Source organism: Anolis sagrei, chromosome 2 (assembly GCF_037176765.1).
Source record: "Anolis sagrei isolate rAnoSag1 chromosome 2, rAnoSag1.mat, whole genome shotgun sequence".
NCBI lineage: Eukaryota > Metazoa > Chordata > Lepidosauria > Squamata > Dactyloidae > Anolis > Anolis sagrei.
Genome location: NC_090022.1, coordinates 170,157,404 through 170,218,351, shown reverse-complemented (window position 1 = coordinate 170,218,351; position 60,948 = coordinate 170,157,404). Strand labels below are relative to the sequence as shown.

General features: G+C 48.4%; 4 protein-coding genes across 6 annotated transcripts in view; all 4 read right to left on the bottom strand.

The window, feature by feature from the left end:
- Positions 1 to 5,022: 5,022 nt before the first annotated feature.
- LOC132767995 (maestro heat-like repeat-containing protein family member 1) lies at positions 5,023 to 6,997 on the bottom strand. The gene is made up of 8 exons (XM_067465561.1): positions 6,910 to 6,997; positions 6,645 to 6,782; positions 6,289 to 6,465; positions 6,003 to 6,149; positions 5,766 to 5,885; positions 5,582 to 5,690; positions 5,313 to 5,375; positions 5,023 to 5,210 (listed from the first exon to the last, which is right to left on the bottom strand). The coding sequence occupies exons 3-8, from the start codon at positions 6,460 to 6,462 to the stop codon at positions 5,023 to 5,025; spliced, it is 801 nt and encodes a 266-aa protein (XP_067321662.1). The 5' UTR covers positions 6,463 to 6,465; positions 6,645 to 6,782; positions 6,910 to 6,997.
- A 661-nt stretch (positions 6,998 to 7,658) lies between these two features.
- LOC137096101 (uncharacterized) lies at positions 7,659 to 23,176 on the bottom strand. Of its 3 annotated transcripts, XR_010909268.1 has the most exons (9): positions 22,629 to 23,174; positions 9,610 to 9,695; positions 9,362 to 9,419; positions 9,019 to 9,092; positions 8,812 to 8,836; positions 8,541 to 8,617; positions 8,167 to 8,440; positions 7,888 to 8,021; positions 7,659 to 7,764 (listed from the first exon to the last, which is right to left on the bottom strand). XR_010909268.1 is itself a non-coding variant. In XM_067464100.1 (7 exons), the coding sequence occupies exons 1-7, from the start codon at positions 22,995 to 22,997 to the stop codon at positions 8,257 to 8,259; spliced, it is 870 nt and encodes a 289-aa protein (XP_067320201.1). In that variant the 5' UTR covers positions 22,998 to 23,176; the 3' UTR covers positions 8,028 to 8,256. The 3 variants fall into 3 exon arrangements, 2 of the variants coding, with proteins under 2 accessions (XP_067320201.1, XP_067320200.1); XM_067464100.1 differs by lacking the exons at positions 7,659 to 7,764; positions 7,888 to 8,021 and having other exon boundaries at positions 8,028 to 8,440; positions 9,362 to 9,416; positions 22,629 to 23,176; XM_067464099.1 differs by lacking the exons at positions 7,659 to 7,764; positions 7,888 to 8,021 and having other exon boundaries at positions 8,028 to 8,440.
- Positions 23,177 to 46,803: 23,627 nt separating this feature from the next.
- On the bottom strand, positions 46,804 to 52,186 carry LOC137096200 (uncharacterized). Its single transcript, XM_067464835.1, has 13 exons — positions 52,113 to 52,186; positions 51,839 to 51,989; positions 51,573 to 51,745; positions 51,332 to 51,454; positions 51,135 to 51,240; positions 50,875 to 51,012; positions 50,519 to 50,695; positions 50,233 to 50,379; positions 49,996 to 50,115; positions 49,812 to 49,920; positions 49,546 to 49,608; positions 49,245 to 49,439; positions 46,804 to 47,420 (listed from the first exon to the last, which is right to left on the bottom strand). Exons 1-12 carry the CDS (start codon positions 52,184 to 52,186, stop codon positions 49,252 to 49,254), a joined length of 1,569 nt encoding a protein of 522 aa, XP_067320936.1. The 3' UTR covers positions 46,804 to 47,420; positions 49,245 to 49,251.
- LOC132765492 (proteoglycan 4-like) overlaps positions 52,118 to 60,948 on the bottom strand; it is a 26,093-nt gene continuing 17,262 nt past the window's right edge. Inside the window, exons 4-9 of the mRNA XM_067464098.1 lie at positions 53,845 to 53,930; positions 53,597 to 53,654; positions 53,234 to 53,307; positions 53,027 to 53,051; positions 52,766 to 52,842; positions 52,118 to 52,665 (exon numbers count right to left, since the gene is read on the bottom strand). Of these exons, the coding sequence (XP_067320199.1) occupies positions 52,482 to 52,665; positions 52,766 to 52,842; positions 53,027 to 53,051; positions 53,234 to 53,307; positions 53,597 to 53,654; positions 53,845 to 53,930 (504 nt within the window). The 3' untranslated portion in view covers positions 52,118 to 52,481. The remainder of the gene's footprint in view (positions 52,666 to 52,765; positions 52,843 to 53,026; positions 53,052 to 53,233; positions 53,308 to 53,596; positions 53,655 to 53,844; positions 53,931 to 60,948) is intronic.

Here is a 60,948-nt window from a genome sequence, read left to right as displayed (position 1 = left end):
GGCCTGCGCTGAAGGAGACCCCAAGGCGGACCCTCCTCGGCTGACGTGGACCCCTCGCTTGTCTCCTCGTCTGCTCTTTCTGCCCTGCGACTCCAACCGCCTGGGTCTCTCTGTGTGCTTGGAGGGAGTCTCTACACTCTGGAACTGATAAGGCTAACCACTGTTGTTTTGTTTTCCTTCCATCCCAAAGCTCTTTACAAACCTCCCTCCCTCCTTCCCTTTCTCCCTCCCTCCTTCTTGCCTTCTCTCTCTTTTCCACCCCTTCTTCCCTCCCTCTCTCCCTCACATCTTCCTTCCTTCCACCTCCCTCGCTTCCTCTCTCAGCCCTCCCTGCCCTCCCTCCCCTCCCTCCTTTCTTCCTTTCGCTCCTTCCCTCCCCTCCTTCTCCCCCTCTATTCTCCCCCTCTATTCCTCTTTCAACCCTTCTTGCCTACTCCCTCCCTCTGAGTAGTTCGGCAGCTGTATCCACGACTGAGCAGCCCTATTGAGGACCCACTCTGCTCACCCCACACGGGGAGGGGGCTAGAAAAGGTGCCCTAAACATAGTCTGCCTCACCTATCCCTGACTGGACTGCCGCGTCCAGTGGGGTCACCATCCTGCGGCCAAAAAAGGAAAATGAACTTCGGTACGTGGAACGTACGGACACTGATGGACAACAGTGACAGTGAACGCCCCGAACGCAGAACTGCCATCATCGCAAGGGAGCTGGGACGCTTCAACATCGACATAGCAGCCCTTCAGGAGACCCGGAGAGCAGGAGAGGGACAGCTGAAGGAAGAAAAAGGAGGCTACACCTTCTTCTGGAAGGGACTGCCCGAAGAAGACCAAAGAATGCACGGAGTTGGCTTCGCTATAAGAAATGATCTGATGAAACATCTGTCCGAAGCACCCACTGGCATCAACGAACGACTCTCCACCCTCCGAATTGATCTTGCCAAAAACCAACGGGCAACCATCATAAGTGCCTATGCACCAACACTAGACGCTGATGAAGACATCAAGGAGAAATTCTACTATCAGCTGGACACTGTCCTATCGGGGATACCTAAGGAGGACAAAATCATTCTCCTGGGGGACTTCAATGCAAGAGTCGGGCGAGACTTCGACCTGTGGCCAGGCACCATAGGAAAAGATGGGGTTGGAAACAGCAACTCGAATGGCATCCTGCTTCTCACCAAATGTGCGGAGCACAACCTTGTCATCACCAACACGCTCTTCCGCCAGAAAAACAAGTTCAAGACATCATGGAAGCACCCCCGGTCAAAGCATTGGCACCTCTTAGACTATGCAATCACACGTGCCAGAGACCGCCGTGACGTACTCCTCACAAGAGCCATGACAGGTGCTGACGACTGCTGGACCGACCACAGGCTAATCCGATCCACGATGGCTATCAAGATCGCCCCCAAGCGCAGACTCCAAGGAAGAAAGACAAGGCGCAAAATGAACACCCAAGCCCTTCAGGAGCCCTCCAGACGAGCCCATCTCCAAACAGCACTCAAGGACCATCTACCCACAGTACACCCCGAAAATGTTGAGGAACATTGGAACAAACTGAAGACCTCCATCATCCAAGCCTGCGAAGAAACTATTGGATACCAAGCCAAGAAACATCAAGACTGGTTTGACGAAAATGACATCGAGATCCAACAGCTAATCGACAAGAAAAGGAAAGCCTTCCAAACATGGCAGAGAGACATCAACTGTGCTGCTAAGAAAAAGATCTACGCCAGTGCAAAAGCTGAGGCCCAAAGAAGGACAAGAGAACTCAAGAACATCTGGTGGACAAAGAAGGCTGAAGAAATCCAACACCTAGCAGATACCCATAATGCTCAAGGATTTTTCAAAGCCACAAAGGTCATCTATGGGCCAAGAAACCATGGCATACAGCCTCTACGCTCATCAGACGGAACCAAACTCCTGAAGGACCAAAAGTCAATTGCACTACGTTGGAAAGAACACTACCAAAGCCTCCTAAACCGCAGCTCCAGTGTGGCCGAAGAGGTCCTCTCACAAATCCCGCAACAACAAACCAGGGATGAGCTTGCAGCACTGCCTAGTTTGGAAGAAGTCAGCAATGCCATCAGCCAACAAAAGAACAACAAAGCCAGCGGACCGGATGGGATCCCTGCTGAAATCTTTAAAGAGGGAGGACCTGCGCTGACACACCAACTCCACCAGCTCATAGAAAAAGTGTGGGTGACCGAGAAAATCCCAGCAGACTTCAAGGATGCCACCATCATCACCCTCTTCAAAAAAGGGGAAAGAACAGACTGCGGAAACTATCGAGGTATCTCCCTTCTAACCTCTGCTGGAAAAATCCTCGCAAGAATCCTTGCAAACCGCCTTCTGCCCCTCTCAGAAGACATCCTCCCAGAATCCCAGAACGGCTTCCGCCCCTCCAGAGGAACTGTGGACATGATCTTCACTGCACGACAACTCCAAGAAAAATGCAGGGAACAAAACCAACCTCTGTACATGGCATTCATCGACCTTGCAAAGGCATTCGACACAGTGAATCGCAGCGCTCTCTGGACCATCCTCCAAAAAATCGGGTGCCCAAGCAAATTTGTGAACATCCTGCGGCTCCTCCACGATGACATGATGGCAACAGTCTTGGACAGCAATGGCTCCCAAAGTGACCCATTTAAGGTGGAATCAGGTGTCAAACAGGGATGTGTTATTGCCCCAACTTTATTCTCCATCTTCATCGCCATGATACTACACCTTGTTGATGGGAAGCTTCCCACCGGAGTGGAAATCATCTATCGGACAGACGGCAAGCTATTTAACCTCAGCAGACTGAAAGCCAAAACCAAGGTCACAACAACATCTGTTATAGAACTCCAGTATGCTGATGACAATGTCGTCTGTGCGCATACAGAAGAAGATCTACAAGCCACTCTCAACACCTTTGCAGAAGCATACACAAAGCTTGGCCTGTCACTGAACATCGAGAAAACCAAAGTGCTGTTCCAGCAGTCACCAGCCGCCCCCTCTCCAATGCCAGAGATACAGCTTAATGGTGTAACATTAGAAAATGTCGACCATTTCCGCTACCTTGGCAGCCACCTCTCCACCAAAGTCAACATCGACGCCGAAATACAACACCGCCTGAGCTCTGCAAGTGCAGCATTTTCCCGAATGAAGCAGAGAGTGTTTGAGGACCGGGACATCCGTAGGGATACTAAGGTGCTTGTCTATAAAGCTATTGTCCTCCCAACCCTGCTATATGCCTGTGAGACGTGGACTGTCTACAGACGTCACATGCAGCTCCTGGAACGATTCCATCAGCGCTGCCTCCGGAAAATCCTGCAAATCTCCTGGGAAGACAAGCGGACAAACGTCAGCGTGCTGGAGGAAGCAAAGACCACCAGCATTGAAGCAATGGTCCTCCAACATCAACTCCGCTGGACAGGCCACGTTGTCCGGATGCCTGACCACCGTCTCCCAAAGCAGTTGCTCTACTCCGAACTCAAGAATGGAAAACGGAATGTTGGTGGACAGGAAAAGAGATTTAAAGATGGGCTCAAAGCCAACCTTAAAAACTCTGGCATAGACACTGAGAACTGGGAGGCCCTGGCCCTTGAGCGCTCCAGCTGGAGGTCAGCTGTGACCAGCAGTGCTGCAGAATTCGAGGAGGCACGAGTGGAGGGTGAAAGAGAGAAACGTGCCAGGAGGAAGGCGCGTCAAGCCAACCCTGACCGGGACCGCCTTCCACCTGGAAACCAATGCCCTCACTGCGGAAGAAGATGCAGAGCAAGAATAGGGCTCCACAGCCACATGCGGACCCACAAGGAAACCCATGATGGAAGACCATCTTACTCGTCCAACGAGGGATCGCCTAAGTAAGTAGAAGTAAGCCTACTCCCTCCCTCTGATATCGAGCTCACCTCCTATCTTCCATCCCTTCCTCCTTCCATCCTCTCTCTATCCTTCCTTGCTTTGTCTTTTCCCTCTCTCCCTCCATTTCCTCCCTCCTTTCTCCTGCCTCTCATCTTCCTCCCTCCCACCTTCCTAGCTTCCTCCTTTCCATTTCTCTTTTCAGTCCTCCTTCCCCCTCCCATCTTCCATCCCTCCCTCCTTCCCTCCCTCTCTCACTTCTTCCTTTCCCTTCCTCCCTTCCTCTCTCAGTTCTCCCATCTTCCACCCCTTCCTTCTTCCCTCCTCCCTTCCTCCCTCTATCCTCCCTTGCTTTCTCTTTTCCCTTCCTCCATTTCCTCCCTTCCTCCCTCTCATCTTCCTCCCTCCCACCTCCCTCACTTCCTGCTTTCCCTTTCTACATTCCTCTCTCAGTCCTCCTTCCCCCTCCCTCCTTCCCTCCCTCCCTTTGTCCCTCCCTCCCTCCCTCGCTTCCTCCTTTCCATTTCTCCTTTCAGTCCTCCTTCCCCCTCCCATCTTCCATCCCTCCCTCCTTCCCTCCCTCCCTCACTTCTTCCTTTCCCTTCCTCCCTTCCTCTCTCAGTTCTCCCTTCCTTCCCATCTTCCATCCCTTCCTCCTTTCCTCCCTTGGTCCCTCCCTCGCTCTCTCTTCACTTCCTTTCTCTTTTCCTTCCCTCTTCCCTTTCCTCCTCTCTCCCTCCATTTCTTCCTCTTTACTTTCCTCCCTCTATCCTTTCTTTCTTCCTCCTTCTTTTCCTCCCTCTTTTCTCCCTCCCTCCCTCTCATCTTCCTCCCTCCCACCTCCCACACTTCCTCCTTTCCCTTTCTCCCTTCCTTTCTCAGTCCTCCTTCCCCCCTCCCATCTTCCTCTCAGTTCTCCCTTCCCTCCCATCTTCCATCCCTTCCTCCTTTCCCTCCTTCGTCCCTCCTTCGCTCTCTCTTCACTTCCTTTCTCTTTTCCATCCCTCTTCCCTTTCTTCCTCTCTCCCCCCATTTCTTCCTCCCTCCTTTCCTCCCTCTATCCTTTCTTCCTCCTCCCTCTTTTTCTCCTTCCCTTCCCCCTCCCTCTTTCTTTCCTCCTCCCTCCCTCCCTTCCTCCCTCCCTCCCTTCCTCCCTCCCTCCCTTCCTTACCTGTCCATCAGGTGGGTGGGTCCTTGGCGTATTCTGGGGGGTACCTCTGTCGCCTGCTGGCCGCCACCAAGCGCCGAAGTGCAGCTTGCAGTCCGTGCCGGGAGTGGAGGGCGGAGGTCCTGGCGAGGATGGCCTTGGTCTCCCAGCCAACTCGCCTGACTTCAGGGTCATGGTCGGCAAGGAGGAAGATCAGCCCTGGAAGGGAGAGAGGGAAGGAGGAGAAAAGGTGAGGGAGGGCACACCGACTCCCCAGGGAGCCTCTCCCCCCAGGCCCAGGCCCTCGCAGGCCCCACTTACAGGCCTCGAAGGTGCAGACGTTACTCTGGGTCGCGATGCTGCCGATCTTGTGAAGCAGGTGACCTGGAGGGAAGGCAGGCAGCAAAGAAGAGAGGGATGACCTCCATGAGCAAAGAGTGCCCTAGAGTTCCCCAGGAGGGGCTCCAAGGACTGTTCTGCAATGGGGGTGGGGGGTTCCTGTGGGGAAAAGGCCCCTCCTGCTGCCCCAACGGCTGACCTGGAAGCCAGGGGTGGGCACGAAGGGGGCCAAGACCCTCCCGGTCCCTTACCCAGCAACATGGCTGCCGCCTTCTTTGCTGATGGATGTTGGCTCTTAAAGAAAAGCAGGAAGCCATACACCTTCTCCTCCAACTCCCACCTGGAGCTGCAGTGCTGGATCTGGAGGAGAGAGCGGGGTCAAAAGAGGCCAGGCAGAAGGGCCCTTGACTGCCAGGCCTTAGGGCGACCACTGACCAGGCGCTTGCAGATCTTGTGCAGCAGCTCCTGCAGGCTGAAGGTGTCCCGCGCCAGAACGCTCTCCTCCAGGTGCCATCCGAGGACCTGCGCCGCCTCCCGGAGGGTCTCCCTCGCAGCCTTCCAAGAGGAGAAGGAAGAGGGAAGCTGAGCCAGGCTCCCTTGGAGGGCAAGGGCCCCCTCCCTCCTCCCTGAGCCCCAAGGCCTTGTGGGGCCAGAGCTGGGCTTCCCTCCTACCTTGGCAACCTCCTCATCCTCATCTTCGACGTGCACCAGCACCGCCAGGAGGCCATGGATGGTCTGGCGCTCCTGATTGGGATCTTCTGGGCGCCAGAGAAGATGCTTGAAGCATTCCAGGGCTGCCTTCCGGATCTTGGCCGCCTCCTAAAAGGGGGAGTGAAAAGAAAGCCATCTTTCCCCCGTTTCCTTCCCTGAAGGCCCTTCTCAGGGCATGGGGAGAGGGAAAAGCCAGCTCCCTCCCTCCCTCCCTCCCCAAGGAGGAGGCCCAAGGGCCAAGACTCACATGGTGGAAGAGAAGGCGGTAGACGGCAGCCAGGTGAACCTTCGCGGGGCCCCGGTCTTCTTCCTGAAGCAAGGGCTCCAGCCGGCCAGCCAGGTCCAGGAACTCCAAGGTGATGTTGTTGTGGGGGGATTGCAGCCCCGCAGTGACCCCGACCAGGAGCTCCTTAAGGCCCATGGTCTGCAAAGAGAGAGGAAGGAGGACCAAGTCAAAGCACAGCCCTGCGTAAGATGTACCCTGCAGAGGATGCCGGACCACAGGCCTCCCCCCTTCTTTGAGGAAGGAACCTTCCAGGATCTTCTTGCTACGACCTCAAGAGCAAGGCCTGCTGCGTGGAGCCTGTGCTGTGCTTGACTTACCTCCCTGTAGGTCTTGCAGAGCAGGAGAAGGCCCTGCCTGCTCTGATGTTGGACAGCCAGGCTGCGATGTTGGAGCCAGGCTGTGAGCAGCGTCCAGGTCTTCTCCGGGGAGTGAGGGCGCTGGCCGATGTGCAGTAACTGAAAGAGAAGAGGAGAAGCATGAGGGGCTAGAGCCAGGAAGGGAAGCACTGCCTCTCCTCGCCTCGCCAGCCCTGCCCTAAGGCCCTTTCCAACCCCAAAACCCAGGCCGACCAACCCTCCTCACCTGAATATAGAAGGCCACCACGCCGGCTGAATGCTCCAGCGGCGCTTCTTCCTCCCAGGTGGAACTCAGGTGCCGGAGAAGGGAAGAAGAGGACGTGAGGAGGCTCCTGCAAGACAAAAGAGACCCCCTGAGGAAACCCAGCCAGAGAGAACAAGCCGGGCCTCCTCCCTGAACCTCCTCCAGCCCTTGCTCCTTACTGCAATTGGAGGGCCATCCCCTCGGGGCAGACGCTGGGATCTTCGAACATCTTTTCGGAGGTCTCGTTGTGGGACACCCAGGCCACCCTCTTCACTAGCACGGAGACGATCTTCGCCAATTCTCTGCAGAAGAAAAAGGAAAGAAAAAGGCTTACTTCCCAGTGGAGGGTCTGAGTCCCCCATCAGGCCCCCCAAAAGGGTTGGGAGTCCCGCTGACCCTTCCTCCCCACCCTCTCCTTACCCTGGAGGAACGTAGCCACTGCTCCGGTTCCTGCTGGGTGCCTCCAACCCAGGCCTTGTGACCTCGATGAAGTTGATCACCAAGGCGAGCAGAAGCTCCAGGAACCACCCCTCCAGGCGACAGCTCTCCTTGATGTGCTTCACGATCCCGCCGATGGCCCGCGTCGCTCTTGCCTGCGGAGAGAAAGGAGGAGGTTTGAACCTCAACAGAAGGAGGGCTCCTGGTCAAGGCTGGGAAAGAGGGGGTCCCATTCTCCTTGCCCTTACCGTGGCCGCATCCCAAGCAGGGCCGCCCTGTTCCTCGGCCTCCTGGGCCAGCCAAGGGCCCTCCTTCACCTTGGCCAGGAACAGGTCCAGCGCCGCCTCCAGGCAACAATACTGTGAATTTAGTACGGCGCATACTAATTCACCACAAGGCCTGTGAATGAAGAGAGGGAAGAGGGAGCCATGGTCAGGGCCAGCCTTGTCTCCGACCCCATGGGGAGACCGCTAGGGCCCCATCGGGACAGGGATGGGGCACCCCCAGGCCCAGCTCTCTTACCTCCCATTGGACTCCAGAAAGTGGTCCGTGGCCATCTTGAGGTGTTTGCGGGCCACGTAGTCCACTGCTTGCATGGCCTCTGCAGAGGAGGGACTGCAGACAAGCATGCAAAGACGATGCAGGTGTTCTTTCGCCTGAAAGCAAAGAAAGGAGGGAAGAAACAATGGCACCCGGCAGCCATCGAAAGGCCGCTGGGGCCAAAAGTGGAGGGAGAGAGTTGACAGGTGAAGTGTGTAGAATGCCTGCTGAGGGTAACTGGGCATTGGGCTCCCAACATACCTTTCCAGTGGCCAGAGAGACCACCAGGTGACGAACGGGAGCCGAGAAGAGCAGCCTACCTGAAGGCCGGATTTCTCTGGGACGAACCTGTCATCCGGAAGGTCTCTGCAGGAGGCCCCTCTTCATCTCCTGGAGAAGGCATTGGGCGATGCCTCCTGGGTGGTGGTCCCAGGCCTGGCCGGGAGGAACTCTGGGCCTTACCTGCTCTGGGTCCAGGGAGGACCACCTCCGAGGGTGAAGGGCCATGTCTACGGCTTCCTCTTGGCTCAGGGAACTGGAAGAGAGAGAGGCACAAGGAGGTGAGGCCTGGCAGGGCAGGGACGGAGGACAAGGAGCAGGGCTGTGGTCATCCCTCCCGGGCAATAGCAACGCACCTGCTCGAACTGGGGGGAGGGTCCCACACCTCATCCTCTATGCTGGCGATGTCTGCCAGCGTTGCCTCGTCGGAGTCCTGCAAAAGACAATTGGGCAGAGGAGTAAAAAAGGGGCCAAAAGAGAAGGAATGGGAAGGCAGCCCAGGGGAGGAGGACTAGAGTGGGAGGAAGGAGGTGAAAGGAGGGGCAGGGAGAGGAAAAGAGATGGTGGGGGGGGGGGGTAGAGAGGAAGGAGCCCACCCCTCTTTCACCGTCCCCTTCCCTTCCTTACCATCTTCTGAGTGAGCTCGTTGAGACTGCAAGGAGAGAGAGACAAGTAGGCAAGGTCAGAAGAAGTCCTCCCCTCTCTTCTCTCTGGTGGAGCCCCCCAAGCCCCCATGGAATAAGAGTGCAGGCTGAGGCCCCCTTGGCCTCAATTGGGAGAGGGAGGGAGGAGACCTCTGCCTGCCATGTTCCCCTGAAACTGGGAAGGAGGTACCTCTCTGTATTGAGGTCCAGGGCCACCCACTCCGGCAGGAACAACTCAGAAGGGATCCCAACTTCCTTTGAGCCCTGTTGAGAGGGAAGAAGGGGGAAGAAGAGGGAAGTTCGTGCTGTGCCTTTTGCCACACCCTCCCTCACTCTTTCCCAGGTGAATTCGTACTGCTAATCCTGGAGAGAGTTGGACTGCAACCCCCAGATCTCCTCCCCAATGACCACGCTGCCTGGGGCTGATTCCCACCGTAAGGGAGGCCTCTTCAGCCAAGGGCCACCGTGAACTCAAGGGGCCTTGGGGTGGCCCTGATCCAGCTCCCTCTTTCCAGCCCCCCTCTTTCACTCACCAACTCTTTGGGTAGTTTGTTCTGCGGCGGAGTTGGGCTCTTCTCCGAGAGGAAGCTGCTAGAAGGGCAAGGGACAGAAGAAGAGCTCAGCTTAGGATCCCCTCCATTCTCCCAAGGTCCCCAAGGCCAGCCCCACCCCAAGGACCTTCCAGCCCCTGGGAGGAAGGCAACATTCTGGGAGGCCTCAAACCCCCAGGCCGCAGCCTTCCCTACCCCCCCCCCCAAAAAAAATCATGGGCAGGAGGTACCTCTCTGCTCTCTCGGAGGACGTCAGGCTCCCCCTCTGCACTTCCAGGCTGCTGTCCGCCCAGGGGAGCTCCTCTCTCCCCAGAAACTGTAGGAAAAGGAAGGGAAACTCAAGGCTCCAACAAAGAAGGGCTTCTCCTTCCGCTACAACCTCTCTCCCTCCAGTCATGTTTGGACTGCCACCCCCAGCATTCCTCTCAGTTGACCACACTGTCAGAGGCCGCTGGGATTTGCAGTCCAACGACAAATGAGGGCTGTAGGATCTCCTCCGCTCTTCAGCAAAGGCCCACCTGGGAACCAAAGCGGAATCGCCCTCCGTTCTTGGATGCTGACCGCTGCCTTGGCCCAGCTTCTGTGAGGGACAGGGAATGAACGGGATGGAGGAACCCAAGGGGAAAGGACGGCTATCTTGCTCCAGGGGTCACCAGGGGACACTCAACCCACCACTCATCTCCTGTCCCTAAAGCTCTGTATCCCTCTGAAGGCGGGCATCTCTTCTGCTTTGGTCAGACCCTGCCTGGAAGAGGACTGTGTCCAGTTCTGGGCACCAACGGTCAGAACAGACAGGGACAAACTAGATTGTGTTGAGAGAAGAGTGACCAAAAGGGTGAAAGTTCTGAGAACGATGACTCCCTTTGAGGACTGGTTGAGGGAGCCGGGAATATTTGCATTGGAAAAGAGAAGGCGGAGAGGGGACATGAGGGCCATGTTTTAATATTTGGAAAGGTGTCCCATTGGGGGGGGGGGGGGGGAGCTTGATTCCTGTGTCTGCAGCTGCTGATGGAGAGTATTCACACATTCATAGAAGATATCCCCATAGGCCATCTAGTCCAGCCCAGTTCTGCCATTCAGTAGAAGGAAGCCCTACTGGACTCCCAGGCAGGAAAAACCCTCTATCAAACAGCATTTTCTGTCAGGAATTTCTTCCTCATGTTTGGACAGAATCTCTTTTCCTTCAGTTGGAAACCATTGCTCCTTGAGGCCCTTGTCTCTGGAGCAGCGGAAAACAAGCTTCCCTCTTCTCATTGGGACATCTCTTCTGATATTCACACCTGGCTCTCATGCCCCTCTCGGCCTTCTTTTCTCCAAGCTAAACACACTCTGCTCCCTGAGCGGCTCCTCATAGGAATGCATGCCATTCAGTTCCTTAGCAAGCTTCTTAAGCGACCAATGTCCAATGTGGCAAATTGCAAGACCAGAGTTTTCAGGCCCATGGAAATGACCTGCCAGGAATGGGAAACCTAGAGTTTTTGTTTTATTGCTCTACCCCACCAACTGGCCAGACCACCAAGTTTGGAGGATTGATCCCAACATTCACCTGAGGGTCAATCCAAGCTAATTCTACATGATTTGAGAAGATGATGGATTTCACCCCACAGGGAACACAAGGCGGCTTACAAAATCCGGCAAGACTTTAATGCCGTAACATACACTTTACAATAAAAGAAATACAACCAACATAACCAAGGCTGGAATTAAACATGAACAACCTTAGATATGCAGATGATACCACTTTGAGGGCTGAAAGGGAGGAGGAGCTAAGGAGCCTTCTAACCAAGGTGAAAGAAGAAAGGGCAAAAGTTGGGTTGCAGTTAAGCATAAAAAAACAAGATGATGGCAACCAGACTGATTGATAACTGGCAAATAGAAGGAGAAAACGTGGAGGCCGTGACAGACTTTGTATTTCTAGGTGTGAAGATGACTGCAGACACAGACTGCAGCCAGGAAATCAGAAGACGTTTCCTTCTTGGGAAGAGAGCAACGACCAATCTTGATCAAATAGTGAAGAGTAGAGACATCACACTGGCAATGAATGCTTGCATAGTTAAAGCAATGGTATTCCCCGTGGTAACTTATGGATGCAAGAGCTGGACCATAAGGAAGGCTGAGTGAAGGAAGATAGATGCTTTTGAACTGTGGAGTTGGAGGAAAATTCTGAGAGTGCCTTAAACCGCAAGAAGATCCAACCAGTCCATACTTCAGGTATTAATGCCCAGCTGCTCACTGGAGGGAAAGATATTAGAGGCAAAGATGAAGTCCTTTGGCCACATCATGAGAAGACAGGAAAGCTTGGAGAAGAGAATGCTGCTGGGGAAAATGGAAGGAAAAAGGAAGAGGGGCCGACCAAGGGGAAGGTGGATGGATGGTATCCTTGAAGTGACTGGCTTGACCTTGAAGGAGCTCAGGGTGGCCATGGCCAACAGGGAGCTCTGGCCTGGGCCGGTCCATGAGGGCACCAAGAGTCGGAAGCAACTGAACAAATACACAACAAAAACCATAACACATACCCTATCAACTATAAAACAATGAAAACATATAAGCCACTAAAAACACACAAGACAATGAAACAGATTAAAACATATAACATATTCAAAGCATAAAGTGCTGAGTCGTGAGTTTATACTGAGAAATTAGTCCATAGTCATGGTCAAAACTGTTGAACTCGAATTCCATATTGGCCTATTCTCTGAACGCCTGAGCACAAAGCCAGGTCTTTAGTTTTACCTGAAGACCAGGAGGGATGGGGCCTGCCTGATGTCACTAGGGAGGCAGTTCCACAACCGAGGGGCCATCACTGAGAAGGAAGGCCCTGTCTCATGTCCCCACCAATCATGCTTGCGAAGGGGGTGGGACCGAGAGCAGGACCTCCCCAGCAGATCTCAAAAGTCTAGTTGACTCATAAAGGAAGATAACTTCAAACAGGAAGTTGGACCAGAACCGTTTCTAGTAAATTACTAGAAATCTTGGACATCTGCGCCCAATCCCACAGTTTATCCCTCCAATTTTTGATGCTTAATGTTTTTTCCCCCCTTTCCAATCTTTGACAATCGTTATACATGCAGCAACGAAGCTGTAATGACAAATTTCTCTTTCCAGGCACATCCCTGGATTTTTTAAAACTTGCTTGTGGAACATTATATTTGTTACCTTGATCATTTTTTCCAATAAGCCTGCACCAATTCACAAGACCATCACACATGGAAGAAGGTCCCTTTCTTTATTTTATACCTCCAACAGAATCCTGATTGGAAATTATCTATTTTGGTGAGGAGAGCTGTGGTTGCATAACACCTCTTCCTCTATTGCGGGCACGACTTGTGGGAACGAGGGAGAGAGCCTTCTCCGTTGTGGCCCCCCAGCTATGGAACTCGCTACCTGGTGAGATTAGGCAAGCCCCCACCCTGGCAGCCTTTAAGAAAGCTCTAAAGACTTGGCTTTTTCTGATGTGCCTTTGGAGAGTGACCATATATTCCAGTCCTGTTGTTTCACCTACACTGCTTCCCTCATATTGCACTTTCCAGTCTAATTCCACTGTTCAGTCCCCTATGAGCTCCTCCCCCACAAATGTACCTTTTCATTGCTATCTCATCCAGTGTTTTATCATTTTATGTCGTGCATTTGGCCCACCCACTGTGTTTTATTTTCCACTATGTTATTTTGTACTGTGTATTTTACTTAATTGGTTTATTTATTTTATTGTGATGTTATTTTGTTGTTTATATTTTATGTTGCTGTAATGTATCGCTGGGATTGGCCTCATTTAAGCCGCTCTGAGTCCCCTTAGGGGAGACGGTAGTGCTGTAGACATAAAGATTATATATATATATATATATATATATATATATATATATATATATATGCTCTGTGCATAATGAGTACCTTAAAAACAAAAGAACCAATGAACGAAATCACACCAAATTTGGCAACAAAACGTCTCACAACACAAGGAGTGACCATCACTTATGATGTTGTCATTTGGGACTGGAAGGGTTTGGTGGGTATTGACCTTGAGTTTTGGAGTTGTAGTTCACCTACATCCAGAGATCACTGTGGACTCAAACAATGATGGATCTGGACCAAACTCTACACGAATACTCAATATGCCCAAATGGGAACACTGGAGGAGTTTGAGGAAAATAGAATCTTGACATTTGGGAGTTGTAGTTGCTGGGATTTATAGTTCACCTGCAGTCACAGAGCTTTCTGAACCCCACCAACGATAGAATTGGTCCAAACCTCCCACACAGAATGCCCATGTGGGCCACAGCAACGCATAGCAGGGGACGGCTAGCTATTATTATTATTATTATTATTATTATTATTATTACTGCATAACACCTATAGAACACTTTATATCAATTGTCTGTAACTGAAGCCGCCACTCTGAATTTGAAACCTTTATTCCACAGGTATTCCCAATGATCAAAATCTATGTTTCTCCCCAGATGTTTTGCCCATGAAATCATGGAGGATTTTACTTGGTTGTCTTCCAGGTTATAACATAGGATGTATAACATAGGACACATCTCCCCTTGTGAACCAGCTAGGACCAGTGTAACAGACATATGGAACGGCTGGATGATGAGATTGGACAACGTTTTTAACTAAGAGACGTAAATGATTTATATTTTATTGATCTTGTTATGGTTTTATATTATATGTTAATGTTTTTAAATGTTTTATGGTGTTGTTGGGCATTGAATTGTTGCCTTTGTAAACCTCCCTGAGTCGCTTGTGGGCTGAGAAGGGCGGTATACAAATAGAATAAACAAACAAAAAAACAAACAAACAAATAAATTTGTACAATTTTAGCTATTAAACCAAGTAAAAAAGGAAACACAATTAGAGCCCTGGCAGACCGTGCAAAAAGAGTCTGCGAAGCCCACCTCCTCCAAGGTGAACTGAACTACCTCAACTGGGCTTTTCAGACCAATGGAGACTCCACCACAGACATCAGAAGAGCTGCTAGACCGAGAACAAGGCATGAGAGTCAAGACAGAGATCCACTCAGAAGAAGAATGTTCTTGCCATACATCAAGGGAACTACCGACTGCATAGGGAAGCTGATGAAAAAGCACAACCTTCAAACTATCGACAGACCCACGAAGAGAATCCAACAAATGCTCCGTTCGGCAAAGGACAAGAGGGATCCTCTCACCTCTGCAGGAGTCTTCTGTATTCCATGAAGCTGTGGACAAGTCTACATAGGGACCACCACAAGCAGCCCAAACACAAAGCAAGGAACATGAAAGGCACTGCAGATTACTTCAACCAGAGAAGTCAGCCATAGCAGAGCACATGATGAACCAACCTGAACACAGAATATTATTTGAGAACACAGAAATGCTGGACCACTCTAGCAACTACCATGTCAGATAACACAGAGAAGCCATTGAAATCCACAACCATGTGGACAATTTCAACAGAAAGGAAGAAACTATGAAAATGAACAAAATCTGGCTGCCAGTATTTTAAAAAACTCTAAAAAAAAAAAAACAACACCGAAAAACAGAGGAATTCCAGACAAGAAACAATCAGGGCCAGCTAATCATCTCCCAACAAAGGATTCTCCCAGGCAGGAAGAAGCCAGACCTTAAAACTGCTATGCCATTAAATACTAATCAAGGTGACCAATTGAAACATTCACACCTACCTCCAACAGACAAGAGTTCTTTCCCCCATCCTGGACATTCCACAGATATATAAACCTCACTTGCCTAGTTTCAAACAGACCTCACACCCTCTGAGGATGCCTGCCACAGATACAGGCAAAACGTCAGGAGAGAATGCTTCTGGAACATGGCCATATAGCCCGAAAAACTCACAACAACCCAAACTTTTTCTTCTTTTTCTAAGATAGTTTGAAATTCTGTTTTTTTTAATCTGCAGCTGCATCACACTCTTGACTCATGTTCAGTTTGCGGTCTATTAGGGCTCCTAAGTCCTTTTCACATGGACTGTTTTCAAGTCAGGGGTCACCCATTTCATCTTTGTTGCCAAAGTCTAGTATGGCAGAGTTCTCCCTGCTAAAATCCATCTTGTAACTCTTGGCCCACCTTTATAATCTCTTATGGTCCCTTTGGTCCCTTTTGCGATGAAATTTTAAATTTTATTGCATAGCAGTAATAAACAAAACACAAAAACAAAGAACAAATACTGAAATAACGAACGAAAACTGTACAATTGCAACATTGTACCAGGCCTGTTCCCTCCACCCCCATCCTCATGAACCCACCACCTACGATTTCTGTCACTACTCACTGTGACTCTATACAATATATCACCAAATGGAAGAGAAATATAAGGAGTTACAGAATAGATATGATAAAAAAACTAAAAAAGAAATAGATATGTTGAAAGAAGAGCTGAAGGAAATTGATAAGTTTATATATAGAAAAAAGAATTAATTGTTAAAATACGACCTAGCAAAATTTCTTGCTGCACAGTTACAAAGCCATATTGGGCTCACTACACACTACATCAAGGACTCAGCCCACTTCATAGAAAAGATCAGCAATCTCAAGCTAAATACCAACGACAAACTGATCAGCTTCGATGTGGTATCTCTATTTACCATGGTCCCGGTAGCAGACACCATGGCACTCATCAACCAGAGGTTCCCAGAAGACATCACGGCTCTGTTTCACCATTGCCTCACCACCAGTTACTTTCAGTGGGACAATGAATTCTACGAACAGAAAGATGGAGTAGCTATGGGGAGCCCTCTCAGCCCGGTCATAGCTAACTTCTACATGGAACGCTTTGAAAAACAAGCCCTGGAGACAGCAACCAAAAAGCCCACGATATGGTTCAGATATGTGGATGACACCTTCACCATTTGGAGCCATGGAGAAGAAGAACTCAACAAGTTCCTGGACCATCTTAACAGCATCCACCCAAACATCCAGTTCACCATGGAAAAAGAAAATGAAGGAAGACTGCCTTTTCTAGATGTCCTAGTCATCCGCAAACCAGATCAACAATTGGGTCACACCGTCTACAGAAAACCCACACACACAGATAGATATCTACATAAAAACTCCAACCATCACCCAAGTCAAAAAAGAAGCACCATTAAAGCCTTGGCAGACCGTGCAAAAAGAATCTGCGAACCCCACCTCCTCCAAGATGAACTGAACCACCTCAACTGGGCTCTACAGGCCAATGGATACTCCACCTCAGACATCAGAAGAGCTGCAAGACCAAGAACAAGCCACGAGAGTAGAGATGAAGATCCACCAAGAGGAAAAGTGTTCCTGCCATACATCAAGGGAACCACTGACCGCATAGGGAAGCTGATGAGGAAACACAACATACAAACTATCTACAGACTCACTAAGAAAATCCAACAAATGCTACGTTCAGCAAAGAACAAGAGGGATCCTCTCACTTCTGCAGGAGTCTACCGTACACCATGCAGCTGTGGACAAGTCTACATAGGGACCACCAAACGCAGCATTGCCCAAACACGCATCAAGGAACAGGAAAGGCACTGCAGACTACTTCAACCAGAGAAGTCAGCCATAGCAGAGCACCTGATGAACCAGCCTGGACACAGCATATTATTTGAGAACACAGAAATGCTGGACCACACCAACAACCACCATGTCAGACTACACAGAGAAGCCATTGAAATCCACAAGCATGTGGACAATTTCAACAGAAAGGAAGAGACCATGAAAATGAACAAAATCTGGCTACCAGTATTAAAAAACTCTACAATTACAACAGCAAAACAACAGAGAGGAAACAACCAGGCACATCTTAACACCTCTCAACAAAAGATTTTCCCAGGCTCAGCCAGGCCTTCAAATGCTAATGAAGGTGGTCAGTTGAAACATTCACACCTAGCTCCAGCAGACAAGAGCTCCTTGCCCCACCCCAGCCATTCCACAGATATATAAACCCATTGTCCTAATTCCAACAGACCTCACTACCTCTGAGGATGCTTGCCATAGATGCAGGCGAAACGTCAGGAGAAATGCCTCTAGAACATGGCCCTATAGCCCAAAAAACCCCACAGGAACCTGGTGATTCCAGCCATGAAAGCCTTCAACAATAAATCGTTAAAATGATTTTCAAAGGACAAATATCAATTCAGTGAGACGGCTAGCAAATTATCTAAAAAAGGAAGGAAAAACAAAGTGAAAGAAATATATGATAAAAATAATAAATTGATAAAGGATAATAAAAGCATAAGGGAGATATTTGCAGATTTCTATCAGAAATTATATAAGGGAGAAAAAGATATGCCATGTGAAGATTGGGTGAGAAAAAAAAACAGGAGGAAAAAAAACAAATACAGAGCGAAATATCATACCAGGAGATTGAGAAAGTAATAGACAATCTTAAAAAAGGGAAATCACCAGGAAACGATGGATTTACTGCAGAATTCTATAAACAAATGAAAGAGGTTCTGATTCCAGAATTAGCAATAAGTTTTAATAATATAATAAAAGAGGGAGAAGTGCCGGAGTCCTGGAAAGAAGTGGAAATAATAACAATACTCAAACCAGGGAAGAATCTAAGAGAAGTGAATTCATATAGACCAATTAGCTTATTGAATCAAGATTACAAAATATTTGCGTAAAATTTAGCAAATAGATTAAAGGATATATTACCAGAAGTGATATGGGATGATCAATACGGCTTTATTAAGGGAAGAAATATAAGCCACCCACTGAGGAATTTGATCAACATTATCACCCAGAAAAGTAAAAAAAAGTTACGCATTTATCAAATTGGATGTATACAAAGCATTTGATACAGTTAACCACAATTTCTTATTTAAAAGAATGGAAAATTTTGGAATAGGCATAAAAGTCATAAAAGAAATATATAAAAAGGGGAAGGCAAAAGGGAAAGTAAATGGGGGATATTTACTTACTTTACTTACTTACTTACTTTATTTCTATACCGCTTTTCTCAGCCCTCAGGCGACACAAAGCGGTGAACAACATCAGTACAAAACATCACAAAACAAGTATAGGCAATAAAAACAACTGTAACATAAATCATTAACATCAGTATAACAATCATTAGCGCCTCAACAGTAAAATCAGAATCCAGTCTCGTCATCCATTATTCCGTATTCCTATGTTCAATTACACTGTTTAATCAAATGCTTGTTCGAACAGCCAGGTCTTCACTTTCCTCCGAAACGCCAGCAGGGAGCCACCACTGAGAAGGCCCTGTCTCTCATCCCCGCCAAGCGTGCCTGTGATGCAGCCGAGATAGAGAGCAGTGCCACCCCAGATGATCTTAGTGTCCTAGCCGGTTCATAGGAGGGGATGCGTTCGGAGAGGTAAGTAGGGCCAGAACCGTTTAGGGCTTTATAGGCTAATGCCAGCACTTTGAATTGTGCCCGGTAGCAAACTGGCAGCCAGTGGAGTTGGCGGAACAGAGGAGTTCTATGCTCCCTGAATGCCGCTCCTGTTAGCAACTTGGCTGCTGAACACTGGACCTTTTGAAGCTTCCGAGCAGTCTTCAAAGGTAACCCCACGTAGAGAGCATTGCAGTAGTCTATACGGGATGTAACCAGAGCGTGGACTACCGTGGCCAAGTCAGACTTCCCAAGGTACGGGCGCAGCTGGCGCACAAGTTTTAACTGTGCGAATGCTCCCCTGGTCACCGCTGAAACCTGGGGTTCCAGGCTCAGCGACGAGTCCAAGATCACACCCAAGCAACGAGTCCAAGATCTGGATTATATGGCAGTGTAGAAGGATCAAGTAGGATATCTTATCAAGTATCACTCTGATCTGCCGGAACAAAAAGGGGCAAGTGAGACAGGGCTTGAAACTCAGCATGGAAAAGCTAGCTTCCCAACATCCTAGCAACTGTCAGGATGGGGTAAGGAATCATTGAGTAGAGAAGCAAGACACATGTGCAGGGAGGCATTCAGTAGAGCCCAGCTACCAAGAAAGATAGGTTGCTGCTAAATGATTGGGCAAAGGGTCTTCTAAATGTGATGGCTGGGACAGTTGATGCTACTAAGTTCATCAAAAGACAAGGATTCAGAATTTGCAGACGACACCAAATTGGGAGGGATAGCCAATACTCTAGAAGACAGGAGCAGAATTCAAAACGATCTTATCAGATTAGAGAGATGGGCCAAAACTAACAAAATGAAGTTCAACAGTGACAAATGCAAGATACTCCACTTAGGCAGAAAAAAATGAAATGCAAAGATACAGAATGGGGGACAGTGCCTGGCTTGACAGCAGTACGTGTGAAAAAGACCTTGGAGTCTTCGTGGACAACAAGTTAATCGTGAGCCAACAATGTGATGTGGCGGCAAAAAAAAAGCCAATGGGATTTTGGCCTGCATCAATAGGAGGATAGTGTCTAGGTCCAGGGAAGTCATGCTACCCCTCTATTCTGCCTTGGTTAGGACCACACCTGGAATATTGTGCCCAATTCTGGGCACCACAATTCAAGAGAGATATTGACAAGCTGGAATGTGTCCAGAAGAGGGTGACTAAAATAATCAAGGGTCTGGAGAACAAGCCCTATAAGGAGTGGCTTAAAGAGCCGGGTATGTTTAGCCTGAAGAAGAGAAGGCTGAGAGGAGATATGATAGCCATGTATAAATATGTGAGGGGAAGTCACAGGGAGGAGGGAGCGAACTTGTTTTCTGCTTCCTTGGAGACTAGGATGCAGAACAATGGCTTCAAACTACAAGAAAGGAGATTCCATCTGAACATTAGGAAGAACTTCCTGACTGAGAGCTGTTCAGCAGTGGTGGAGGCTCCTTCTTTGGAGGCTTGTAAACAGAGGCTGGATGGCCATCTGTCGGGGGTGCTTTGAATGCAATTTTCCTGCTTCTTTGCAGGGGGTTGGACTGGATGGCCCTTGAGGTCTCTTCCAACTCTATGATTCTAAAAGAAGAGTCTATTGAATGTCCACCCCAAGTAAACCATGGACAGCCTGGTACTCACACCTATGGTGGGAATGTAAGGAGACACAAAAGTTCTGGAATCAAATCTTCATGAATATTGAATTATATACAAAAATAAAAAATTATTTAAATACGGAGATTCTCTTAAAAGGGATTTGCGGGGATAGTAAAATAAAAGCACATGAACAAAAATTAGTTATGATGATGTTTAGAGCAACACATGCTGTGATTTCCTGGGGGGTGGAAAGGAAAAAAGAAATGGACCCTGGGAAACTGGTATGAATATGTGTGGGAACAAGTACAATTGGAAATTATGGACATTATAAGAAATGAAAAACTATGGACAGGAAAGCAGAACGAAATCAAAGAAATATGGTCACCCTTTAAAAACTGGATACAAGAAGCTAAACCAGAAGACGATCATTGGGGGGAAAAACTAGAGAGAATGCAACGATGGCTCGAATGAAGGAAGAAGGACCATCTTGTCAACGGGGGGAGGGGGAGGGTTAAGGGGTGGAAAGAAAAAATGTATTGAAACCAAAGCAATGTAAAGTAAAGATAAATGTATTACAAATAGTTTTTTTAAATAAATATTTTTTTTAAAAAACTACTCACTGTGACTCTTATACCTATTCTACCTGACTTTCTTCATGTGGACCCTTCATTGCTTCCTTCCCGAATACCATTGGATCGCTAGGCCATTTGAACAGAGTCTAATAGTTTTTCTTTCCAGTCCTTTGTTAGTAGTTCCTTTCCCCCTTCCAAGATTTCGCTATTGTTAATCTAGCACAGTGTTTCTCAAGATGGAGGTCGGGACCCCTGGGAGGGGTCGCGAGGGGGTTTCAGAGGGGTCACTAAAGACCATCAGAAAACACAGTATTTTCTGTTGGTCATGGGAGTTCTGTGTGGGGAATTTGGTCCAATTCTGTCATTGGCAGGGTTCAGGATGCTCTTTGTTTGTAGGTAAACTATAAATCCCAGCAACTACAACTCCCAAATGTCAAGGTCTATTTTCCTCAAACTCCACCAGTATCCACATTTGGGAATATTGAGTATTTGTGCCAAGTTTGGTCCAGATCCATCATTATTTGAATCTACAGTGCTCTCTGGATGTAGGTGAACTACAACTCCAAAACTCAAGGTCAATACCCACCAAAGCCTTCCAGTATTTTCTGTTGGTCAAGGGTGTTATATGTGCCAAGTCTGGTTTAATTCCATCATTGCTGGAGTTCAAAATGCTCTTTGCTTGTAGATGAACTATAAATCCCAGCAACTACAACTCCCAAATGACAAAATCAACCCCCACCCCCCACCCCACTCCAACCCCACCAGTATTCAAATTTGGGCATATCGGGGGTGTTTGTGTCAAGTTTGATCCAGTGAATGAAAATACATCCTGCATATCCAGTATTTACATTACTATTCATAACAGTAGCAACATTACCGGGCGTCCCCTGGGCAACATCCTTGCAGACAGCCAATTCTCTCACACCAGAAGCAACTTGCAGTTTCTCAAGTTGCTTCTGACATGATTTTTTAAAAGTAGCAACGAAAATAATGTTATGGTTGAGGGTCATCACAACATGAGGAACTGTATTAAAGGGTCAAGACATTCGGAAAGTTGAGTAACACTGCTCTTGTTGTTGTTCGTTCGTTCAGTTGCTTCCGACTCTTTGTGATCTCCTGGACACTGTTCTAGCAGCAACAAACCTATATTGACATATTTCTTCATCTCCTTTGCTAATTCTCTCTCTAAATCGCCCTAAAAGACACTTTTCTAGGTTTTTCTTAACCTTATTAGTCATAATTTTGCTTGTTTCTTTAATCACATTTCCCCAAAGATCTTGTACCATCTTACAAGTTCACCAGATATGGGAAGAGTGCCTTTCTGCGTCTTGCACCTCCAGCATTCCCTTTGGTGAAATTGATCTATTTTGGCCCATTCATCTCTGGGGTTATAGAACAGGTGATGGAGGTGGAGGATGAGGAGAAAGAGTTGTCCTCCCTGTCCCTGGGGCAGAGGCCCAGAAGAAGGGGAGTGTGCTGGCCAGAAGCAGATGAGCCTCGTGGCAGTGGAGGACAAGGCGCAAACCAGTAAAAGGCTCTGCCCCGGACTGGTGCTAATGGGCACAACTTCCTGGGCATGGCCGTGGACCAGACAAGCTGCCGAGTGTGAAACACTCCCACCTCCCGGCACCAACCCCCCTGATTTTGTTCCTTGACAAAACTGAAGGAATAGTTGATAAGGAGAAGACCTGGTTATGGCTCACGAATGGAACCCTGAAGGAGATAGAAGACCTGATTTCTCAAAGGTTCCTGGGAGGGAGAGGCCTCCTTCCTTACCTTCGACGCTGGCCTCACTTCAATGATGTACGACGGTAGAGAGGGCTCCTCCGCACATGTTCCTTGTGGCTTGATGTGCGTCTGGAGAGAGGGCTCCTCCGCACAGCTTTCTTGTGGCTTGATGTGCGTCTGGAGAGAGGGCTCCTCCGCACAGCTTTCTTGTGGCTTGATGTGCGTCTGGAGAGAGGACACCTCCGCGCAGGTTCCTTGTGGCTCGGGAGGTCTGGAAAGGGGCAAGAGAAGGCCACAAAGCATGAGAGACTGGGGCATCCCACCCCCTGGATGGGGCCAAGGGTCCTGCAGCCCCCCTGGCTCCCTCCTTCCCTCCAATGGATGGTCCTGGAAGCCCATGGGGCCCCATGAGGGCATCCCTCTTCTCCACTCCAAGGGACTTAGCAAGAGATTGACCCCTGGAACTGGCTGCCACTGGGAGAGAGGGAGAGCTCTGGCAAGGCAACTAGGGCTCTGCCTGAGGACTGAGTGGCAGGAGTTTGGGATTGAGAGGAGGAGAGGGATTTACATGTGGCTGGTGACTGGCTGGCCCTTTCCATGCTCACCAATCCGCACCCACATGCAAATTCCCTCTCCATCCTAAGGGCCCCTCTCGCTACTTCCTCCACCAGCCAATCAGCACCCATATGCAAATTCCCTCTCCCTCACCTCTCATACATATGCCTGCCTCCCTGAGGCCCCTCCCTCCTGCCCTCCCACAGCTAAGCCCCGCCCACAAACTTTTTCCCCTGCTGCCTAGACTAGCGCTAGCTCCCAGTCTGTTGCATGGAACCCTATTGTTCCACAAAAGCACCCTTAGGGGTTCCATGGAAAATCTTAAAAATCAAATTTGAACAGGATTTTAAAATCAATTCAAACAGGTCTACGTATTGGATTGTCTCTAATGAGAAGGAAGAGTCTGGTTTTAGCCCTGTCTACAGGAGAGAGATGGCTTTGGTTGCCTTGGGAGATGATGTACGCAGAGAACTAGACAGGGGAGTGTGTCCCTGGTGGTTCTCTTGGACCTCTTAGCGGCCTTCAGTGCCATCGACCATGATATCCTTCTGGTTCCCCTGGCTGGGATGGGACTCGGGGGCACTGTTTTACAGTGACACCGGTCTTTCCTGGAAGGACGGACCCAGAAGGTGGCACTAGGGGATGCCTGATCGACCCCATGGCCATTGGCCTGTCGGGTCCTGCATCATCCAGAGTTTTGGAGTTCAGTGCGATCTGTACACTGATGACACCCAACGCTACTGCTCATTTCAACCGAAAGCGAAGGATGCCACTCAGACCCTGAACCAGTGCAGCTGTAATGGACTGGATGAGGACAAACAAATTGAAATTGAAACCAAACAGTATCAGTCGTAAGGCAGATTAAGGTATAGGAGGCAACCTGTGTTAGATGGGGATACACTCCCCTTGAAAGATCAGGTCTGCACTATGGGGGTCTTTCTGAACTTATCACTACGCCTGGAAGCCTAGGTGTCTGTGGTGGCCATGTGCCGTTACACCCAGACGCTTTGTAAACCAAACTCTGATGTGCTGTTCCTATGTCTGAGTGAACCGCTGGGGCTTTCTGGAGAAAATTGAGATAATAAAAAATGGAGTCCACTGCGAGGTCTAAACATCAAAAAGGGGATATTTATTTCAATAGTTGCTCTCAATAGTTGTTCCCAATAGTCAATACAATTATTCTCTCAATAGTAAATTAAACCTATCTCACTATTCTTAACTCAATACTCCTTCCATTCAATAGACCTCAATTACTCTTATCTCAATAGTTATTAATTTAGCTTATCTAACTATATTATCCCAATTGTACTTATCTTAATTCTCAATTGCTCAATAGCTGATCTCAATAGCCAGTAGTTTTTGCGGTGGTTTTTTCTGGGCTGCCCTATTTGGCCCTCAGCACATCCAAAAGGCTTCTTTGGAACTGAACAGGGTAGGGAAATTCTTAAAAGGAAAACTCTCCCCAGGAAAAAGGGCGGGCTCTAAGAGCTGCACCCTAAGCCAATCACTGCAAAGAGTTTGCAGGCTGGGTCCCCTTTTTCCCGCCTTTGGCTGCAACTCTAGGACTTGCAAGCTGCAGAAACTTCTAAAGGAAAGGGCAAAGGCAGCCGAATCATGCAACGAACAAAGGTAATAGTCCCAGTCTCCTGGGAGACGGAACAGGCCAGGAGGGCCTTTGCACAATTATGTGCCAGCTGCACCTGTACCTTGAGAAGCCAGACTTGGCCATGGTGGTCCACGCCTTAGTTACATCCCACCTAGACTACTGTGACAGGTTCTATGTGGGGCTGCCCCTGAAGAGTGCCCGGAAACCCAATTAGTCCAAAGAGCTGCAGCCCAGGGAGCACACAACTCCTCTGCTACAGCGCCTGCACTGGCAGCCAATTTCTTTCCAAGCCTGATTAAAGATGCTGGTTTTAACCTTTACATCCCTAAATGGTTGAGGTCCAACTTACTTATCTGCCCACACCTCCTCATACCAACCAGTTCACTCTTTAAGATCTTCAGGGGAAGCTCTACTCTCACTTCCACCACAGTCGCAAATGTGGCTGACAGCAATGAGGGAGAGTGCATTCTCGGTGGCCTTCCCGAGCCAGTGGAGCAGCCTCCCGAAAGAAATTAAAACAGTGCCCTCCTTTCTTCTTTTAAGAACCAATTAAAAACTTTCCTGTTTAGACAGACTTTCGGTGAAGGAAATTAATCTGGAGTGACGGAAAACGCCATAACATTACTGACTGGAGTAAAGTGCAATACAGTGTTTTGTATAGATGCTTGTAAGGACTTCGTTGCATTAAGGTAATTAAACGGGTGAAAAGATTCAGCTGAGTAGAGCTCCCCTTTCCTATAAAATGGGAGAACTGTTTACCCCCACCACACTACCATGCAACTCAGTATGTATCCGCATTCTTTGAGTTAATTTCTCATCACATTATAGTTCTGGGCTTTAAAAAAATTGTTTGGCAAAGACCTACTTTCTCGGTGAGGAAAAGGTAATGGCGGTGACGGAACTTTTACTAACCGCCCAGTCTTCTGTGTGCCCAGGAGGGAGTCTCCCACAACTTCCCAGCCCACATTTTAAACTGGGAGCAACAAATGCCACTACGTTACAGGAAAGGTCAAACTTCCCAATGATTCCAAAAAATCAATTTCCTCACCAGACCTCAACAGACCTCACTACCTCTGAGGATGCTTGCCATAGATGCAAGAGAAAATGCCTCTAGAACATGGCCATATAGCCCAAAAAAACCTACAACAACCTAATTTCCTCACCACCTCCTGACATGTTGAAAAAGACTGCTGGCCCCCACACTTAAAAACTACACAAAGACTGCTCTCTCCTAAACTTGAGGCCAAATGAATGTGATGGGATCAGGGGCTTCCTGAATTTTAAGTGGAATTTAGTCTATGTGATGAAGTGGTTAGATGTTTTTATTTATATTTTTCACATGACTGAGCTTTGGATAGCTTCTGTTCAGCCATTTCAAAGCTCCCTGCTTGAGCGGTGATGGCATGATCATCAGCACAGTTGAAACTCTCTGTCCCTTCTTACACAAATGATCAGCAGTGGCTGATCATTTGTGTAAATGTTGAACATTGATGGAGCAAGCACGCTCCCTTGAGGCAGACTGTTCTTCTGTTTTCACCATCTACTTCTCTGGCCCTGGAATTCAACAAAAAAAGCTCCGGTTTTGTAGCAGATTTCCTATGAAGCGGGTGAGGTGATAGTCCTTTGTGATATTATAATTTTTCCTCAGGAGAAGGAGATTATTTACAGTGTCATAGGGGGCTGACAGGTCTATGAAGACAGCTCCTGTAATCTGCTGCTTTTCAAAGCCATCCTCTATGTACTGAGTCAGGTTCAACACTTGTGATGTGTAGCTTTTGCCTTTCCTGAAGCCAGCTTGCTGTGGGATCAGAAATGGGTCTACTTTTTCCACGATTCTATGCAGAATAAGTCTCTACAGAACTTTGTAAAGATGGCACAGCAAAGAGATTGGTCTATAGCTTTTTGGATCGTTGCGGTCTTTGCCTGGTTTCAAGATGGCCATGACTCTTGTTTTCCTCCAGATTTTGGGGATCTGACAGGATGCAATGCAGTTGTTCATCGGCTTTAGCAGCCAGCACCTTGCTTTTGAGCCAAAGTTCTTAATTTGTTTCATCCCTAGATCTTCCAGGCCAGCTGCTTTGCCATTTTTGCATCTATTGAAGGCCATGTCCAATTCAGTAGATGTAAAGGGTTCATGAAGGTTGTTGTTCTCATTTTCGGGTTGTCTGACTATTGGTTTCCTTCCTACTTTGGTGGCAAGGTTGGGTTTCCCATTCTTCAGAAGCTGATGCGCTATCTGATCTCCCTTTATGTTGGCATGAGTATTAGTTTGTGAGGAATCATTGCTCAACTGTCTTAGCAGCCTCCACGCCTTCTGACTGCTCCTTCCCATGTCGACTTCAGTTCTTTCTTGGCTTCAGAGATGGAGGACAAAATGCTCTGCACTGCCTGAAGTTTGCTCACTAAATGGGTCTTCGTTGTGGAGCCTGTAATAGTCTTCCAGCAAGGCAGCTGTTTCAGGAGTAATGCCCCGAAGGAAGTGTGTTCTGCAGCCTCTCAGTGTAGAGGCTCGTGAGCAGGTTTTTACTATATCAATAAAGTGCTCGTATTCCTCGGGGATTGGGGTGACCGATATGATCTTGTCATCTAACATGCCTGAGAATTTAGTCCAATCTGCCTTTCTGAAGTTGAATCTTTTTTTAAATCGGACTTTCTGAGGCCTTATAGTTGGGAACAATTGGCATACTATTCGTCAGTGCTGTGTGTTTGGTATTGGTGGTCCCACTGATTTAGTGCATTGCTACACAATGCTGCCTGTCGCTCACAAACAAGAGGTCTGGGTTGTATCCTCGGTGGCATCTCCCACTGTTGTAGGATGGTGGGAGTCTACTATCATGAATAAGTGATAGTTTGTGCAGTTCGGCCCAGGAGAGGAAAGCCTCTCCATATTTATCCTCCTGGGCATAGCATCATACATGGCCATGGCTGTTAAAGTCACCGATTACTACCTCCCTTTGGTGCCAACAAAGTTCTCAGGAGAGGAGAAACAAAACTCTTCATTTGGGGGTTTGTACACAGAGGTAAATGTGATGTTATTAAGCTCTACTCTATAACCTTTATATTGTTTTCTTCAGTGTTATGGGCACTGCTGACTTGGAGGCCTGCTTTTACACAGCGCTTCCATACTGTGTGTGTGGTCTTTTTGCTACTAAGATCATTCCTGGAACTTTTGGTTATTTCTGTTGTTTCTTGGACACACAGCACGTCACATTTCTTATCTCGACACAGTTCATAGGGCAGCTGTTCTTTGGCCGCTGACACGCCTTCGATGTTGATTGAGATAACTGTCATAGTTAGTCCTGAAAGTTCAGTTGGTTGGTTGGTTGGTTTGGTTGCATGCTGCAAGTCGCTTCTGGTCGCTTCCGGAGTGAAAGAATCAGCCGTCTATAAAGACGTTGCCAAGGGACGCCCAGATGTGTTGCGGGGAGGCTTCTTTTATGTCCCTCGGATTTACAGTGTTTTGTATAGATGTTTGTTAGATGTCGTTTCTGTGAGCATTAATAAATCGATTGATTGATTGATTGAGTGCCAAATGGATATGAATGTATATTGTAATTTGTTTTCAAATTGCTTATTTTATGACATTTTATATTTATTGTTGATGTACTTGAACTGCTGTTTGTATGATTTTAATATGTTGTCGGCCGCTTTGGGTCCCGTGAGGGAGAAAAGCCTGATATAAATAAAGTTTTATTATTATTATTTGAAAAACCACAAGATGAGCCCACAGCAGACACTCTGCTGGCTGTTGTATTGGATCACACATCGGACACTTCCCAAGTGTCTAGGACTGTGTGATGTATCGGCGAATAATGCGTGCAGATCCCAGTAAGGTGGCCTTTTGCAGCTGGCAGATGGTAATTTTGTCAGTGCCGATCGTGTTTAAGTGCAGGCCAAGGTCTTTCGGCACTGCACCCAGTGTGCCGATCACCACTGGGACCACCTTGACTGGCTTGTGCCAGAGTCTTTGCAGATTATTATTATTATTATTATTATTATTATTATTATTATTACCTCATACTGCCCACTTGCCAAATTTTGCACATCCCCCCTCTCTCCCATAGTCCACTCCCTCCCCCCGGCCAATCACCTCTCATATGCAAATTCCCCTCTACCTCACAATCCTCACTTGCCAAACTTTGCATATCCCTCCTCCCTCTCAAAGACCCCTCCCTCCTCTCCCACCCTTGGCCAATCACCTCCCACATGCAAATTCCACTCCACCTCACAATTCCCCCTTGCCAAACTTTGCATATTTCCTCTCCCTCCCAGGGGCCCCTCCCTCCTCTCCCTCCCATGGCCAATCACCTCCCACATGCAAATTCCCCTCTACCCCCTCTACCAACTATGAGGCCTGGTCTGAGGAGGAGGGGGACTCTCTGGTGATCACTTGTACCTGTGAATTGGAGTCTGAATTGGAGCCCACCACCCCTGTAGTGCCTTCAGGGAGAAAGTAGCTCTTCTCTGGATGATGGGAATTGCCTCACAGACAGATCTGATTTGAGAGAGAATATTTCCCATGAAACGCTGCCAGAGGCTCTTCCCTACCCTGAGAAAAAGGCGAGGGAGGTGGACGTGGCTGGGTTGTGGTCTATAACTCAGTGCTTCCAGTTATAGAGAGATAGTGCCAAGAGTCCCGCTGTTTGTACTGTGGAGTCCCGCAGGGTTCAGTACTGTCCCCTATGTTGTTTAACATATACATGAAGGCGTTGGGAGAGATCATCCGGAGTTTTGGGGTGTGGTGTCATCTGTACGCAGATGATGTCCAACTCTATCACTCCTTTTCACCTGCTACTAAGGAGGCTGTTCAGGTCCTGAACCGGTGCTTGGCCGCTGTGATGGACTGGATGAGGGACAACAGATTGAAACTAAATCCAGAAAAGACAGAGGTACTCCTGGTCAGTCGTAAGACCGAACAAGGTACGGGGTTGCAGCCTGTGCTGGAAGGGGTCACACTCCCACTAAAGGCGCAGGTTCGCAGTCTGGGAGTTCTCCTAGACTCATCGCTGAGCCTGGAACCCCAGGTCTCGGCGGTGGTCAGGGGAGCTTTTGCACAACTAAAACTTGTGCGCCAGCTGCGCCCATACCTTGGGAAGGCTGACTTGGCCACGGTAGTCCACGCTTTGGTTACATCCCGTTTAGACTACTGCAACGCTCTCTACGTGGGGTTGCCTCTGAAGACTGCAGCAATTGCCTTTTGATATTGTTGTGATAACTTGTATTATGTAAACCGCTTTGAGTCGCCATTTCGGCTGAGAAAAGCGGTATAGAAGTAAAGCAAATAAAAATAAATAAATAAATAAATAAGTCCAACGTGCGGCAGCCAGATTACTAACGGGTGCTGGGTACAGGGAGCACACCACTCCGCTGTTACACCAGCTCCACTGGCTGCCAAATAGCTTCTGAGCACAATTCAAAGTGCTGGTGTTAACCTATAAAGCCCTAAACGACTCCAGCCCGGTTTACCTCTCCGAACGTATTCTCCCCTACGAACCATCAAGATTACTAAGATCGTCTGGAGGGGCCCTGCTCTCGGTCCCACCAGCCTCGCAAGCGCGGCTGATGGGGACGAGGGACAGGGCCTTCTCGGTAGTGGCCCCGCGACTCTGGAACTCTCTCCCACCAGAGGTCAGAACTGCCCCAACAATCCTGACATTCAGGAAACAGGTGAAGTCGTGGTTATGGAGACAGGCTTTCGAAGAATGAGACAATGATCTGGATGGAAGATGGTGTATATTCGATTTTAGTATGACGACTGACCACTGTAGTTTTAAATACAGTATATGTGCTTTTTAAATGTTTTATTGTAATGTGTATTTTGATATTTTACCGATTATATGTGTTTTTATGGTTGGAAACCGGGCTGAGTCCCTCTTATGAGGTGAAAAGCTCAGTATATAAAACTTTGAAATAAATAAATAAATAAATAAATAAAAGGCAATTAAGGTTTTCCCAGCATTCAAAAGGTAAACAAAAGGATGTCAACTATTAGACTGATAGCGGCTCCATGAGAATGGATTCGGTTTCTTAAGTTAGCCTATTGAGTTGTTCAGTGTGAGAGCAACGTTGAAGTTTCTTTAAAAAAATTATACATAACCATATTTTTTCATTTCCTTCTCCCTCCCCACACCCACCCCTCTCCCTTCCATGTTGACAACTTACAGCAGTAGACAGCCACTTTATTGTGGAAACTTCTGCAATAAAAAGGGGGCTGTGCAGACAACATTTTGGGCAACCTGCAATTAATTCTCTACAAACCAGGAAAACCCTGGTTTGTGGCAAATTAGTTTGAAAGTGGGTTTATTCTGTGCCTTCTTGGAATACTGCAGTCTAGACAGTATTCCCACAGTTTTCCGGGCTAAATTAGCCCAAAAAAACTGTGGGAATACCAACCCCTTCCCCCCAAGCCAAACTGAGTAAAAAAGGAAAAAAAAACTCATCCGGCCTCCTTAGGAGGGCTGCCGGAGGTGGGGGGGTGGGGGGATGTGGGGAAATCGCTCCTGTCCCCCCTTCTCCTGTCACGTCATTTGTACATGCCAGGAGATCTCCGGCAGCCGTCCCATAGAAGCCAAGTGAGTTCTTTTCCTTCTTTACTCAGTTTAGGGAGGCTTTATGGGAGGCGGTTAAGTGTCCCAGTGTTGTACTGCGAAGTCCCAGTACAACATCAGCACACCCACCCCAGAAAGCGCATGCTTTTTGGGGTGAGTGTACATGGGCCCCCAGGAACATCCGTGTTTCTTAAATGCAGATGCTCCTGGGATAACGGCCTGTCTGGAATGGCCCTTCTTCCTTTTGTTTCCCGTTACATGAGTCTTCCTTCCATTCTATCCATTTTTTTTCTTCCAGCTTTCATCATTTGGTTTAAGAACCTGTAACTATTTGTTAAATGGAGTCCACGTTTCTTTAATTTTCTTCTGTTTGTCTGACCATGTTTTTTTTTTGCTGCTTCTAATATTCATAACATCCAGTTGTATTTGTACCCACACATCTTCATACCCTTTTCCAAGTGTCCATTTATTTTTATCTTTCTACTTCAAACATATTCCTATGTGTGTTGCTCTAAATATCATTATTAATTCTTGATCTTGGTCCTTAATTCTTCTATCACCATATATCCTTTTAACAAAATTTGCATATTTATATCAAATTTTATTTCAATATGTAATTCAATCTGGTTTAGAATCTGATTCCAGAATTTTTATCTCTTCACACTCCCACCATAGATGTGAATACCATGCTTCCCAACTCCCTCAATGCCAACATTTGGGATTTAATTCCAGAATCATTTATGTCTGCTGAATTGGTGTTCTATACCATTTTGTTATTATTTTTAGATCTCATTCCTTGCATTTTTCCATTTTTATCTTATTTAAACCACTGATTATCTTATTTAAACCACTGGGATTTTGGCCTGCATCAATAGGAGCATAGTGTCTAGGTCCAGGGAAGTAATGCTACCCCTCTATTCTGTTTTGGTTAGACCACACCTGGAATATTGTGTCCAATTCTGGGCATCACAATTCAAGAGAGATATTGACAAGCTGGAATGTGTCTAGAGGAGGGCGACTAAAATGATAAAAGGTCTGGAGAACAAGCCCTATGAGGAGCGGCTTAAGGAGCTGGGCATGTTTAGCCTGAAGAAGAGAAGGCTGAGAGGGGATATGATAGCCATGTATAAATATGTGAGAGGAAGCCACAGGGAGGAGGGAGCAAGCTTGTTTTCTGCTTCCCTGGAGACTAGGATGCGGAACAATGGCTTCAAACTACAAGAGAGGAGATTCCATCTGAACATGAGGAAGAACTTCCTGACTGTGAGAGCCGTTCAGCAGTGGAACTCTCTGCCCCGGAGTGTGGTGGAGGCTCCTTCTTTGGAAGCTTTTAAACAGAGGCTGGATGGCCATCTGTCAGGGGTGATTTGAATGCAATATTCCCGCTTCTTGGCAGGGGGTTGGACTGGATGGCCCATGAGGTCTCTTCCAACTCTTTGATTCTATGATTAGCTTTTCCCACTTGTTTTCCATTATTTTATACATAGATTCTTTATCTTCTATCATTATTCCATATATTTTATTGTCCTTTTTTGCCTCTAAATCTCTCTTCTAATGTCTTGTCTATTATATTTTCTCTCTTACTACTTTCTTACGTTTTAATTTGTTCCCAAATTCCTCTTGGTGTTAATCAATTTATCCTGCCCTCTAATGTTTCCGATTGTTTCCATTCCATTAATTCCTTATTTTCTTTATATAAATCTTTAATTTTACTATATCTTTTAAGTTTCAATTTTTTTATGATGCTCTTATCCTCATTTCTTAAACTACCTATCAGGGCCTTCTTTGATAAATATGGAATCCATTTCTCTTTCCATTTCCCCCATATATTTAATGCTATTTTCTTTGGGCCTATTTTTTTTCTATTCACTCTTTTAAATTATTTGTAAATATTCCATAGTCTCCTTGATCATTATTTGCTTCATTCTCTGTTCTTATCCACTTCTCTTGCTTCTTCTCTACCACTTCCAAATTTGCTTTCAATTGAAATGCTTCATAGTATTTGTGTAACTTTGGTATTCCCCTTCCAATTTTTTGACATATATAGTTCTTTTTTACTTATTACTTGACTTTTCCCCTCCAAATATCCACTTCCTTATTTCTCCATCCCAATTTTTAATTTTTTGTTGTGTAATCTCTAGTGGTAGAGTTTGAAACAGATACAATAACTTAGGAAGTATGCACATTTTAATTGATCTAATTCTCATTGAAGTACTTAAATTCTTATCCTTCCAAATATTCATTTGTACCTGTATCCTTTCCCATGTTTTGTTATAGTTATAATCCCAGTACCTCATTGGCTTATTAGTTAAGTAAAATCCCAAATATTTAATTTTATTTTTTACTAGCTTGGGGACCCGGCGGTGCCCGGGTTATTTGAAAAAGCCATTGTTTGTCTGTGTTGCAGTTTTAGTCTAGATCCAATGTCATCTGGGTTCAGTGGATGCGGGTGAACTACAACTCCCATATGCAAGTCCCATCTTCCATTGTCCATCCGTCTCCAAACTGCACCAGGATGTGATGTGGGTCATGGGGGCTCTATGTGCCAAATCTGGTTTTGATCAGTCATTGCATGTGGGTTGCAATGGTCTCAAGAAGTGAATGAAGGTACTGCAAGTCCCATCATCAATGGTCCACCCTCCTCCAAACTGCACCAGGACATAGAGTGGGTCAGGGGGCTCTGTGTATCAAGTTTGGTGTTTATCGGTCATTGGATGAGGATCGTAGTGGTCTCAGGAAGTGAGTGAAGGTACTTCAAATCCCATCATCCATGGTCCATCCTCCTTCAAACTGCACCAGGATGTAGAGTGGGTCTTGGAGGCTCTGTGTGCCAAAAGCTGACTTCTTTGGGTCAATGTTGAAAAGGGAAGATGGCATCCTCTTTTGGGGCCTAGCAGTGGCCTATGAATGTGGTAGCCAATCAGAAAGCTGTGAATGTATCAGCCAATCAGAACGCTGCCACATACATACACTGCCCTCCTTCCTGCCGCATACAAACACTAACTTTTATTATATACATAAATTCAATATTTTATTTTTTTACAATCTTTCCTTCTCCAAATCCTTTCCCCAGGTTAAACCGCATCAGTTCTGATTTCAAAGTCACCTTTTCATGTGCTTATGGCCTTGTTTTCATGTCATTTTTTCTTGCTTGGAATTGGGGAATCACGTTTTGGATACAGTTCTTTGTCTAGAGACTTTTGGCTTTACTTTCAGTATTGGGCTCTGCTGTTTGCTGCATCAAGATTATTGCTGTAACCTATATTTTGGAATGATTTTTGAGGCCAGTATTTAGATGTACTTCTGCTTTTGCCTTTCGTGTATATCTTGGAAATACTTTGCTATTCTGTACTCCGGAGTGTACCATTGAAGTAGCTTTTCTATAGAACACCATTTTTTAAATAAAGTTTCAATCAGTTGATCGACTCCTGTTGACTGAACTATACTTGAATTAATTAGTTCTTTATTTTGGGAGGAAAGGCCTCACATAGGTTGGTGGGATGCAAGACAATCCCCACTTATATCTGTGAATTTGCAATTGTGTTTGTAACTATAACTGTATTTGTAATTGAAACCAAAGAAGAAAGAAAAACTTTGAAGACATATCGCAGCTGGTTTTGTAACTATAATGATTTAGAAAACATGAATGTTGCAAACGTAAATACTGCAAAACAAAGTCTGTCTCATTTGATTGTAACTGCAAATAAATGTGTACGTATATATCATCATCATCATCACCCTCCCAGGGGCCCCTCCCTCCAATCTCTCCCTCGGCCAATCACCTCCCATATGCAAATTTCCCCTCTACCTCACAATCCCTCCTTGCCAAACTTTGCATATCCCCCTACCTCCCAGGGGCCCCTACCTCATCTCCCTCCCTTGGCTAATCACCTCCCATATGCAAATTTCCCCTCACCTCACAATCCCCCTTGCCAAACTTTGCATATCTCCCTTCCTCCCAGGGGGCCCTCCTTCCTCCCTCTCCCTTGGCCAATCACCTCCCATATGCAAATTTCCCCTCTACCTCACAATCCCCCCTGCCAAACTTTGCATATCCCCCCTCCCTCCCAGGGGCCCCTCCCTCCTCTCTCTCCCTTGGCCAATCACCTCCCATATGCAAATTTCCCCTCTACCTCACAATCCCCCCTGCCAAACTTTGCATATCCCCCCTCCCTCCCAGGGGCCCCTCCCTCCTCTCTCTCCCTTGGCCAATCACCTCCCATATGCAAATTTCCCCTCTACCTCACAATCCCCCCTGCCAAACATTGCATATCCCCCCTCCCTCCCAGGGGCCCCTCCCTCCTCTCTCTCCCTTGGCCAATCACCTCCCATATGCAAATTTCCCCTCTACCTCACAATCCCCCCTGCCAAACATTGCATATCCCCCCTCCCTCCCAGGGGCCCCTCCCTCCTCTCTCTCCCTTGGCCAATCACCTCCCATATGCAAATTTCCCCTCTACCTCACAATCACCCCTGCCAAACTTTGCATATCCCCCCTCCCTCCCAGTGGCCCCTCCTTCCTCCCTCTCCTTTGGCCAATCACCTCCCATATGCAAATTTCCCCTCTACCTCACAATCCCCCCTGCCAAACTTTGCATATCCCCCCTCCCTCCCAGGGGCCCCTCCCTCCTCTCTCTCCCTTGGCCAATCACCTCCCATATGCAAATTTCCCCTCTACCTCACAATCCCCCCTGCCAAACTTTGCATATCCCCCCTCCCTCCAGGGGCCCCTCCTTCCTCCCTCTCCTTTGGCCAATCACCTCCCATATGCAAATTTCCCCTCTACCTCACAATCCCCCCTTGCCAAATTTTGCATATCTCCCTCCCTCCCAGGGGCCCATCCCTGTCTCTCTCCCGGCCAGTCACCTCCCATATGCAAATTTCCCCTCACCTCATAATCCCCCTGGCCAATCCCCACCCACATACGAATTCTGTCTACCCGCAAAGGGACTCCCTGAGAGTGGACTTGGGACCCAAAGGGAGAAGGCAGGCTGCTCCTCTCCTGGGGACCCTTTCCCTCTTGGGCCAGGTCTTCTCTTGGGGGGAGAGAGGGGGACACCTGGAGGGAATTGGGGGCCCGGGGCTTACCTTGGAGGAGCCACAGGAACATCCTCTGTGTTTTCGGGCCCCACGCGGCGATGTGGGTGCCTCGTCCTGACCTTCTGCAAAAGCAAAGGGAGGCCATGAAGGGGGCCCTTGGTGCCAGAACAGGGCTGCCCCCAAAGGGGCCCCAAGGGGAGCGGGAGGGGCGTGTGGCCCTCACCCTGAACCATGACGTGTGTGAGGCCATCCTGAGGGGGGCGCGCGGAGGCTCCTGGGCTGGAGCGTCCTCTGTGGGGGGCGGCCCCTGCTGGAGCTGCCTGGAGAGCCCTCTGCCCATCTTGGCGTCCAGGAAGGCAATGGCAGGGCCAACTGACGTGAGGTCCCTTCGAACCCCTGGTCTCCATGGCAACCAGGTAAACAATTCCGACCTGGAACCTGGAACCTTTTCAAATGAAAACAACCACAAGCCTGGAGCAGGAAGGAAGGGAGGGAGGGAGGGAGGGAGGAAGGAAGGAAGGGTGGCCCTGCACGTCTTCCCTTTTCCGCTCCTCTGCCTTGGAAGGCGGGACTCAGAGGCCACGGGGCCCTCTAACCTTCCTAATGCCGTGACCCCTTAATACAGTTCCTCATGTTGTGGTGACCCCCAAACATCACATTATTTTTGTTGCTGCTTCATAACTGTAATTTGGCTACTGTTATGAAACGTAATGAAAATATCTGCTATGCAGGATATCACTGGACCAAATTGGGCACAAATACCTGATACACCCAAAGTTGAATACTGGGGTTGATTCTGTCATTTGGGAGTTGCAGTTGCTGGGAATTATAGTATACCTATAATCAAAGAGCACCCTGAACTACAATAACGATGGAATTGACCCAAACTTGGCACACAGAACTCCCACGACCAAAAGAAAATAGTGGACGGGTTTGGTGGGCTTTGACCCTGAGTTTTGGAGTTGTAGTTCACCTACATCCAAAGAACACTGTGGACTCAAACAATGATAGATCTGGACCAAACTTGACATTTGGGAGTTGCAGTTACTGGGATTTATAGTTCTCCTACACTCAAAGAGCATTCTGAACCCCACCAACGATAGGATTGGGACAAACTTCCCACACAGGACCCTCATGCCTTGAAGGGACTTGCTGATGCGAACCTCCCTCCTGCCTCACACGCTCTCCCACACATGCACACCACGCTGCCATGTGCCAAGCATGCCTGCTCTCCCCTCCCCTGCTTGAAATCTCAGAAACAGCCCTCCCTTTGGCTGAGAAGCTGGACAACCACAGTGGAGGAGGGCCTTTGGTGGGAAGATTCGCCATCTATTTCCAAAAAGGAAAAAAGGACACGCTGAGAGGTCTTCAGTCTTCTCTGCCGAAGGGGTTTCTGAGGCCATCAGAAATATATGTTTCCTGATGGTCTTGGGCAATCCCTCTAAAGCCTCCCAACACCCAGGATGAGAAATGCTGCTCTCAAACCCCAGGCGGAGGCCCCCTTGGCAGGCAGGCAGGAATGGAGGGAGGGAGGGAGTAATATTGTATTATTAATAATAATATTATTAATAATATTGTATTATTAGTAGTAGTATTATATTGTATTACATTATAATATTATAACTATTATATGTATATACAATATATTATATTATTAGCATAGTACAATATCAGTATTATATATTACTATATTGTACTATACCACTATATAGTAATATTATTCATATGGAAGAAGCACTCTTAATTTCTTGTCACTGTCCAGCTAAAAATGGCACCTGGTTTTTTTTTTCAGTTTGTGTTTTATGTCCAGTTTCAGGATCTTCTTCCCCACTCCTCACTTCCATCTCTGCTCTTTTTCAAAAAAATTCTAGTTCCGTACCCTTTCGATGGTGCCTTTTCTCTCTCATCAATGGAGACGACATGTTTGTGACCTTTGCATCCATGCAACAGAGTAGCTACTTGGTCTGGCTTTTCAGCCAGCTCTACCTATATACCTTCATCAGCCTTTTCATCTACATGGTGCTCAGCCTTTTCATTGCACTCATCACTGGCTCTTATGAGACCATCAAGGTAAGTCTTTCCAGGGAACTATCTTGCCGTAGAGCTGGAGCCAAGCAGCTTCATTCAGAAGTTTTAACAAAGAGCTACCTTTAGGACCTGGATTCGTATGGCTTTCATCTTCCAGGATTATCTGATCTGCAGCACAGATAGGCATGGCAGGGATGAGCTGTTTATTTCAATCCCCTTGTACAGAGGTCCTCAAACTTTTTAAACAGAGGGCCAGGTCACAGTCCTTTAAACTGTTGGAGGGCCAGATTATAATTTGAAAAAAAAAACATGAATGAATTCCTATGCACACTGGACATTCCATAGATATATGAACTCCATTTTCCTAGTTTCCAACAGACCTCACAACCTCTGAGGATGCCTGCCATAGATGCCGGCAAAATGTCAGGAGAGAATGCTTCTAGAACATGGACACACAGCCCGAAAAACCTACAACAACACTGCACATATCTCATTTGTAGTGCAAAAAAGACTTTAAAACAATACAATAATTAAAATGAAGAACAATTTTAACAAATATAAACTTATTAGTATTTCATTGGGAAGTGTGGACCTGCTTTTGGCTGATGATAGGATTGTTGTTGTTCAATGTATTCAATGATATATAAACCCATTTTCCTACTTCCAACAGACCTCACTACCTCTGAGGATGCTTGCCATAGATGCAGGCGAAACATCAGGAGAAAATGCCTCTAGAACATGGCCATATAGCCCGGAAAAACCTACAACAACCCATTGTTGTTGTTGTTGTTGTTGTTGTTGTGTGTTTTCAAATCATTTCAGGCTTAGATTGACCCTGAGTGGGGGCTGAGTAAATTTATTTATTATTTATTTTATTTGCTGCATTTATTAACCGCCGCTCTCAGCCCTGGGGCGACTCGCGGCGGTGTACAACACATACAAAAAACAGTTTACAATGAGCCAACATGACAGTAACCAACATATCACTACTACACAAACATCTAATTACACTAAAATGATCCGCTTCGTCTTATCGTAGAATCATAATCAGTCTCGTAGTCATATTCCGTTCCGGTTGTCATTTCCAGTCACTGTAGCACTTAATTAAATGCCTTCTCAAAAAGCCATGTCTTCAGGCTCTTGCGGAAGGACATAAGGGAGGGCGCCTGTCTGATGTCAACAGGGAGGGTGTTCCACAGCCGGGGGGCCACCACCGAGAAGGCCCTCTCTCTCGTCCCCGCCAAACGTGCCTGTGAGGCAGGCGGGATCGAGAGAAGGGCCTCCCCGGACGATCTCAAGGTCCTCGTAGGCTCATAGGCCGAGATGCGGTCCGCAAGGTATTTTGGGCCGGAACCGTTTAGGGCTTTGTAGGATAACACCAGCACCTTAAATTGGGCCCGGTAGCAAATCGGCAGCCAGTGGAGCTGGAACAACAAGGGCGTTGTATGCTCCCTGCGTCCTGCTCCAGTTAGTAACATGGCTGCCGCGCGCTGGACTAGCTGAAGCTTCCGGGCCGTCTTCAAGGGCAGCCCCACGTAGAGAGCGTTGCAGTAGTCAAGGCGGGATGTGACCAGAGCGTGTACCACCGTGGCCAAGTCAGACCTTGGAGAGCCATATCCGGCCCCCGGGCCTTAGTTTGAGGTTCCCTGCCCTAGTATATACCTAGAAAAACTTTTCTGGATGTCTGGATGTCTGGATTTGCCAGGTTCTCCAATGTCCTGTCCTGTTGAATAATAATAATCAGAGTGGTGCTCCAGAGACTGGCTACCAGTCCATGTTGGGTTTTCAGGAAAGAAACAGCTAATGGGCACAAATATGGCACTGGACCCTTGCACGTTGGGAACAAATGACAGATCTCCCACATCAGACAATTGGGAAATATTTCTTTAGAACATTTTAAGTCATCTCAGGATCTGGCAGAAATGCCTCACCCAACCTCTTCTGTTTTTTCAGCATCAGTCTGAGGGAGAAGCGACTGTTACACAGCTCCATGCCTATATAGCTGAGTGCAAGGACAGCCCCAAATCTGGCAAGTTCCACAGGGAGAGTGCTTCCTCATGCTCCATCTTCTGCTGTTGTGAGCGGTAAGTTTGTACGGACACAGAGACTTCATGGACTGCCTAGCACACATTATAAATATCCAGATACAGGAGAATAGTCATATCATTCTCCGTTTTTGTGCCTTTCCTTTGACTCGCTTTCCTTGGACTCATAACAGTTTGGACAGGAAGGCTCCATCTTTGATCCAGTAGGATCAAGGACCTCAAAGAGGAAACTGTCTTTCTTCCCCCTTTGTCATAGTTCACTTGGGGTAATGAAAAGTTGGTTGTGGGACAGGATGTCAGTCCAAAGTTGGGAACCAAAACCATTAAGGATGTGCATGAAAGAACAGTGTGGATCCAGGCTTAAATGTCTCTCATGGAGTGGGCAATCAAAGTTGCTTCCTGTGAGCAACACTTCTCAAAGTTGCTGGAATTGGAGCAATTGGAGCAACTTTGATTGTGCTTTTTCTGCATGGGCTGCACTGGATGGCTCCTGGGGTTGCTCCTATTATTACAGGGTGCAGCAGTATAACTTCCTTTTTTTCAAAACTTAATAAAACCTATTGTATCAATCAGGAAATTTTTTTTAGATAATGTAGACGCATACCTAAAGTTTGTTTTACGTAGTTTTGAAGGTAGGTGACGTCCCCCATTCTCCATTCTCCATACACTGAGTAAACCGATTTCTGGCGTTTGTCATGACTCTTGGCAGCATAGCAGGCGTTATGTTGGCATTTTCTTCCTGGATGTTGATCTTCAAATCTTGTAGGGTCCTTGGGCAGTTCACATAAAGGAAGGAGCCTCCCACCACACTCCAGGGCAGAGAGTTCCACCGCTGAACGGCTCTCACAGTCAGGAAGTTCTTCCTCATGTTCAGATGGAATCTCCTTTCTTGTAATTTGAACTCGTCTCCTCTCTTTCCTCTCCTTTACAGAACCCCGTTGCAGGAGAATGTGCTGGTGAACTGACAAGGGGCTGCCTTGCCTCCTTCCTTGTGAGATACAAACTGGCCTGATTCTGGACTCCTGTGACTGCTGAGAATGAGGCCTGCTGTCCTCTTTTTTGGCAACAGCCAAGCCGTTGCAGACCATTGCCTCCTGTGAGCCAATGCCACTTCCACACAGAGTTGCTGAGATACTGGGACTGACTTTGGTATCTGAACAGAACTGGGACTGGGAAGGGAGTGGAGTTTCAGGCCGTGAGGGACTGAGACATTTGCCAAACAGCAACAGTTTTTAAAGGTTTATTTTGGAAGAAAAATGTCAAGTAGCAAGGATGTGGTTTTCAAGGGCCTTCAAGCATTCTGCCCGTAGGTTTCCACTACAGATAATTTATTTCCCACAGAAAGATTGACACGGGGGTGCCTGCAAAGCAAGGCCCCTAGAACAGTAAGAGGTTCAGGATGCAATGGAATAAAATTTAACCAAGCCTCGAATACATCGGAGCAGGCGGGGAGGGATTTTTAAAAGACTGGATGGAAGGCAAAGGCTTTCCCTGCCTCAAGAGCACAACTAAATTTCCTGTCCAATCCTATTCTACTCATTCGTGAGGAGGCCTTGTTTAGATTACTTAGCTTGGCTGGAATCCTGTTCTAGATCAGACAGTAGTGCCGGCATAGAGAAAGTACCATTTTCAATGTATTGTCGAAGGCTTTCATGGCCGGAATCACTGGGTTGTTGTACGTTTTTTCGGGCTATATGGCCATGGTTTAGAGGCATTTTCTCCTGACGTTTCGCCTGCATCTATGGCAAGCATCCTCAGAGGTAGTGAGGTCTGTTGGAAGTAGGAAAATGGGTTTATATATCTGTGGAATGACCAGGGTGGGACAAAGGACTTTTGTCTGCTGGAGCTAGGTGTGAATGGCTATCATATCTCCTCTCAGCCTTCTCTTCTTGAGGCTAAACATGTCCAGCTCCTTAAGCCGCTCGTCATAGCCAGGCGTCCCCCATTCTGTATCTTTGCATTTCATTTTTTCTGCCAAAGTGGAGTATCTTGCATTTGTCACTGTTAAACTTCATTTTGTTAGTTTTGGCCCATCTCTCTAATCTGTCAAGATCGTTTTGAATTCTGCTCCTGTCCTCTGGACTATTGGCTATCCCTCCCAATTTGGGAGATGATACAAAAGGAGCAGTCAGGTGATGTTCCCTTGGGATAAACATCTATTTGCCAATTACACTGATGAACTGAATTAGTAGGAAGGGAATATCTGAACTAGGTAGGACTATACACATTCTAATTCTCAAAGTGAGGTGGAATTTAGGACTGTGGATACAGAAGGTCTGTGCCTGGCGAGTCTTTATACTAAAGCCAAAAGTTCCCCAGTTGAAGAACACAACAGGTGAAGACAGACACAGAGGCATATTAGCAATCTGGCCAGAAACGATGCCAAGTATGGCTAATGCCAAAAATGTACAAGCATGCATAAAATACAGAGGCATGAGGTTTTATACAGCTGCCAGCTATTCAAACTTCCCGCTCTGCCTGCTCTCTCCTGATTGGAGACCGCATTTCCGTCTACAAACATACATGATCTCTTCGATCTTCTGGAGAGGCCCTTCTCTCGCTCCCGTCCTCATCGCAAGCACGACTTGTGGGGACGAGGGAGAGGGCCTTCTCTGTAGTGCCCCCCCCCCCCCCGGCTCTGTGTTTACTCCCCAATGCAGTCACCTCCTGAAACACACTTTCCAAAGGAAGCATCCTATTCCTTTGTTGAGCGGCTCTTACTGCCAATCGGTTTCTCTGATTCTTCAGATGGAATCTCTTTTCCTGCCATTTGAATCCCTTGCTCTGTTGTGTCCCAGTCTCCTCAGTGGGGCCTCCCTTAGTATGTTGAAACATGGCTCCAATGACCCTTCTCTCGGCCTCCTCTTCTTCATTGGCTCCTCAGAGGGATTCATGACTTCTGGACCTTTGACCCTTTTGGTGGCCCTTCCTTCTCTGGACCCTTCTGCCTGTCCCTCTCCTTCTTGGATTGGGGTCTCCAGAAATGGACACAGGATGATCCCAGGTGAGTTTCGGACCAAAGCAGAACAGAAGGAGGCTGTGACTCCCCTCCATCGAGACACCAGATTGTGACTGATGCAGCCTAGAATCACATTGGCCTCTTTTGCTGCAGCTTCACACTCTTGACACATTTCCCGCTTGCAGACTACTAAGAATAGGGTTTGCTACTATCCACACTTTTGGATTTCCACAAGGAGCAGATCCTCCAGGAAAGCATTTGAAAACACACAAACACACACTCACACAAATAGTTGTTCTTAAAGAAACAGAACAAATTTTATTGTCACAGCCATGCCATCATAGTCACAATATGATCTTAACTAGACACACACATTTGCATCAACTATGGTCCCTACCACACTGCCCCTTATCCTAGGATATGATCCCAGATTATCTACTTATCCTGGATTATCTGGCAGTGTAGACTCATATAATCCAGTTTAAAGCAGAAAATCTGGGACCAGATCCTGGGATAGAGGGCAGTGTAGATCCAGTCTACATGGCAGCATTGTCACCTTCTCTCACTTCTTCCTCTTAGGCCCCGTCTACACTGCCACAGAATCCATTTTGAAGTGCAGTTAATCAGAATTCTGGAACTGGATTATATGGCAGTGCAAATGAGGTTTATGGCTCCATCTCACACTGCCCATTTCATGCCGTTTGAACTGCATTATATGGTCCGTGCAGAGAAATGTGGGTGAGCCTGCACTCACCATACAATGTAGTTCTACCTGCACGAAAGGATCAGTGCGGATGATGCCTGAGTTGTGGGTCCTGGGCGGTTTGGGTCTCCCTCCCCAAAGGAATGCAAGGAAAGCGCCGAATTAAAACGAAAGGGGGACATTTATTCTAAACACAGATGTTTAAACCTGTAGAGCAGATATTATACACTTGGTTACAAAACAGACTATAGAAGAATACAATATTAAATCACAATTTACATCAGTGTTGCCCAACACGACAACCCTGGTTTAAAAGCCTATACAACAGAGAGAACTATGGCTCCATCTACACTGCCATAGAATCTAGTTTGAAACACAGTTAAAATGCATTCTGAAACTGGATTATATGGCAGTGTAATACATACTTCATCACACTAGAGAATGAATCCACTTTAAATCTGGTTGCTGCCTCCTGCAGAATTCTGGGCTTTGTAGTTTAGGGAGGAGACTTTAACAGCCTCACTAAACTACAAACCCCAGAATTCTGTAGGAGGCAGAAACCGGATTTTAAGTGGATTCATTCTCTAGTGTGATGAGGACAGCCTTATCTACACTGTGCATTTCATGCAGGTTGAACTGTATTATGTGATCAATGCAGACCTGTGTTGGATTAACATTGCCAGATTATCTGGCTGTGTAGATGCATATAATCCATTTTGAGGAAGATAATCCGGGATCAGATCCTGGAATAGAGGCCAGTGTAGATCCAGCCTCCATGGCAGCATTATCATCTTCTCCCACTTCTTCCTCTTAGGCCTCGTCTACACAGTCATATAATCCAGTATGAATCCCAGTTAATATGGGATAGAGGGCAGGATAGACCCAGCCTCATCTGCAGTTCAACCTGCACGAAAGGGTCAGTGTGGATGAGGCCTGAGTTGCAAACCCTGGGTCTCCCTCCCCAAAGGAATCCAAGGAAAGCGGCCAATTAAAAATAAAGAGATACATTTATTCTAATCAGATATTATTATACAAGACCATTTTGGACTAGACTATTATATCATATTAAATTACAATAAACCGAGAGTGGGGGGCTTCTCCAATCGCACTGTTCAAGGGCAGTTCTTCCCCTCCGGCACTAGGCTGTGGGTCCTGGGGTTTGCAGAGGAGGGAGGGGGCCCTTGGAAACCCCCCATCTGCCAGAGTGGCCTGGGCCTCCCTCCACGGCCAGCCCCGGATCCACAGGAGGCAGCCAGAGCAGCCAAAGGGGAAGAGCAGCGCTTTCACAGTGGAGTGGGATCCTCTCCTGCACAACAACACAATTACAATATACTAAATAACAACAAAGCAAAAAACCCAAATCTATGGAAGTCCTGTCTTCTCTCTCCTATTCTTGCAGGTGCCAGTCAGGGTCTCTCAATGGTCAGGTTCCTTCACTCTTAAGCGTCCCTCGCCGGTCAGGGTCCCTCGGTGGTCAAGCTCCCTTGAGGTTAATGTCCCTCGATGGTCAGGGTCCCTCGGTGGTCACTGTCCCTCGGATCCTCCGTCCAGAGTGGCCCTGCAAGAACGGCAGGGCAGCGTCAGTGGGGAGCGCTGCCCCCCCTCCTCTTCCTCCTCCGTGGCCCCAGCAGCCAGGCCTCCGTCCAGGTGAGTCCAGGTGAGGAATGGCCTGGACAGATGGGGGCTGCGACCCTGTGACTCTCCCCTGACCCCTACCCTCCTGACCCCTCTGATGGGGACAGAGGGAGGGATGATGGAGGTGTTGGGGGGGGGCAGGAGGAGGGAGGCATGGCAGAGCCTGGAGGGGAGGGGGAGGGGAGGAGGGGCAGGACCCCTGGGTGGGCAAGAGGGAGGGAGGCGCCCTTGTGGGGATGCCACCTTGGGGACGAGGAGGCGGTCGTGGCATCCCAGGCCGAGAGGGAGGGGTTGGGGGGGGCAGAAGTCAAAAGAGGCGGAGCCCAGCCCAAGTGGAGGAAGGAAGGTCCAGGGAGCAGGTGGTGGTCCCTCCCCTCCAGGCCCCCAAATCCCCCACAGAACAGAACAGAGCACAACGTTGAGCAATATTCGAGAAGACAAAACCCCGAAAGGAACAAAAATTAGAAATAAAATTTTAAAATAGGAGCTCTTGCTGATGGTCTTATTTGCCCAATTGAAGACTTTGTGGAAAATATCTGAAAAAGGATCTAACAATGTTTATTTGGCAAGGAAAGAGAGCGAGGATTAAATTTATGAACTTAACGGATGAAAAGAACAGAAGAGGCTTAGGACTCCCTGGTGTAAAATTATATTATGAAGCATGTGTATTAGTTTGGAGAAAGGATTGGACAACTCTCCAAAAAGCAAGAATACTGACACTAGAGGGATTCGACCTCAGGCAAGGCTGGCACGCACACCTGTGGCGTGATAAGAAGAAAGAGGAGGAAAACTTCACCAACCACTTTGTTAGACCATACATTAATACAAAGGGAACTTCTGTATCAAAGCTCCCTTGTGGATCTCCCCGCTAGAGGCAGGCCAAAGAAGAGAAACAGGAGGTGAGGTATGGCCCACCGCATAGTGCTGGAAATGGGAATCAGAACAAGGCACCTTCTTCCACATGTGGTGGAATTGCAAAAAAAAACAAAAATAAAATTCTGGAAAGCAATTCACGCCACCATTCAGAAGATATTACAGGAATAAATTAAGATTAGGTTGTTGTAGGTTTTTTGGGGCCATATGTCCATGTTTTAGATGCATTCTCTCATGACGTTTCGCCTGCATCTATGGCAAGCATCCTCAGAGGTGATAGATGCAGGCGAAACGTCAGGAGAGAATGCCTCTAGAACATGGCCATATAGCCCGAAAAAACCTACAACAACCCAGTGATTCCGGCCATGAAAGCCTTCGACAAGAAATTAAACTTAAATTGGAACACTTTTTATTGGGAATTACAGATGAAAAATTAGAGACGAATAAAGATGTCTTCTTTAACTATCTAATTTTCCCCAGCCCTTGCCTTCCCTCACTCCTTCTCCCCATTTCCCCACACCTCACGCAGTTCCCCCACCACATCCCTAACTTCCCTCCCTTTCTTCCCTGTTTTACCTAATTGGGAAATTTCCATAAAAATTAATGTTAAAAATGAAACAAGAGAGGGGCCAGAGGGGCCCAGGCAGTCTTCCTGCTCTGCTCTGTTCCCAGGGCCCCTGGTGGCAATGGGGCCCAGAGCGGGGGCGGGGCTTCTGCAGGGGGCGGGGCTTCCCTGGGCCAGGGCTGGGCAGACTCCCACCTCCTGGACGCTACTTCCCTTTGGGGCTGCGGCACAGCTGGAGCGCAGGTCTTCCTGTTGGGCGCGCACGCGGGGGATCGTGGTGTTCCTGCAAAGGGCAGAGAAAGCAGGGCTTGGGTCTCCTTCCATGGGGGCCTCTCTTAGGGCCTGCACTGAAGGAGACCCCAAGGCGGACCCTCCTCAGCTGTTCTTTCTGCCCTGCGACTCCAACTGCCTGGGTCTCTCTGTGTGCTTGGAGTCTCTACGCTCTGGAACTGATCAGACTAACACTGTTGTTTTGTTTTCCTTCCATCCCAAAGCTCTCTACAAACCTCCCTCCCTTCTTCCCTTTCTCCCTCCCGCCTTCTTGCCTTCTCTCTCTTTTCCACCCCTTCTTCCCTCCCTCCCTGTCATCTTCCTTCCTTCCACCTCCCTCACTTCCTCTCTCAGCCCTCCCTCCCCTACCACCCTTCTTCTTTTCTCTCCTACCCTCCCCTCCTTCTCCCCCTCTATTCCTCTTTCAACCCTTCTTACCTACTCCCTCCCTTCCATCTTCCATCCCTTCCTCCTTCCCTCCTCCCTCTATCCTTCCTTGCTTTGTCTTTTCCCTCTCTCCCTCCATTTCCTCCCTCCTTTCTCCTGCCTCTCATCTTCCTCACTCCCACCTATCTTCCTCCTTTCTATTTCTCCTTTCCTCGCTCAGTCCTCCTTCTCCCCTCCCATCTTCCATCCCTCCCTCCCTCTCTCCTCCCTCACTTCTTCCTTTCACTTCTTCCTTTCCCTTCCTCCCTTCCTCTCTCAGTTCTCCCATCTTCCACCCCTTCCTTCTTCCCTCCTCCCTTCCTCCCTCTATCCTCCCTTGCTTTCTCTTTTCCCTTCCTCCATTTCTTCCCTCCCTCCCTCCCTCTCATCTTCCTCCCTCCCTCCCACCCTCACTTCCTGCTTTCCCTTTCTACAGTCCTCCCTCAGTCCTTCTTCCCCATCATCCATCCCTTCCTCCTTCCCTCCCTCCCTTTGTCCCTCCCTCCCTCCCCTCCCTTCCTTCTTCTTTTCCCTCCCTCCCTCCCTTCTCCCCCTCTATACCTCCTTCAAGCCTTCTTGCCTACTCCCTCCTTCCCATCTTCCATCCCTTCCTCCTTTACCTCCTTCCTCCCTCCCTCCCTCTATCCTCCTTTGCTTTCTCTTTTCCCTCACTCCTTCCTTTCGTCCTCTTCTCTCTTTTCTCCCTCCCTCCCTCTCATCTTCCTTCCTCCCACCTCCCTCACTTGCTGCTTTCCCTTTCTACATTCCTCTCTGTCTTTCCCCTTCCTCCTTCCCTCTCTCCCTTTGTCCCTCCCTCCATCCCTTTCCTCCCTCACTGCTTCATTTCCCTTCCTCCCTTCCTCTCTGTTCTCCCTTCCTTCCCATCTTCCATCCCTTCCTCCTTTCCCTCCTTCCTCCCTTCGTCCCTCCCTCCCTCGCTCTCTCTTCACTTCCTTTCTCTTTTTCTTCCCTCTTTCCTTTCCTCCTCCCTCCCTCCATTTCTTCTTCCTTACTTTCCTCTCTCTATCCTTTCTTTCCTCCTCCTTCTTTTCCTCCCTCTTTTCTCCCTCCCTCCCTCTCATCTTCCTGACTCCCACCTCCCTCACTTCCTCCTTTCCCTTTCTCCCTTCCTTTCTCAGTCCTCCTTCCCCCCTCCCATCTTCCTCTCAGTTCTCCCTTCCCTCCCATCTTCCATCCCTTCCTCCTTTCCCTCCTTCGTCCCTCCTTCACTCTCTCTTCACTTCCTTTCTCTTTTCCCTCCCTCTTCCCTTTCTTCCTCTCTCCCCCATTTCTTCCTCCCTCCTTTCCTCCCTCTATCCTTTCTTCCTCCTCCCTCTTTTTCTCCTTCCCTCCCCCCTCCCTCCCTCTTTCTTTCCTCCTCCCTCCCTCCCTCCCTCCCTCCCTTCCTTACCTGTCCATCAGGTGGGTGGGTCCTTGGCGTACTCTGGGGGGTACCTCTGTCGCCTGCTGGCCGCCACCAAGCGCCGAAGAGCAGCTTGCAGTCCGTGCCGGGAGTGGAGGGCGGAGGTCCTGGCGAGGATGGCCTTGGTCTCCCAGCCAACTCGCCTGACTTCAGGGTCATGGTCGGCAAGGAGGAAGATCAGCCCTGGAAGGGAGAGAGGGAGGGAGGGAGGAGACAAGGTGAGGGAGGGCACACGGACTCCCCAGGGAGCCTCTCCCCCCAGGCCCAGGCCCTCTCAGGCCCCACTTACAGGCCTCGAAGGTGCAGACGTTACTCTGGGTCGCGATGCTGCCGATCTTGTGAAGCAGGTGACCTGGAAGGGAAGGCAGGCAGCAAAGAAGAGAGGGATGATCTCCTTGAGCAAAGAGTGCCCTGGAGTTCCCCAGGAGGGGCTCCAATGTTCTGCAATGAGGGTAGGGGGTCCCTCTGGGGAAAAGGCCCCTCCTGCTGCCCCAACGGCTGACCTGGAAGCCAGGGGTGGGCACGAAGGGGGCCAAGACCCTCCCGGTCCCTTACCCAGCAACATGGCTGCCACCTTCTTTGCTGATGGATGTTGGCTCTTAAAGAAAGGCAGGAAGCCATACACCTTCTCCTCCAACTCCCACCTGGAGCTGCAGTGCTGGATCTGGAGGAGAGAGCGGGGTCAAAAGAGGCCAGGCAGAAGGGCCCTTGACTGCCAGGCCTTAGGGCGACCACTCACCAGGCGCTTGCAGATCTTGTGCAGCAGCTCCTGCAGGCTGAAGGTGTCCCGCGCCAGAACGCTCTCCTCCAGGTGCCATCCGAGGACCTGCGCCGCCTCCCGGAGGGTCTCCCTCGCAGTCTTCCAAGAGGAGAAGGAAGAGGGAAGCTGAGCCAGGCTCCCTTGGAGGGCAAGGGCCCCCTCCCTCCTCCCTGAGCCCCATGGCCTTGTGGGGCCAGAGCTGGGCTTCCCTCCTACCTTGGCAACCTCCTCATCCTCATCTTCCACGTGCACCAGCACCGCCAGGAGGCCATGGATGGTCTGGCGCTCCTGATTGGGATCTTCTGGGCGCCAGAGAAGATGCTTGAAGCATTCCAGGGCTGCCTTCCGGATCTTGGCCGCCTCCTAAAAGGGGGAGTGAAAAGAAAGCCATCTTTCCCCCGTTTCCTTCCCTGAAGGCCCTTCTCAGGGCATGGGGAGAGGGAAAAGCCAGCTCCCTCCCTCCCTCCCTCCCCAAGGAGGAGGCCCAGGGGCCAAGACTCACGTGGTGGAAGAGAAGGCGGTAGACGGCAGCCAGGTGAACCTTCGCGGGGCCCCGGTCTTCTTCCTGAAGCAAGGGCTCCAGCCGGCCAGCCAGGTCCAGGAACTCCAAGGTGACGTTGTGGTGGGGGGATTGCAGCCCCGCAGTGACCCCGACCAGGAGCTCCTTAAGGCCCATGGTCTGCAAAGAGAGAGGAAGGAGGGCCAAGTCAAAGCGCAGCCCTGCGTAAGATGTACCCTGCAGAGGATGCCGGACCACAGGCCTCCCCCCTTCTTTGAGGAAGGAACCTTCCAGGATCTTCTTGCTACGACCTCAAGAGCAAGGCCTGCTGCGCGGAGCCTGGGCTGCGCTTGACTTACCTCCCTGTAGGTCTTGCAGAGCAGGAGAAGGCCCTGCCTGCTCTGATGTTGGACAGCCAGGCTGCGATGTTGGAGCCAGGCTGTGAGCAGCGTCCAGGTCTTCTCCGGGGAGTGAGGGCGCTGGCCGATGTGCAGTAACTGAAAGAGAAGAGGAGAAGCATGAGGGGCTAGAGCCAGGAAGGGAAGCACTGCCTCTCCTCGCCTCGCCAGCCCTAAGGCCCTTTCCAACCCCAAAACCCAGGCCGACCAACCCTCCTCACCTGAATATAGAAGGCCACCACGCCGGCTGAATGCTCCAGCGGCACTTCTTCCTCCCAGGTGGAACTCAGGTGCCGGAGAAGGGAAGAAGAGGACTTGAGGAGGCTCCTGCAAGACCAAAGAGACCCCCTGAGGAAACCCAGCCAGAGAGAACAAGCCGGGCCTCCTCCCTGAACCTCCTCCAGCCCTTGCTCCTTACTGCAATTGGAGGGCCATCCCCTCGGGGCAGACGCTGGGATCTTCGAACATCTTTTCGGAGGTCTCGTTGTGGGACACCCAGGCCACCCTCTTCACTAGCACGGAGACGATCTTCGCCAATTCTCTGCAGAAGAAAAAGGAAAGAAAAAGGCTTACTTCCCAGTGGAGGGTCTGAGTCCCCCATCAGGCCCCCCAAAAGGGTTGGGAGTCCCGCTGACCCTTCCTCCCCACCCTCTCCTTACCCTGGAGGAACGTAGCCACTGCTCCGGTTCCTGCTGGGTGCCTCCAACCCAGGCCTTGTGACCTCGATGAAGTTGGTCACCAAGGCGAGCAGAAGCTCCAGGAACCACCCCTCCAGGCGACAGCTCTCCTTGATGTGCTTCACGATCCCGCCGATGGCCCGCGTCGCTCTTGCCTGTGGAGAGAAAGGAGGAGGTTTGAACCTCAACAGAAGGAGGGCTCCTGGTCAAGGCTGGGAAAGAGGGGGTCCCATTCTCCTTCCCCTTACCGTGGCCGCATCCCCAGCAGGGCCGCCCTGTTCCTCGCCCTCCTGGGCCAGCCAAGGGCCCTCCTTCACCTTGGCCAGGAACAGGTCCAGCGCCGCCTCCAGGCAACAATACTGTGAATTTAGTACAGCGCATACTAATTCACCACAAGGCCTGTGAATGAAGAGAGGGAAGAGGGAGCCATGGTCAGGGCCAGCCTTGTCTCCGACCCCATGGGGAGACCGCTAGGGCCCCATCGGGACAGGGATGGGGCACCCCCAGGCCCAGCTCTCTTACCTCCCATTGGACTCCAGAAAGTGGTCCGTGGCCATCTTGAGGTGTTTGCGGGCCACGTAGTCCACTGCTTGCATGGCCTCTGCAGAGGAGGGACTGCAGACAAGCATGCAAAGCCGATGCAGATGTTCTTTCGCCTGAAAGCAAAGAAAGGAGGGAAGAAACAATGGCACCCGGCAGCCATGGAAAGGCCCCTGGGGCCAAAAGTGGAGGGAGAGAGTTGACAGGTGAAGTGTGTAGAATGCCTGCTGAGGGTAACTGGGCATTGGGCTCCCAACATACCTTTCCAGTGGCCAGAGAGACCACCAGGTGACGAACGGGAGCCGAGAAGAGCAGCCTACCTGAAGGCCGGATTTCTCTGGGACGAACCTGTCATCCGGAAGGTCTCTGCAGGAGGCCCCTCTTCATCTCCTGAAGAAGGCATTGGGCGATGCCTCTTGGGTGGTGGTCCCAGGCCTGGCCGGGGGGAACTCTGGGCCTTACCTGCTCTGGGTCCAGGGAGGACCACCTCCGAGGGTGAAGGGCCATGTCTACGGCTTCCTCGTGGCTCAGGGAACTGGAAGAGAGAGAGGCACAAGGAGGTGAGGCCTGGCAGGGCAGGGACGGAGGACAAGGAGCAGGGCTGTGGTTATCCCTCCCGGGCAATAGCAACGCACCTGCTCGAACTGGGGGGAGGGTCCCACACCTCATCCTCTATGCTGGCGATGTCTGCCAGCGTTGCCTCGTCGGCGTCCTGCAAAAGACAATTGGGCAGAGGAGTGAAAAAGGGGCCAAAAGAGAAGGAATGGGAAGGCAGCCCAGGGGAGGAGGACTAGAGTGGGAGGAAGGAGGTGAAAGGAGGGGCAGGGAGAGGAAAAGAGGTGGGGGTAGAGAGGAAGGCACCCACCCCTCTTTTACCGTCCCCTTCCCTTCCTTACCATCTTCTGAGTGAGCTCGTTGACACTGCAAGGAGAGAGAGACAAGAATGCAAGGTCAGAAGAAGTCCTCCCCTCTCTTCTCTCTGGTGGAGCCCCCCAAGCCCCCATGGAATAAGAGTGCAGGCTGAGGCCCCCTTGGCCTCAATTGGGAGAGGGAGGGAGGAGACCTCTGCCTGCCATGTTCCCCTGAAACTGGGAAGGAGGTACCTCTCTGTATTGAGGTCCAGGGCCACCCACTCCGGCAGGAACAACTCAGAAGGGATCCCAACTTCCTTTGAGCCCTGTTGAGGGGGAAGAAGGGGGAAGAAGAGGGAAGTTCGTGCTGTGCCTTTTGCCACACCCTCCCTCACTCTTTCCCAGGTGAATTCGTACTGCTAATCCTGGAGAGGGTTGGACTGCAACCCCCAGATCTCCTCCCCAATGACCACGCTGCCTGGGGCTGATGGGACTTAGAGTTGCCAGATTCCCACCGCAAGGGAGGCCTCTTCAGCCAAGGGCCACCTTGAACTCAAGGGGTCTTGGGGTGGCCCTGATCCAGCTCCCTCTTTCCAGCCCCCCTCTTTCACTCACCAAGTCTTTGGGTAGTTTGTTCTGCGGCGGAGTTGGGCTCTTCTCCGAGAGGAAGCTGCTAGAAGGGCAAGGGACAGAAGAAGAGCTCAGCTTGGGATCCCCTCCATTCTCCCAAGGTCCCCAAGGCCAGCCCCACCCCAAGGACCTTCCAGACCCTGGGAGGAAGGCAATGTTCTGGGAGGCCCCAAACCCCCAGGCCGCAGCCTGCCCTACCCTCCCCCCACCCCCAAATCATGGGCAGGAGGTACCTGTCTGCTCTCTCGGAGGACGTCAGGCTCCCCCTCTGCACTTCCAGGCTGCTGTCCTCCCAGGGCAGCTCCTCTCTCCCCAGAAACTGTAGGGAAAGGAAGGGAAACTCAAGGCTCCAACAAAGAAGGGCTTCTCCTTCCGCTACAACCTCTCTCCCTCCAGTCATGTTTGGACTGCCACCCCCAGCATTCCTCTCAGTTGACCACACTGTCAGAGGCTGCTGGGATTTACAGTCCAACGACACATGAGGGCTGTAGGATCTCCTCCGCTCTTCAGCAGAGGCCCACCTGGGAACCAAAGCGGAATCGCCCTCCTTTCTTGGATGCTGACCGCTGCCTTGGCCCAGCTTCTGTGAGGGACAGGGAATGAACGGGATGGAGGAAGCCAAGGGGAAAGGACGGCTTTCTTGCTCCAGAGGTCACCAGGGGACACTCAACCCACCACTCATCTCCTGTCCCTAAAGCTCTGTCTCCCTCTGAAGGCGGGCATCTCTTCTGCTTTGGTCAGACCCTGCCTGGAATGGGACTGTGTCCAGTTCTGGGCACCAACGGTCAGACCACACAGGGACAAACTAGACTGTGTTTAGAGAAGAGTGACCAAAAGGGTGAAAGGTCTGAGAACTATGACTCCCTTTGAGGACTGGTTGAGGGAGCCGGGAATATTTGCATTGGAAAAGAGAAGGCGGAGAGGGAATATGAGGGCCATGTTTTAATATTTGGAAGGGTGTCCCATGGGGGGGGGGGGGAGCTTGATTCCTGTGTCTACAGCTGCTGATAGAGAGTAGATTCACACATTCATAGAAGATATCCCCACAGGCCATGTAGTCCAGCCCAGTTCTGCCATTCAGTAGAAGGAAGCCCTACTGGACTCCCAGGCAGGAAAAGCCCTCTATCAAACAGCATTTTCTGTCAGGAATTTCTTCCTCATGTTTAGACAGAATCTCTTTTCCTGCAGTTGGAAACCATTGCTCCTTGAGGCCCTTGTCTCTGGAGCAGCGGAAAACAAGCTTCCCTCTTCTCAATGGGACATCTGTTCTGATATTCAAACCTGGCTCTCATGCCCCTCTCGGCCTTCTTTTCTCCAAGCTAAACACACTCTGCTCCCTGAGCTGCTCCTCATAGGAATGCGTGTCATTCAGTTCCTTAGCAAGCTTCTTAAGCAACCAATGTCCAATTGGCAAATTGCAAGCCCAGAGTTTTCCGGCCCATGGAAATGATCTGCCAGGAATGGGAAACCTAGAGTTTTTGTTTTATTGTTCTACCCCACCAACTGGCCAGACCACCAAGTTTGAAGGATTGATCCCAACATTCACCTGAGAGTCAATCCAAGCTAATTCTCCATGATTTGAGAAGCTGATGGATTTCACCCCACAGGGGACACAAGGCGGCTTACAAAATCCGGCAAGACTTTAATGCCGTAACACACACTTTACAATAAAAGAAATATAACCAACATAACCAAGGCTGGAATTAAACATGAACAACCTTAGATATGCAGATGATACCACTTTGAGGGCTGAAAGGGAGGAGGAGCTAAGGAGCCTTCTAACCAAGGTGAAAGAAGAAAGGGCAAAAGCTGGGTTGCAGTTAAGCATAAAAAAAACGAGATGATGGCAACCAGACTGATTGATAACTGGCAAATAGAAGGAGAAAACCTGGAGGCCGTGACAGACTTTGTATTTCTAGGTGTGAAGATGACTGTAGACACAGACTGCAGCCAGGAAATCAGAAGACGCTTCCTTCTTGGGAAGAGAGCAAGGACCAATCTCGATAAAATAGTGAAGAGTAGAGACATAACACTGGCAATGAATGGTCGCATAGTTAAAGCAATGGTATTCCCCGTGGTAACTTATGGATGCAAGAGCTGGACCATAAGGAAGGCTGAGTGAAGGAAGATAGACGCTTTTCAACTGTGGAGTTAGAGGAAAATTCTGAGAGTGCCTTAAACCGCAAGAAGATCCAAGCAGTCCATACTTCAGGTATGAATGCCCAGCTGCTCACTGGAGGGAAAGATATTAGAGGCAAAGATGAAGTCCTTTGGCCACATCATGAGAAGACAGGAAAGCTTGGAGAAGAGAATGCTGCTGGGGAAAATGGAAGGAAAAAGGAAGAGGGGCCGACAAAGGGCAAGATGGATGGATGGTATCCTTGAAGTGACTGGCTTGACCTTGAAGGAGCTCAGGGTGGCCATGGCCAACAGGGAGCTCTGGCCTGGGCTGGTCCATGAGAGCACCAAGAGTCGGAAGCAACTGAACAAATACACAACAACAAAAACCATAACACATACCCTATCATACTAAAAACACACGAGACAATGAAACAGATTAAAACATTCAACATATTCAAAGCTTAAAGTGCTGAGTCGTGAGTTTATACTGAGTAATTAGTCCATAGTCATGGCCAAAACTGTTGAACTCGAATTACGTATTGGCCTATTCTCTGAACGCCTGCGCACAAAGCCAGGTCCTTAGTTTTACCTGAAGACCAGGAGGGATGGGGCCTGCCTGATGTCACTAGGGAGGGAGTTCCACAACCGAGGGGCCATCACTGAGAAGGAAGGCCCTGTCTCATGTCCCCACCAATCATGCTTGCGAAGGGGGTGGGACCGAGAGCAGGACCTCCCCAGCAGATCTCAAAACTCTAGTTGGCTCATAAAGGAAGATAACTTCGAACAGGAAGTTGGACTAGAACCGTTTCTAGTAAATTACTAGAAATTTTGGACATCTGCGCCCAATCCCACAGTTTATCCCTCCAATTTTTGATGCTTTTTTTCCCCCCTTTCCAATCTTTGACAATCGTTATACATGCAGCACCGAAGCTGTAATGACAAATTTCTCTTTCCAGGCACATCCCTGGATTTTTTAAAACTTGGTTGTGGAACATTATATTTGTTACCTTGATCATTTTTTCCAATAAGCCTGCACCAATTCACAAGACCATCACACATGGAAGAAGGTCCCTTTCTTTATTTTATACCTCCAACAGAATCCTGATTGGAAATTATCTATTTTGGTGAGGAGAGCTGTGGTTGCATAACACCTCTTCCTCTATCACGGGCACGACTTGTGGCAACGAGGGAGAGAGCCTTCTCCGTTGTGGCCCCCCGGATATGGAACTCGCTACCTGGTGAGATTAGGCAAGCCCCCACCCTGGTAACCTTTAAGAAAGCTCTAAAGACTTGGCTTTTTCTGATGTGCCTTTGGAGAGTGACCATATATTCCAGTCCTGTTGTTTCACCTACACTGCTTCCCTCATATTGCACTTTCCCCCACCTTATTGAAAGTCTAATTCCACTGTTCAGTCCCCTATGAGCTCCTCCCCCACAAATGTACCTTTCCATTGCTATCTCATCCAGTGTTTTATCATTTTATGTCGTGCATTTGGCCCGCCCACTGTGTTTTATTTTCCACTATGTTATTTTGTACTGTTTATTTTACTTGATTGGTTTATTTATTTTATTGTGATGTTATTTTGTTGTTTATATTTTATGTTGCTGTAATGTATCGCTGGGATTGGCCTCATTTAAGCTGCTCTGAGTCCCCTTCGGGGAGACGGTGGCGCTGTAGAAATAAAGATTATTATTATTATTATTATTATTATTACTATTATTACTGCATAACACCTATAGAACACTTTATATCAATTGTCTGTAACTGAAGCCACCACTCTGAATTTGAAACCTTTATTCCACAGGTATTCCAAATGATCAAGATCTATGTTACTCCCCAGATGTTTTGCCCATGAAATCATGGAGGATTTTACTTAGTTGTCTTCCAGGTTATAACATAGGATGTATAACATAGGACAAATCTCCCCTTATGAACCGGCTAGGACCTTAAGATGATTTGGGAGGCCCTGTTCTCGATCCTGCCTGCGTCACAAATACGTTTGGCGAGGACGAGAGACAGGGCCTTCTCAGTGGTGGCCCCTTGGCTATGGAATGCCCTTCCTAGGGACATTAGATCGGCACCCTCCCTTTTAAGATTCCGGAAAAAAGGTTAAGACTTGGCTGTTTGAGCAAGTGTTTGAAAATGCAGTGTGACAGACATATGGAGATTGGACAACGTTTTTAATTAAGAGACGTAAATTATTTATATTTTACTAGCTGTCCCCTGCCACACGTTGCTGTGGCCCAGTCTGTTGATCTGGAAAATAAAGTAATGAGAAAGTGTTGGTTTCTAATATATGTAATTTCTTTCTGCTTATGGGTAAACAGTATTTCTTTCTGTTTCTTTGTGAGTGTTGATGTGGAAAGTGTTTAGTTTGCGCACCCTGTAACATGCAACATATCATTGTTCTTCTTTAAGGGTCCCTTTCAAATCTATGATACTATATCTGTGTGTGTGTGAATCATATCTATCTATCTATCTATCTATCTATCTATCTATCTATCTATCTCTATGGCTGGATGGCTCTTTGTCAGAAGGACTTTGATTATGTTTTCTTGCCCTGGTGAAGGGAGTAAGACTAGATGGCCTTAAGTATTTTCTGCTTGTCATGGGGGTTCAGTGTGGGAAGACTGCCCCAATTCTGTCATTCGTGGGGTTCAGAATGCTCTTTGATTGTAGATGAACTATGAATCCCAGTGACTACAACTTCCAAATGTCAAGGTCTATTTCCCCCAAACTCCATCTGTGTTCATATTTGGGCATATTGAGTGCTTGTGCCAAGTTTGGTCCAGATCCATCATTGTTTGAGTCCACAGTGCTCTCTGGATATAGGTGAACTACAACTCCCAAACTCAAGGTCAATGCCCACCAAACCCTTCTAGTGTTTTCTGTTGGCTATGGGAGTTCTGTGTGCCAAGTTTGGTTCAATTCCATCATTGATGTAGTTCAGAATGCTCTTTGATAATAGGTGAACTATAAACCCCAGCAACTACAACTCCCAAATGACAAAATCATAATTTTTTGAGTGATGGTCACTCCTTGTGTTGTGAGATGTTTTGTTACCAAATTTGGTGTGATTTCGTTCATTGGTTCTTTTGTTTTTAAGGTATTCATTATGCACAGAGCATTTATATAGATATAGATTGATCTTGTAATGGTTTTATATTATATGTTAATGTTTTTAAATGTTTTGTGGTGTTGTTGGGCATTGAATTGTTGCCTCTGTAAACCTCCCTGAGTCGCCTGTGGGCTGAGAAGGGCGGTATACAAATAGAATAAACAAACAAACAAACAAACAAATGAATTTGTACAATTTTGGCTATTAAACCAAGTAAAAAAGGAAACACAATTAGAGCCCTGGCAGACCGTGCAAAAAGAGTCTGCGAAGCCCACCTCCTCCAAGGTGAACTGAACCACCTCAACTGGGCTTTTCAGACCAATGGAGACTCCACCACAGACATCAGAAGAGCTGCTAGACCGAGAACAAGGCATGAGAGTCAAGACAGAGATCCACTCAGAAGAAAAGTGTTCTTGCCATACATCAAGGGAACTACCGACTGCACAGGGAAGCTGATGAGAAAGCACAACCTTCAAACTATCGACAGACTCACGAAGAGAATCCAACAAATGCTCCGTTCGGTGGTGGAAGGAAAAAATGTATTGAAACCAAAGCAATGTAAAGTAAAGATAAATGTATTACAAATAGTTGTTAACAATACAATAAAGATTTTTTTTAAAAAAACGACTCACTGTGACTCTTATACCTATTATACCTGATTTTCTTCATATGGACCTTTCATTGCTTCCTCCCCGAATACCATTGGATCGCTAGGCCATTTGAACAGAGTCTAATAGTTTTTCTTTCCAGTCCTTTATTAGTAGTTCCTTTTCTCCCAAGATTTTGCTATTGTTAATCTAGCACAGCGTTTCTCAACATGGAGGTCAGGACCCCTCGGAGGGGTCGCGAGGGAGTGTCAGAGGGGTCACTAAAGACCATCGGAAAACACGGTATTTTCTGTTGGTCATGGGAGTTCTGTGTGGGAAATTTGTCCAATTCTGTCATTGGCAGGGTTCAGAATGCTCTTTGTTTGTAGGTAAACTATAAATCCCAACAACCACAACTCCCAAATGTCAAGGTCTATTTTCCTCAAACTCCACCAGCATTCACATTTGGGTATATTGAGTATTTGTGCCACGTTTGGTCCAGATCCATCTACAGTGTTCTCTGGATGTAGGTGAACTACAACTCCAAAACTCAAGGTCAATACCCACCAAAGCCTTCCAGTATTTTTTGTTGGTCAAGGGTGTTATATGTGCCAAGTCTGGTTCAATTCCATCATTGCTGGAGTTCAAAATGCTCTTTGCTTGTAGATGAACTATAAATCCCAGCAACTACAACTCCCAAATGACAAAATCAACCCCACCCCCACCCCAAACCCAGCAGTATTCAAATTTGGACATATTGGTGGTGTTTGTGTCAAGTTTGATCCAGTGAATGAAAATACATCCTGCATATCCGGTATTTACATTACTATTCATAACAGTAGCAAAATTACCGGGCGTCCCCTGGGCAACATCCTTGCAGACAGCCAATTCTCTCACACCAGAAGCAACTTGCAGTTTCTCAAGTTGCTTCTGACATGATTTTTTTTAAAGTAGCAATGAAAATAATGTTATGGTTGAGGAACTGTATTAAAGGGTCACGGCATTCGGAAGGTTGAGTAACACTACTCTTGTTGTTGTTCATTCGTTCAGTCGCTTCCGACTCTTCGTGATCTCCTGGACACTGTTCTAGCAGCAACAAATCTATATTGACATACTTCTTCATCTCCTTTGCTAATTATCTCTCTAAATCGCCCTAAAAGACACTCTTCTGGGCCTTTCTTAACCTTATTAGTCATAATTTTGCTTGTTTCTTTAATCACATTTTCCCAAAGATCTTGTACCATCTTACAAGTTCACCAAATATGGGAAGAGCGCTTTTCTGCGTCTTGCACCTCCAACATTCCCTTTGGTGAAATTGATCTATTTTGGCCCATTCATCTCTGTGGTTATAAAACAGGTGATGGAGGTGGAGGATGAGGAGAAAGAGTTGTCCTCCCTGTCCCTGGGGCAGAGGCCCAGAAGAAGGGGAGTGTGCTGGCCTGAAGCAGATGAGCCTCGTGGCAGTGGAGGACAAGGCGCAAGCCAGGAAAAGGCTCTGCCCCGGACTGGG

What these genes read in the sequence shown, in the direction of transcription:
- LOC137096200 (XM_067464835.1), bottom strand. Translation starts at nt 52,186, where the DNA reads ATGCAAGCAGTGGACTACGTGGCCCGCAAACACCTCAAGATGGCCACG. An exon ending in CTGCTGGGGATGCGGCCACG is followed by an intron (nt 51,746 to 51,838) that starts GTAAGGGGAAGG and finishes TTCTCTCCACAG; the next exon opens with GCAAGAGCGACGCGGGCCAT. An exon ending in TGGTGGCCTTCTATATTCAG is followed by an intron (nt 51,013 to 51,134) that starts GTGAGGAGGGTT and finishes CTTCTCTTTCAG; the next exon opens with TTACTGCACATCGGCCAGCG.
- LOC132767995 (XM_067465561.1), bottom strand. Translation starts at nt 6,462, where the DNA reads ATGGGCCTTAAGGAGCTCCTGGTCGGGGTCACTGCGGGGCTGCAATCC. An exon ending in ACCGCCTTCTCTTCCACCAT is followed by an intron (nt 6,150 to 6,288) that starts GTGAGTCTTGGC and finishes TCCCCCTTTTAG; the next exon opens with GAGGCGGCCAAGATCCGGAA. An exon ending in CGTCTGCACCTTCGAGGCCT is followed by an intron (nt 5,211 to 5,312) that starts GTAAGTGGGGCC and finishes TCTCCCTTCCAG; the next exon opens with GGCTGATCTTCCTCCTTGCC.
- LOC137096101 (XM_067464099.1), bottom strand. Translation starts at nt 22,997, where the DNA reads ATGCCCTCATGGGGCCCCATGGGCTTCCAGGACCATCCATTGGAGGGA. An exon ending in ACAAACTACCCAAAGAGTTG is followed by an intron (nt 9,093 to 9,361) that starts GTGAGTGAAAGA and finishes CCCTCTCAACAG; the next exon opens with GGCTCAAAGGAAGTTGGGAT. An exon ending in ACGAGCTCACTCAGAAGATG is followed by an intron (nt 8,618 to 8,811) that starts GTAAGGAAGGGA and finishes TGTCTTTTGCAG; the next exon opens with GACTCCGACGAGGCAACGCT.